This window comes from Spermophilus citellus, assembly GCF_964194105.1.
Source record: "Spermophilus citellus genome assembly, chromosome: 7".
NCBI lineage: Eukaryota > Metazoa > Chordata > Mammalia > Rodentia > Sciuridae > Spermophilus > Spermophilus citellus.
In genome coordinates, this window is record NC_138188.1 from 163,356,073 (window position 1) to 163,426,570 (window position 70,498).

Genomic DNA, 70,498 nt, shown 5'->3' on the forward strand with positions numbered 1-70,498 from the left:
CCCTTAGACCTGGTAACAGGAGGACTGAAAGAGGCAGGCGGCGGACAGGAAGGAGAGGGAGGGGAAGGGGGTGTCTCTGCAGAGGAGGTGGAGCAGGCAGAAGAGGGCGGAGGGGAGGGGGATGAAACGGAAGGCTGAGGATCCCTGGAACCAGGCGGAGGAAGAGGAGGGTATAGCGGGAGAGAAGGAGCAGATGGGGCTGGGGGATAAGGTGGGGGTTCATCTGCTGGGTTGAATGAGTAAGAATCTGCGAAGTCAGGAGTAGAAGTAGGGGAAGGGAGGGGTTTGCAAGCAAGGAGGACTTGAGAAGGAAAGCAGGAGGAGCAGAGAGCAGGGTGCTGTGCGAGAAGGCTAAAACCTTCAACGCAGGGAATCTCCCTCCACTTTTTCAGACGCTGGCAGTAGCTAAAAAGGTCTCGAAGGAGGTTTGGATCTAAGGAGCCTTCTGGAGGCCAGTGATTGCCATTATCCAGTGGATATGTAGGCCAATCTTGGGTACAGAATTTGATTAAAAGTTTGGGCTTGATGTCTGGTGTGAGGGAGAGTGTGGCCAGATTTTTTGTTAAACATTTGAGAGGTGAGGCTTCAGGTACTGACGAAGAGGTGCCCATAGTCACAGGGAGAGATGGAAGAGAGAAAGAGAGAAAGAGAGAATAAGTGTAAGCGAGAGAGACAAAGGGAAAACCTGGGCTGGAACGGCTTCCAGGAAGCCCAGGGCGAACGGGGGTCAGGTGGGCATCCCCAAAATGACCAGCCGTCGCCAGGAACTACAGAGGGCACTACCCGGTCGTCACCAGTGAAGTGCGATCTGTGAGACCCAATGGGGTCGGAGCCACGGGCAACCGCAGTGGAAAAAGTCAGTAATGAAAACAGAACTCCGGCTCCGGAGGAACGCAGTTCCAGGCCGGGAGTTCAGTTTTCCCCGAGTAGAAAGGCAGCTTCAGCCAGACACAGGAGCCCCGCAGGAAACAGCAACTCTAGCCGGCAGCAGCGGCAGCGGCAGCAGCGGAGGAGGAAAAAAACCATAGAACCTCTTGTGTAAACCCAGAAGCCTCACGCCCCAAAGGGAAACGGATCACCAGAGGGTCCACTGCGACCAGTAAAGGTCTTAGTGGTGTGAATTCCCTCCCCCCACCGGGCGTCTGGAGTGTGCCGGACGATCACGGTCACAGCTCCAGCTCTAGCCCGAAGGGAGTTGGCGAGCCGGGGTCAAGGGAAGCTTACCTACGGTCGGATCAATGGTGAGTGCAGAACAGCCGGCGTCTGAAAACAGCGGACCAGGGCGGAGAGTCTTCGGCGGAGCAGGGGACGGGGCTCTTGTTGGAAAGAGCTCACCCGTCTCCTCACACGGGGCACCAGAATGAAAGAATTCCCCACGCAAAGACACTTCGCCGGGAGAATTCCAATTTTATTGCAAAAGCTGTGTGCTTATATAGAACTAAAGGGGAGATGGCAGGCCGCCCGTCTATTGGCAAGTTCTTCCAGATATCAGCTCCCGCGCCCAGGAATTAGCTCTCATTGGGGCTGAGGTCCCCCGCCAGTGAGGTTTGAAATTGGCGCCGGCCGGAGAGTTCACACGGGTGGGAACTTTTCGCGCCACTGCAGAAAAGGAGAAGGTAGGAAGAAGAAGTCCTTAGGCGCCATGTTGGGGTTTTTTCTCTGGGGTACGGCTGCCGTTTATACTTTTCCCAACATGAAGCACAGTCGGCAGCTCCATCTCTAGGAGTTTCCCCTGCAAATATATGCATTAAGTAACATTTGTGCAAAGTTATTGACTGCAGCCTTACCTGCCCAGGGAAAAGCTGAGACAGCTCCCGTGTGCCCAGCGAGCTGGCCGAACACGTCACGGTACATCAAGACGGTATCATGCAGCTGTGTTTCTCAAACCCGAGGCAGCTGTGTGTGCAACAGTCTCCAAGAGCTTCGGCCAATGCAAGCAGCAGATGCAGAGTAGGGCGTGCAGCATGGTTCGAGTGGCTCAGGCACACACACCCTGCAGCAGCCCCTCCAAGGAGGATGGGGGCTGAGCGTGCCAGGGGCTGCCGGGAAACCACCCCAGGTCTTGGGGCTTAAAACACCAGAGATGTGTCACCACGTTGGCAGGGCCCTGCTTTCTCCAAGGGCTCCAGGGGAGACTGTGTCCTCTAGCGGCTGCGGGTGCTCCTGGCTTGTGGCTGGGCCCTCCATCTTCCCAGAGCCTCATCTTCGGTCTTCTCCCCGCTTTTTTTCTTATGGGGACACTTTTGTTGGATTGAGGGCCCACTCCAATCCAGGACGAGCTCACCTCAAGATCCTTAACTCCATTACACTTGCAAACCCCTTTTCCTAACGCAGTCATGTTCTAGGTCCTGAGTGGACACACTTTTGGGGGCAAAGTTGGGGCCACTGCAGTGGGAAATGGAGGTAGGAAAGACACCGTGGTGTGCCCTTTGGGATGCTGGACCATGTCCCTGAATCATCTGTTGTCAAAACAAGCAGCTGGCATTATCCCGTGCCGCTGAGGAGGGCTGGGCTGGGCCGCCTCTGGGAGGACCACCTGCCTGCACCCTGCCAAGGGCAGGCCACCAGCCTCCCAGGAGCTCCTCGCTGCTAGGACCACCCTAGCTGGCAGCTCCATGCTTGCTTCTCTTTTATCAGCATCTAGGAAGGTCTTTGAAAATATACATATGTATTTAAAATTAAATCTCTTGCCTTTAACAGTGCAAATATTCTTTCCTGGTCCAAAGTCTTTTCCATTTTACCTTAACTCACTTTCTGTTTTGGCGGACCTTCCTCAGCTACACAGACGCACACACACACCCTGGAACAGAGGAGCCACACCTCCTCCTGTCTGGCAACAGTGGATCCTTTTCTTGCCCACTCCCTCCACCCTCCTCAGCCTCTTCTCAGTGGGGAGATCCGGACCTCAGGGGCAGGGTGAAGTCTGCAGACTGCGCTTTGGGAGTGTCATTAGCCTCCAGCTGGTGGCTGCTTACCATCTCCAATGCACGGGACAGCCCCCACTCCATACAGGATTTTCCAGCCCCACATGCTAACCATGCTGAATTGAGAAACCCATCTACACCATAGGGGCCTGAGCCCTGGCACTGACTCTAAAGATAACCAGGAGAGACTATACCCTTCCAGAAGAATCCAGCCTGGCTCCTGTGCCCCCTAGTGACCTCCCAGGACACAGATGTGGGCCTGTGGGCCTTGCTGGACTCTCTCAGAGTCAGGAACAAAGTTCTTCTGGAGCCTGGTTGGTGGCACCTCTGCACTCAGAACATGGCCCGGTCCCACCTACTGCCCATGGGAGGTGGCTGTACGGGCCCTGCACCCTTGGTGACCCCATCTGTTTTCCTTACCTGATCTGCACCCAGGGACCCAAGCTCCTTAGAGCTTCCCTCACTTTCTTGGGACTCACTGAACCCATTCAGGTGTGCCCCAAAGTGCTTGGGGAAATGTTTATCACCTGGAGCTGCAGAGCGGTTTTGACCCTGGGTTAGGAAGACTCCAGGGTTCTGTGGCTACGGAGATGGCTGGGCACCACGTCTGTCTCACCAGGCATCCAGGACAGAGCCCGCCCGAGTGAGCAGGGTCTCAGCCTTCCTGCTAAACTTATGCTGGGTCCTGCCCTAAACCCCACGGTGGCGAAGTCACTGGTCCTTGCTGGCCCAAGGAAATCCAGCCTGGTGGCTAGCTGAACTGAGGGTCACCTTCTAGACGCTAACCTGCATACCCACGAGGGTCTACTAACCTGCATACCCACGAGGGTCACCTTCTAGACGCTAACCTGCATACCCAGCCCAAGGCCTAGGACATCCTGGTAATAGACCTCACACTGTTCATGTCCCTCAGAGAGAACAGGGAGACAGAGGGGTCACAAGGCCTGGGTCCCAATTTAGTTCTCACTTGCCCTGGGGTCCAAGACTTCTAGAACATTCTGAAAACAAGAGCAGCACAGCTGTCGAAGCCTGTGGTTGTGGTTGGTATAGACTCTCGGTATGCTATAGGACAGCAAAACTTCCTCTTTGGAATCCTTGTTGGTTCTCTAATATTCTTTTTGTTTCAATTTCTTATTATTGGTAAAAATAAAATTACTTTTTCCCATCCAAAAAAAATTGCAAAATATTTTGCATTTACAATGTAAAGAATCTGGGAATGTTGAATAGCATGAGAAGGAAATTAAGACTACCTGAGAGCTTGTGCCCAGAGGCCACGCCTTTCCATTTTCAATAAAGTTCCCAGAGCCTTGCTGCATGCCTGTGTGTGCACCTGTTCTCCTTTATTTTGGGAACATTAGCCACAGAACTTGCGGACTCTGCAAAACCTATTTCCAAGGAAGGCACCGTGGCCCACTGTGAGGGGGCAGGGAGTGCAGGGCAGGTGGCTGTAGCCCAGGCTGAGTGCCCTCAGGTGACCCAGGAGGTTGGAGAAGCCCACCCCAAGGGCCTTCTGTAGGCTCCTGAGCTGTGACCCAAGGACTGTGGGAGGCACCCGGGTGGCAGTGGGGTGGCCAGGGCAGGAGGCGCCACAGTAGCTTTGCAGGGGCCCTGGTGAGAAGGGCTCTCTGCACAGTTGCAGGTGCTGCAGGCTGTGGAGGAGAAGCCACAGGAGGGGAGGCAGAGGACAGATTGGGCTTGGCAGCCAGGTGGAAACCTGAGAAGAGGATGCAGGCTGGAGGACCAGGCTTCCCTCCTGGGGGCTTAGTCTGTGGCCCTAGGTCTTGGTCTAAAACCTAATTCCTTTCACAGACTCTGAGCTACAGGGGAAGGAGGAAGAATTCAGGTGTGGTGCTTGTGGGTGCGGGCCGGGTGCTCCTGGGCACCCAATCAACATGGCCAGCCCCCTGCGGCCTAGCGAACAGTCATTTGATCCCTCTGCACAGCAACCACACAAGGTAGGCTTCATTATTTCCACTTTGCAGAGGAGGAAACTGCAACTCGGCCAGGTTTCCTCTCTTGCTCAGGGTGCTCCTATGAGGAGGCGGTGGAGCAGGACTGCAGGAGGGACTGGCTGGCCCCTCTGCCACAGCCCCTGGGAAGGGGCCTGGGAGACTCTCTGGACCACCACAGGCTCCTGGAGCTTCCCACAGACCCTCGAAGACCTTAGCCAAGGGCATGCTTGTGCTCACAGGGATCACTCACCGTGAGGCTCCATAAATGGTCCCCCAAACATGGCCATGTCAACCCCCTGGAATCTTTAAATGTGGCTTTATCTGGGAAAAGGGATTTTGCAGACGTAATTAGTTAGGGATCTTGAGATGAGGTCACCCTGGATCATCCCCTTGGGCCTCAACTCTAATGACTGTGGCCTTATAAGAGACACACAGAGAGAAACCCAGCAGGGAGGTCACGTGTTGATGGAGGGAGGCTGGAGTGATGTGGCCACAGCCACAGGGCACCTGGAGCCGCCAGAGACGGGAGAAGCAGATCCTCCTGGCGCTTTCTGAGGGAGTGCAGCCTGAGGATGCCGGGCCTTGGGTGTCTGGCCTCCAGAACCACGAGGGAGGCCACCACAAAAGTGACAATAAGTTAGGACAGCCTCAGGAGACACCCCCAATCTAGGAAAATGAGAACAAGAAAATGTAATTCAGCTGGGGTGGGAATTTTCAGGCAAAATAATCACTGTTTTCTTGTGTTGGAAAAGCAAAGCCTTAGACAGACCAAGGCTCAGGGTTTCCATGCAGGTTCTGACTCAGAACATCGTGCAAACCACGGTCGGTGTCACGCTGCAGGCCCCACCAGAGCACCTGGTCCTCAGAGGGCTCCGGCGTCATGAGCTCCTGATGGATCAGATGGCTTCTGGGGCACTTCAGGCAGCAGGAAAGAGGAAGGGACCAGGGGACTCCGTCTGTCAGGCTGCCGTAACCACGTGCTCAGGGGCTCAGGCAAGCGCTCAGTTCTGGAGGTGGGACCTTCCTGGCGTGCATGTCCCCATGAGGCAGAGCGCTCTGGCCACTTCTCCTCTTTGGTGAGTCGCTAATGCCTTCATGTGGCCCCCCTTCATGACCCCTCTAAGCCTCACCTCCTAGAGGCTTCACCTCTAAACACCAACAGGCGGGAGTGGGGGGAGGTGGGCTTCGTCTGAGTTTCAGGGGAGACTCAGTTTAGTCCCTAGGGGAGACCATGCTCCTCCCCTGAAGGACAATCTCTAGAGGCCGTGAATAAGGTTTCTGCAGACATTTGGGTTTGTAGTCACACCTAGTTGCACGGGAAGAGGGGGAAAGAACCCAGCTAAAATTAGGGGATTCGTGCTACGCCACGCCCAGACGGAAGTCAGGCTCAGCCCTCCCCTACGGCTGCCCTGCTGCCCACCCTGCCCTCCGACGTGCACCGCAGGCTGCCTGAGCAGCTGGCCTCACCTCGGCATCCCAGCCTGCAGAGCACTCCTCACGGAGTCGCGGTGTAGTGAGAGAAACATAGGCTTCCACCCACCTGAAAGCAGGGTATCCTTAAATCGGGGTTCATATTGCTAAGGACGGCAAAGATATCGGGGTGACTAGCAGTCTTCTATACAGCCACCCCAGGGCGGCCTCAGGGATCTTGGGTAGAGACCCCTGTTCAGTGTTCACTGCTGGGCTTCCACCCCTGCCGAGCCTCCTTCACAGGTCCCCAGGGCCCGAGTCACAGCCCTGAGCAACAGCAGGCCTCGTTAGCTCCTGCCCGTTTGCTGGGCAGAAGCCAGTTTCTCCAGGTGGTGCAATCAGGAAGTGGTGGCAGGGTGCTCTGACTTCAGGGTAGCCACCCCCTCTTCCCTGGTCCCCTCCATTTCCAGGTTGCTTAAGCCCGACCCCTTCCCTGAGGGACCCTCCACTCTGCACCCCTTTGAGAGGTTGCAGAAACTCTGTGACAAGGCCCAAGTGGACGGGACTTTTTGTCCAGCAACCCAGTGACATTCCAGAGCCATTTAATAATCAGGGTCACTCCAGGGCGGGGACAAGGCCCTTTTCCATAAAAGACAGACACAGCCTCCGAGCATGACAAGCAGTGGGGGTTGGGAATGTGTCCTCAGCCACATCTCTGTGGCCAGGGGTTTCCAGGTGACTCCGTCTTTACACCCTGGCTTCCTGCTGCCCCTCCAAGGTCACCCGTCTGCCCATATGTGTGTGTGGGGAGGCCTGGTGTGGTGACTCAGCTGTGGATGACCGTGACACACCCCGAGACATGGGAGCAGGACGGGGGCAGGTTTCCTTGTTCTCCTCTGCTGCAGTCGATAGAAATGAGTCAACAATGTGAGCAGCAAGGTCCTCAGAGGACACGTGGTGTCAGAGCGGAGGGCTGGAGGCAGCAAGCCCTTCTTGACAGTCATCCCCGCAGGGGCGCAAAAGCCCTGGGAGGTGAGGGCTGCAGTAACCAGCTCTTCACGACAGCCTTGGGGGTTTAGAAATAAAAATGTTCAGGCGCTTTCCAAACACCAAGTCGTCAGAGCCCAGGCAGATAAAAGGCGCACTGTGAGGTCTGCGGCGTGTTTTCCACAGGAGCTGATTTATGTATTAAGACAATAAAATATTGCGGGGGAGTGCGGCCCGGTACTGTTGCCACCAGTGTTTGCTCAGCACCTCGGAGGAGACCCGGGAGGAAGCCGCAGGCTCTGACCAGCGCACAGGGACCGTGTCTGGCCAGATGCAGGAGGATGTGGAGTTATGCATTCTCCCCAGACAGAGAAAAGCACCTTTGTGACCGCCAGTCCTGGCAAGTGCCCAGCGGATCAGCTCAGCACAAGGCCGGAGGAGAAACCATGGGTCCTTCCGGTCCTGATGCAGAAATGTGAACAGCAGCAGGGATTTGGGGCTGAGTGTCCAGCTGGCAGAACTGGACCCGGCCCTGTGTTTGTGCCTGGCTGTAGGGGAGGCCAGGGCAGACGGAGCACAAGCAGTCAGCCACAGTCCTTCAGGGCTGACCTCCCCATCCACCTGGCCTGGCAGGTGCAACCTTCTCCCCAGTGAGACTCAGACTGTTCCCCAGGGGACGTGGAAGCTCTGACCCCAGCACCTGAGAGTGTGCCCTTGTTGGAAGCACTCCTGACTTCATGGAGCACCTGAGGCTTTCCTGAGCCCAGAACCCCAGGCCAAATGGGCGTTGGGACAGTTAGTTTGTGCTACAACCAAGAAAACCACCAGAGAGGCCCCAGAGAGATCAGAGAAGCCTTGGGTGCCCAGCCCCTTCCCAGAAAGGCGGGGCAGGCTCCTCCTCCGCAGGGGGCACCGTCCAGCTCCACAGACGACCTACCGTCTTAATGGTGGGCATGCGGTCACTCAGAGCCAGCAGGCCATCCTGGAGCAACACAGAAGAGTGTGCCCACGGGAGGCTGGGGCTGAGCAGAGGGAGGCAGGGTGTGTGTCAGGTGTCAAGGGCCCTCGAGGGCTAGCAGGCTGCAGCCCAGGGCTGCACGTCCAGGGCCTCGAGGGGCGTGGCGAGCAGAGAGGCTGAGTCTCAGCAGGCTAAGAGGTCACAATCTGGAGAGAAAATAGGTGACCCACTGTCTCCTGGGTCCCTCCGTGGTAGAGGGCTTTGGGGACCATTCCCACACACAGGCCTCCTCTCTCCCCACAGCCTCCTTACTCCCTCGTCCATCACGAAGCCCTCAGGGGGCATCCACGTGCTCCAGGCACTGTCCGCGGGACAGGGAACTCCACCAAGAGCCAGTCACAGCCCCTGTCCAGAGCAGGGGCTGGAGACCCAGGGGCCACAGAAGTGTACAGATGAAGCCATCAGCAAAGGGACCACATGTGGGAAAGAGGCCACGCGAGGTAGCCCGGGGCCTCGAGGTGGGCCAGACCTGGCCAGGCTGCCACGGCCCTTCTCACTGCCCCAGAGGGGCTGGTCCTGACGCTGCATCCTCTCCCACCCTGGAGGGCCCGGGAGGTGCCTGCTGAGGGACAGAGGCCGCCGCAGGCGGGTCAGGGGGAAGGAGGCAGGTGTCTCTGTCCTGGATATGGAGACACCCCGCCAGGCCGCCTTAGCTGGGAGACACCACTTTGACTCACTTGAAGGAGTAAAGATGAGTCTGCCTCTGAAACGCAGCAGGGTCCCCTCAGCAGGTGTGTTCTGGTGGCCGGCTCCCTGCTGTGGGGGTGCCCGGAGCCCAGAGCCAGCCAGGAGAGGCCCCCAACACAGCTGATTTCCAAAAGGTCTGTGACTAGACAGCAAGACTGTGGGGGTGGCTAAGCCCCCATCACTGTCACCTGGCCAATCACAACATGCTGGGGACAAGGACACGAGTGCAGGCCCCACCCCACTCCACCTCTGCCCTGAAGGCTCTGCTAGCCCCCTGTCTCACGTGAGCTTGTTGCAGGGTGTGGCCACCCAGGCCTGCCCCCTCGGCTCCCAGGGAGCCTGCCCTGTCTGTCCCAGGCAGCTCAGAGGGCCAGACCCCCAGCAACCTCAGGGGGAAGGAGGATGAGCATCCCACACCTCCCACACACACAGCACACCATGCACACACCACACCATGCACACAGCACACCATGCACACACCACACCACACCATGCACACACCACACCACACACACCACACCACACCATGCACACACCACACCACACCATGCACACACCACACCACACAAGCCACACACACACACACACCACACAGCACACTACACCACACCACACCATGCACACAGCACACCACACACCACACTACACACCACACCACACCACACAGCACACCACACCACACCACACCATGCACACACACCGCACCACACCATGCACACACACCACACCACACCACACCATGCACACACACCACACCACACCACACCATGCACACACCACACCACACAGCACACCACACCACACCACACAGCACACCACACCACACCACACCACACAGCACACCACACCACACCATGCACACACACCACACCACACCATGCACACACCACACCACACACCACACCACACCACATCACACCACACAGCACACCATGCACACACCACACCACACCACACCATGCACACACACACACACACACACACCACAGCACATAGCACACCACACAGCACACCACACCATGCACACACACCACACCACACCATGCACACAGCACACTACACAGCACACCATGCACACAGCACACTACACCACACACCACACCACACCACACCATGCACACACACACCACACAGCACACCACACCACACCACACCATGCACACACCACACCATGCACACACCACACACCACACTACACACCACACCACACCATGCACACACCACACAAGCCACACACACACACACCACACCACACAGCACACCACACCACACAGCACCACACCATGCACACACACCACACCACACCACACACCACACCACACCACACCACACCACACCATGCACACAGCACACCACACACCACACTACACAGCACACCATACCATGCACACACCACACCACACACACACACACACACACCACACAGCACACCACACCACACCACACACCACACCACACCACACCACACCACACCATGCACACAGCACACCACACACCACACTACACACCACAGCACACCATACCATGCACACACCACACCACACACACACACACACACACACACCACACTACACACCAAACCACACCATGCACACAGCACACCACACCACACAGCACACCATGCACACAGCACACCACACAAGCCACACACACACACACACACACCACCCAGCACACCACACCACACAGCACACCATGCACACAGCACACCACACACCACACCATGCACACACCACACAAGCCACACACACACACACACACCACACAGCACACCACACCACACAGCACACCATGCACACAGCACACCACACACCACACCATGCACACACCACACAAGCCACACACACACACACACACCACACCACACCACACCACACCATGCACACAGCACACAAGCCACACACACACACACACACACCACACCACACCACACCACACCATGCACACAGCACACAAGCCACACACACACACACACACACCCCACACAGCACACCATGCACACACCACACCACACCATGCACACAGCACACCACACCACACCACACCACACACCACACCATGCACACAGCACACCATGCACACACCACACCACACACCACACACACACCACACCACACAGCACACCATACCATGCCCACACCACACCACACAAGCCACACACACACATACACACACACCACACCACACCACACAAGCCACACAAGCCACACACACACACACACACACCACACTACACACCATACCACACCATGCACACAGCACACCACACCATGCACACAGCACACCACACCATGCACACACCACATCACACAAGCCACACACACACACACACACACATACACACACACCACACCACACACCACACCACACCATGCACACAGCATACCACACCATGCACACACCACACCACACCAGCCACACACACACACATACACACACACCACACCACACACCACACCACACCATGCACACAGCACACCACACCATGCACACACCACATCACACAAGCCACACACACACACACACACACATACACACACACCACACCACACACCACACCACACCATGCACACAGCACACCACACCATGCACACACCACACCACACCAGCCACACACACACACATACACACACACCACACCACACACCACACCACATAAGCCACACAAGCCACACACACACACACACCACACTACACACCACACCACACCATGCACACACACACACACACACACACACATCGCCACTCCAACCCCACAGCACACATTTCTGCCTGCATAGCTGCACACACTTCGCGACCTGCCTGGCCATGGCTTAGGGTGAGGCCTTCCCCTTGACCTTGGCCCGCAGACTCCTGGGGGTCTGGCCATCCTGGGAGGGCTGTTCTGCACACTTCAGTGTGAACAGGTGCAATGCTTCCAAAGCAAGAGGAGGCCCACAGCTCCACAGCCCCTTCTCCCAGGCCAGCTTCCCCACTGGGCCCCTCTTGGTGTGTCCCCTCTGCCACCCTGAGCTCACAGGGCAGGTGCCCAGGAAGCAGCTGGGCTCAGAATCAGCTCACCTGCTCCCGGGACATCAGAGCCCTCCTGCAGGTCTTGTGCAGGAGCTTCTGCCCCCAGGTGCCATGAGGATGGGGCTCCATCCAGGGTACTGCGCAGACACTGGGGACCCAGGACACGGCACACCTGTTCCAGGAGCCACTCACCCTCTGAGACCCCCACAGCTCCACAGCCCTTCCCCCAGCCAGCTGCTCCTGCTGGGCCTGGGGAATGTGACTGCGGGTCCTGCAGAGGCCCACCACCGGCCTCTGCCTTGAGCAGCCTGCGCTTCACCTGGAAAGGAGACGGAAGGCCCCTCTGGATGCCCGGCCAGGTTCCCATGCTGGGCAGGGAGGGAGCTGCCCCGGCCCCTGGTCTTCCACGGGCCCAGCCACCTGTCCCTGCCTAGGCTGCACAGACCTGAGAAGGTGAGCTCCAGAGGAGAACTGGCACGGGCAGGGGTGGGCCCGGGGCCAGAGGGGTGCCCGGGGGGCCTCGGGGCACCCTGCCCCCACCATGTGCAGGGGACATGTTCCCAGTCCCCTGATTCTGAACCCACCACATTTGGAAGAGGGTGGAACAGGGGGTGAACCTTGGCAGCCCGGCGTCTGCCCTGCCTCCCACTAGGAATACTGAGGCCAGGGGCCAGCGAGGCCTGGCATCAGGTGCCGCAGCCCCACATAAGGGGCTACTTTGCTTCTTCCTCTCCATCGACAGTCCTGGGGGCCATGGGACAGCCCTGAAGCTCAGCCCCCACTTGGCAGCAGGCTGGGTCAGTGTGGGCTGTACATGGGAGGGAGTTACCCTCCTGAGATCCAAGTCTGGTTCTGTGTGGGTGCTCAGCCATGATCTTGGTCCCCTTGGAACCTTCTGGATCCTGGCTCTACCGTGTGCAGGCCTGTCTCCTTTTGCTTCCTGGCTCCATAGCATGAATAGACCTTCATTCAGGTCCTACTTGGTCCTTACAGCCCGTACTCAACAGTGTTCTCTAGGGAGAAGGGACCAACAGGGTGTATGATAGATGATAGATGATGGATAGATAAGATATGAGGCTGAGAAGTCCATGGCAGGCTTCCTGCAAGCCAGAGGCCCTGGGATGCTATCAGATAAAATAGACTAAGTCACACTGTGAAAAGAGCCAAGTTCACTCTATAATGATAAAGGGACCAATTCAAGAACTGAAAAGGAGAGTTGTAAGAGATTTGGAGCACTGGCAGGTGATATTGTGATTAAGGAATCTGTGAGCACACTTATCCCTTGGGTTCCAAAATTTCCCATCAAAACTCCCAGATGCCTTCATGTTTTCTCACACACTGACCTGTCCCTCCCAGTAGCCAAGCAGGGTCCCAGCTCAGTCCCAGCAGCAAAGTCGTCATTTGGAGTGGGCAGTGAGCAGGGTGGGGCCCCATCGGTGGAAGTCATTCTCTCCCAATAGTGCAGCAGGTCATCCAGAGACCCCCGTGGGCCACCGGTCCCTGCCTGCCCTGCTGGTCCTGGCTGTGCACCTTGCGGGTGCCACGTGCACACATCTCTGCACTAGCGGGGAAGAGACTGCCCCGGGACAGCAGGCAGTGAAGAACTACTCGGTCACCCTGGGTGCTGGTGCTGCAGCGTCCTCCAGCATATGTCCAGGGCCCCTCCTCACTGCAAACTCTCCCAGTTCCCCTGGGTCCTGTTCCAGGTGCTGAGCAGTGGACAGGGGCAGGAAGGAGGCTCTAAGATGAGGCTGACAGTAGCAGGGAGACTCTGGGGAAGGATGAGGGCTTCCTATGACTCACAAAACAACGCAGGACAGAGCTCCAGGCCTGCAGAGCCTCGTCTACTATGGCAGTATTCAAGCACATAGAAAATAGGAGAATACTATAATAAGCCTAATTTCAACCAGCAAATTAGCAAGGACAGATCTTCTGCTTTCTTATTTTTGTGCATGGAATGTCTTCAAGGGAAGTGCACACACTGTGAGGGTCACCTCCAAGGACTTCACAGGACTCTGAGGGACGAGGACCCTTCCAGCACCGCCTGTGACCTGCACACCCCACAGCCCTGACCTTGATGTGCATAGGGGTGTACATTCAACTGCCTCAAGCCCCAGGCCCCATGTCACAGGAGGTGCTCTGAGGGGTGACACCGACTCCCCACTCTGCATTTGGTCTTTATGTCTCTTAAATTCTTTCAAATCTAGAACAGTTCCCTTTCCTCCCCTTCATGTCCCAGGCTTGTTCAGAAATGGCCAACGCCCCCCTTGGGATGTCTCTGCTTGCTGGAGCTGACATTGAGCAGGTCCCCTGTCCAACTTTCCCCGTGGTTTCCTGCAAACAGGAGTTCCCATCTCAGGGCTGGGCTGCAGGTCAGTTCTGCACTGGGGGAAGGGAAATGTCATGGGCATTGCCTGGCTTGGGAGGCGTCTGCACCCACTTCACCAAGAGCTTGGGCATAGTCTTGGTAGCCTGGTGCTCCGCTGCCCTCTGGACAGGCACGGTGGGCAACCTGGGTGTCCGGCTTTCCTGGGACGTTTACCTGAATAGCGTGGTGCTGGTGTGGGAGTCGCGGCTCGTGAGAGCTCCCTGCGTGGTGACCTGACACTCCCACATTCTCCTGGGCTTGCTGAATCATCCACAGGAAGAGCTCTGCAGCCATCCCTAGGGCCACTGGGTCACCCCCAAAAGAGGCTGCCCAGGAAAGATAAGGTAAGTCCTGTAACTACCAATTTGCAGAGTAAGGTGTTGGTCCCCAAATTACCGTCAAGGGTAACAGGTGAGGTGACTCTTTTTTTTTTTTTTTTTTTTTTTGCAGTCTTTGGATTTTTTCAGTGCTGCGGATGGAACCCAGGGCCTCACACCTGCTAGGCAAGCGCTCTACCACTGAGCCGAGCTGTGTCTGTGCGTGCGTTTCACATCCTAACCGCCTCCCATCAGCTGCAGCCAGGCTCTCAGGGTGCCCCAGCTGACTTGTCCAGCAATGGGCCCTTGGAGGTGACCATGGCGTCCCCGGCCAGGACCTTGATGGTCTCTGATGCCTTCCTTGATTCTGGATGCAAACGCCTCTGGTCTGGACTCGGCCATCCTCCCTGGGCTCTCAGAAAGTGCCCAAGGTGGCTTCCAGGCCCAGGCGAAGGCTCTCGGTGCTCGTGGCCAGCCAGTGGTCACAGCGCCACTCCCAGCTAGAGAACCAGGGAACGTGGGTTTTGTTTTTAAGCAGTAGAAATTTTGCTGCATTCACATAATTACTTGTTTTATTAGAAAAGAAAAAATCATTTCAAATAAAAATGCCAAATTGAACTCAAATACGATTTGTTGAATGACACATGCGATTTCCTCATGATTTTCTTTGTCCTTAGACTATATCCCACTTAAAAAAACCCCTAAATGCTGTGCTTTTATGTCATCTGAAATAAATCTTTTCTTTGTTTGGTTATGATACTAACTCTATATAAATTTTTATTTTGTTGGTTTCCTTTTTTAAAGCTACTTTCTTTTTAAAGTTTAAGTTTACTTTTTGAATATGGAAACCTCTCCATGGTTCTGCGTCAAACGCTACGGCCATGTGTGCACAGAGGTTGGTCTCAGTCCCTCACTTCACCCACCCCCACAGTCCCCATTTTTATTAGTTTCTGATTGAACTTTCCAGAGCCTTTTTTGGTAAATATAAGTAAACATGTACATAGTCACATACTCACCCTTTATTCCACAAAAGACAGCTCCCTGCTCACCATGCTTTGCTCTGCCCTTGCCAAAAGGTGCAGATGCTCCTTATGGGTCCATGCAGAAGTGGAGGGGCCAGAGGGGGAGCCCTGCAGGGCATCAAGGGGTCTGGAGTACTGGAAGCATGGGAGCAGCTTGACTTTCTAGGTATAGATAATTTTGGAATCCTGGGAAGAAAATGAGGTAGGAATGGGAATGCCCAGCCATGGTCCAGACTCGGACCTGACCAGCTGGGCACATCCTAGATTAGATCCTGTCCATCCCACGGCTCGCAGTACCGCTGCACTGAGCCAACTCCGAGTCCTCCCGGAACCTGCGAACCTGACTCTACCTGGAATAATGTCCTTTGTAGATGTGATTAAGTCACGATGAGGGCATACTGCGTCAGTGTGTCCTGTGTGTCTTCTAAGAGACGACACATGGGTAGGGGACATGGTAACCAGGCACTAAGGCAGACACTGAAGTGAGGCTCCTCTAGTCCAGTGCTAAGGGAGTAGCCTCAGTCCAGAGCGAGAGCGGCAGGGAGTGGCTTCTCCAAAGCTGCTATGAGCAGAGTCTTCCTGTCACCTGATTGCTGGCTCCAGGTCCCTTGAGCTGTGATAGAATACATGCCATGAGTTTTCAGCCACCTCATGTGCGCCACTGTGTCCTGGGCCATCTTGGAAGGTGCTCTCTGCTGAACGCCCCTCGGCCCTCAGGGAATGTGCTGGGCAGGCGACTGGAGGTGCAGGCCTCTGACCAAGGCCAGAGCAGGGGTGGTGACAGTGACTGACATGGCCCAGTGCCTGGTCCTGGCCAGCAGAAGTGGGCCATGCAGGGTGGCCTTGTGGCCAACAGGGTGGGCAAGCATGTCCAAAGCGGAAGCGGTGGGGAGAGGACTCCAGGAGAAGACAATAAGAGTGGGTGGCAGGCCACCCAGGGGAGATGCCACAGACTAGGCAGATGCGCCTGGGGTGTGGGAGGCGCCGGGGACGGCAGGAAGCCGCGTCTGGCCGGGGGTGTTGGCCCGCATCCTGGTCTCCAGCCCTTGTGCTGCCAGTGCTCGGTGATGTTTATAGAAGCCCAGCTCTGCAGGAGCCGGCAGTGTCACTGGGGTCCTTTAATGCCACTTCACAGACTCCATTCTTGCTTGAGTGATTAAAGGCATCGCAGGGTTGGCTGCAGCCTGGGTGGTCTCCTTGGACACAGGGCTGTTGTTTCAAGCCCCCTTGATCTGGGGACCGTCTGGGTGGCAAGAGTGCCCGCCCTTCTCTCTCTGACATAATAGGAGCTGCAGCCCAGCAGAGGTCCTCCTGCCAGTTCTGGAGGACAGCAGCTCCCACTGTCTCTGTGGCACCTGAGTGCTTGGCCCAACCCATCCAGGCTGTGCACCCCTCAAGAGGAGACCTGCCAGGTCCTCACAGGTCAGGGACCTGGCAGACCAAATTCTGCTGACTCCCCTCAGACCCGTGCCTTCGTCTGTTTTTCTCCCTCTTCTACTCCTGTCTGTCAAAGGGTAGCCCCGCCCAGCCATGAGCCCTCTCTCCCTGACCCCTCCCTCCCAGTCCCTTCTCCTCTCGCCCCAGCCTCACCCACACCGGCTGCACCCTGAAACCTCGGGGGCTCTTGAAACCAGCGGGAGTCTGGGACCTTGGGCATGGTCCTGGGGTAGAGTGTGGGGTTCCAGCAGGGTTCCAATGCCAGCACAGTGACCGACCTGGCTACTAGCGACTAGGCATGTAGCTCCACCCCTAATCAGTGGTGCCCGGCTCTGTACCTTTCACTGTAAGAATCCTCCCCACATTTAGGTGAGGATGCACACTACAATAAGGCTTGCAGGTGGCAGGCAGTGTGCTGTTGGGGGCACGTCCGGGGGACAACTGGAACTCTGACACAGGAGGCCATGGGCCCTTCCCAATGACCCTGGTTGGAGCTTGTGGACCATCCTCTGCTTTTCCAGGAAGTGAGGTCCCGGGACAGTGGAGAAGCCAGCAGCACATCTTTCCCTGCAATGTCACTGGCCACCTGGGACCCAGGCGCTTGGGAGCCCCACACGCCCTTGGCATCTCCAGAGTGGAGGTTCCTAGGGTCACAGAGCCAGGATTGGCCCAGGTCAGAAGAGTCTGGCCTCTCCCCGCAAGCCTCCTGTTTGAGACTCATCCCTCCTGCCTTTGGGGTGGCCCCTGCTGCTTCTATGAAGCAAAAGAGCCAGGGTCCTGCCTCCCTGCTGATTGAAGGGACTACTGGGGCCGGCTTCCGGGCATGCTTCTGAAGAGCACAGGGGCAAGTTGGGAGCAGCGACGGACACGACCTGAGCACCCACACGGGGGACGGTTCTGGAGAAGCAGGCTGGGCCCGGGTGGGCGTGCTCTGCAGCATCAAGACCACCGGACCGGAGCCTCCTGCCTTGGGGCCTCTCCTCCTGCACAGCGCCAGTGAGGTCACTCACTTCCTGGGGTCCGCTCGGCCCCCAGTACAGACACGTGTGCATGTGTGAGATCTCCGTGCATATGTATAGGCCATTCTCAGCCCTGCCGGGGTCTGTGCCCTCTCCCTGTGTGACCCCCTGGGCAGGTGAATTTTCTAAACCGTCTTCTTTCCTCTCAGCTTCCACTGACTCCAAGTCCAACATCACGTACATTTGACGCTAATGGAAACTCTGCCTTGTGACTCCGGGGTGGCCTGTGGTGAGCATGTGACAGTGAGGGCTGGGCTGGCCACCTGTCCAGGGAGGGCTGGGAGGGGCGGCTCGGGAGGCCCCTAAGCCCCTGCCAGCTGACTCAGGGCTCTGGGCCCTCAGGTGAAGGCCGATGTGTGGGCATTCGGGCCCCTCCTGGAAGCCAGCTTCAGGGGGGACAGCCCTCAGCTGGCCTGGCTTGCTGGGTGGGGACTGCTCCAGAATTCCAGGCATTTGGCAGTGGAGCAGCTGCAGGGGCAGGCTGGGCCTCCACCCAGTCCCCGGCCTCTCCTGACCCAGCCTGGCAGCTCAGCTGGCGAGGAGCGCACTGTGCAGGAGGCCTGGGGGTCTGAGGCAGGGGCAGGGGCATCAGGCCCCTGCAGCCCCCCGAGGTAGGGCTCTCTTCTCCTTTGCAAGCCTGCTCCCTCTGCTGCGTCTCCAGGGCCTGGCGGAGTGGGGAGGGAAGTGCATTCCGTGCATTCATGCGCTTCACGGATGTCGGATGTCACTGACACCTCCTCTGGCCGCCTGGGCCAGCCACACGTCATCTGCTCACCATTCACCAGCAGACCAGAGCCCCCGTGGGGGAGGCAGCAAAGGGACAAAAGGGGCCTGAGGCAGGGAGCTGTATCCTCGCACCCGGCTCGGCCTGGGAGCCACCCTCCCTGAGCACTGGACGAGGGGCACCTGCTGCAGCGGGGCCATCCTGCCAGGCTGCAAGCAGAACCATCTGCAGGTGCCTCTGTATGAAGGACAGTTGTGGTCAGGGAGGACGGGACACCAGCAGGGGCCCCCGGTGAAGCGGGCAGGTCCAGGGGTGTTCTGGTGACAGGGCTGAAGGGAATTCCCAGAGAGAGGGGAGCAGGAGCTCAGTCTGGACAACCAGAGGATGGCTGTGCCATCATCCCCCATGACACGGCATCCAGGGAGGCAGGAGGTGGTCCCTGATGGTGGGCACATCTCCTTGGAGACCACGTTGGGTGCCATGCACGGTGAACAGTGCGCGTGCTAGTCTAGAGCCTGGGGTCTGGGCTGGAGGACAGTGGGGTCAGAGAAACGAGAAATGAGGACATGCGTCCTGGTCTGAGCAAGACCCTGAGTTCCCTAGACTCCTGGGAAAGCCCTGTGCAGGTGTCCAGTCCCCACCCCATTCTCACAGTGGGGGCTAGAGCCCCTGGCCTGTTGGAGCCTCCTGAGGGCATGGAGCAGCCCTGAGGTTGGGTCACAGGTTGTGCCTGGGCCTGCATTACCAGAGGCTGCCCCAGGCTCTGCCACCCAGGGAACTCCTGTAGCCACGAGCGCTCACTGCCTGAGGTCACGTCTGGGGACACGGTCTGCAGGTAGAGCCACTTCTGTGGCCAAGGTCCTGAGGTTGGTAAGAAGCCCTTGCCCACCTGACTCCATCAGGGGACCTCCACTTAACGCCGGGTGGCCAGAGATGCTGTGTGTGTGTGGTGTGTGTATGTGCTGTGCGTGGCATGCGAGTGTGTGGCATGTGTGGTCTGGTGTGTGAGTGTGTTGTGTCTGCATGTGCGTGGCCTGTATTTACGAACTTTGAGTTTGAGAATGTTGTTCATGTGCATGTTTTATTTGGGAAGATGTGTGTTGTGTGTGAGTGTGTTGCACATGTATATTCATCTGTGTATTTATGAACATGTTGGGTATAGCATGTGTATGAGGTTCTGTGCATGTATGGGTGTTTTTGTGTTTGTGCATGAGCGTGTGCTGTGTGTGTGTATGTGCTACATACATGTGGATCTGTGTGCTGTGTTGTGTACTTTTGTGCAAGGAGGTGCTGCATGCACCTGAGTATTTGTGTGTGTGTTGTGTTTGTGTATGAGTGTGCAGGCTGCATGTGCGTGGGTGCGGGTCTGGTTTAAAGAGTGATTGAGGGAGCTCAGGCGGAAACCCTCGGAGCCAAACTACTTTGTTTTGTAAACGAGAAACGAGGACACGCGCCCTTGCTCCAAGGTGAGGGGGCAGAGTGCGTGTTTGCAGGCCGGGCAGGTGTGGGTGCCCAGGCAGCAGCCATCACCCTTCCTGGGATGGCAGGTTGACAAGGGACACCCTCCACCATGGGGAGTGTGAGGAGAGCAGAGAGGAGAGCTGAGAGGACAGAGGCAAGAACTTTGTCCAGGTGGGTGGGCATCTGGGCAGGAGGGCCAGGAGGGACACCATGAGTGGCCTGCTGGGTCCTAGGGAGATGAGTAACCCAAATAAGGAGAGGTCAGCAGTGGGCACTGGAGCCTGCAACAGGATGTGTGGTCAATCCTGCAGGGGAGGACAGCGAGGCCGTGGAGGTCTGTGTAGACAGTGCTGGGTAGTGAGCTATGGCTGGAGGGACTCATCCTGGCCAGCGGTGATTTCCTGTGGCCAGGTGACCCCTTGGTTAGGCAGCAGCCCAGTCTGGACCAGACAGGGAAGCAAGGGGGATGATTTATTTGCCCAATGTTTCCAAAGAAGATAGGGGATCTGAAGCAGATAGCAAATTGCCACGAGGTAGGTTCAGAGTCTAGAAGACAATGAGTTTATTTTCAGTACTGGCAACATTATTGTGGTCACTGTTACCATCACCACCATCACCATAACCAACATCAACACCACTATCGCCACCACCACCACCATCACCATCATGATCACCACCACCTTGCCCACCACCACCATGCCCACCACCACCATGCCCACCACCACCATCACCATCACCACCACCATGCCCACCGTCACCATCACCACCACCACCACCATGCCCACCACCACCATCACCATCACCACCACCATGCCCACCGTCACCATCACCACCACCACCACCATGCCCACCACCACCATCACCATCACCATCACCACCACCATGCCCACCGTCACCATCACCATCACCACCACCATCATGATCACCACCACCATGCCCACCATCACCATCACCATCACCACCACCATGCCCACCACCACCATGCCCACCGTCACCATCACCATCACCACCATCACCATCACCACCACCATGCCCACCACCACCATCACCATCACCACCACCATGCCCACCGTCACCATCACCACCACCACCACCATGCCCACCACCACCATCACCATCACCACCACCATGCCCACCGTCACCATCACCACCACCACCACCATGCCCACCACCACCATCACCATCACCATCACCACCACCATGCCCACCGTCACCATCACCATCACCACCACCATCATGATCACCACCACCATGCCCACCATCACCATCACCATCACCACCACCATGCCCACCACCACCATGCCCACCGTCACCATCACCATCACCACCATCACCATCACCACCACCATGCCCACCACCACCATCACCATCACCACCACCATGCCCACCGTCACCATCACCATCACCACCACCATGCCCACCACCACCATCACCATCACCACCACCATGCCCACCGTCACCATCACCATCACCACCACCATGCCCACCGTCACCATCACCATCACCACCACCATGCCCACCGTCACCATCACCATCACCACCACCATGCCCACCGTCACCATCACCATCACCACCACCATGCCCACCATCACTGGTGATACCACCACCCCATCTGGTTATGATCATTGAGGTCATGACTGAATGTTTCTACTTACCCACATCCTTTCTCCATCCCTCTTTGGGCTGCCTACACACTGTTCCAGAGAGCTGTCTGCCAGGTAGTTGACTTCATACCCAGCCCCTCACCTTGGGACTTTAGACATCTGGAGGTGGTGGAGGAAGGGGCCCTGTTGTTCCTTACTGTATCTGCTCTGTGGCATTGTGGCAGTGGCTACAGTTCACCTGCCAGGTGGCTCTCAGGTGGCCCCTTCCCTGGGTTACCCTCTTTATTTGGACTGCACCCTCCCCCTTTTGCCCTCTGGCCCTGTGTGGCCTTGGCGCCCACTACTACAGGCCCTTGATGCTCAGCAGGTCTGATCTCCTCATCTGCCAACACTTCCAAAAACACTCCTTCCAGGAACAAATCTCTTCAAATGTCTCTGCCATGTGGGCCATCTGTTTCCCACCCAGACTCTGAGAGGTTCCAGTCCCACCATGTGCCAGGTGCAGCACCCGCAGCAGCTCTTGTGCAGGGCTGACACAGGCCAGAGCTCCTGGCAGCACCTGTGCCAGAGTGTCCAGGCTGAGCTCTGCATGCACCCTCCCTGAGGGGTCCCGCACACCTGCAGGGAGCAAGGCCTCAGGTGGGCAGGGCAGGGTCCTGCTCTGGGTGGTGGGAGAGCCCCAAGGAGCCCTCTGCCTCAGGACCACCCCCGTGACAAGAGGCTGATCTGACGAAGACCACAAAACCTGTGCCAGCTGCCCAGGGCTGTAAGGGCTGCAGGAGCTGAAGGCCTTGGGGACAGGGTGAGGAAAGTCAGCCTGCCCTTGGCACCCCCAGCCACAGGGTGGGACACAAAGCCTCTGTGCTCTGGTCCCAAAGCCCTCCATCCACTGCCTCCCTGCCTTCCTGGTCTCCTTCTTCACCCACTGCCCATTTCCTCTACAAAGCAGCCCTCTGGCTTCCTCCGCTTCTCCTCCCGCACCCTGGGCCTGGTCCCCAGTCCCAAGCCTCCATTTCTGGCATGTCCATGGCTGCCCTCAGGGACATGGGCTGTGTCTATGGGCTATCCACTTCCACCCCCTCCACCCCAGCATGAAGTCCAGGAGGGTCTGCAGGAGCAGAGAGCACGAGAAGGACCTCGTCACTTGTGGGTCAGCCTCTCAAGTCTCAGGGGAGCCTGAGCTAATCACAGCAGCAGCCCATGGCTCCCAGGAGGGGCCCGTCCAGACAGGCTGGACATGGCAGAGCTGGGCAGGTGCAGGCGGGGAAGAAACGTTAGTTCCTGAGCGGAGCCCATCCTGGTGGGCAGAGGGCATCCCTGCCGCAGCCAGGCTGACCTTCCTCAGGGCTCCCAGCCCCTTCCAGGTCCCTTGGAGACCTCAACCCTTGGGGTGACCAAGCCTCATTATTCATACTCCCCCAGAGCCCTGCTACAGCTGGGGCAGCCCTTCCTCTCTCCTGGCCCTCCACACCAACAGCCCGCCCGCCACACAGAGCCCCTGCTGGCCACAGGGCAGCGCGCCCTCCTGCACACCCCTCCCCATGGGGCCATGAGGCCTGCGAGGTGCCGAGTGCCGTGCAGGGCCACCATTCTCTGGGTGCTCATATTTCTATGTAAAATAAAGTCCATCCACAGGCCTCGCTGCCTGCTGCTCAGCCATGTTCCCCCCAGACCTGTGCAGCCATGAACCAGGAGGGAGCTGCTGCCTGTGGCTCTGCCCGCCTGCCATCAGCACCCTGCTGTGGATGCTGTGACCGTTCCACACTAATGTCACCCAGCCAGTGGGAGGGCAGCTGGGACCCGGAGCTCAGTCTGACCCGTGCAGAGCAGGGGTGGGGCTGCTGCCCGCACAAAACCCCTCAGCAGGCAGGAGGACGCCCACCCCAGACCCAGGGGCAGCTGTGCATCCAGCTCCCGGTCCTCTGGGCTCTGACCAGATGCCATAGACGGGGTCAGGGAAGGGGACACAAGGGTCAACAGGAGGACTCCACGTCATTGGCAAGAGTGTGCTTGGCAACGTCCCCCAAAGATGACCATGTCCTAATCCTGGACCTGAGACTGGGTTACCTGAGGGGCCAAGGGGATTGAAATTGCCCCTCACCTGGCCTTCAGGTGGAGCACTCAGGCTGCCTGGCCAGACCCCGTGTGCCCAGCCTCTCGGCTGGGCAGAGGGAGGAGGGGATTCCATGTCAGAGAACTAACTCTTCTGCCCACTGCCAGGCAACGCGTGACCTGGGGAAGCGCAGCAGGCCAGGAAACAGGACCCCAGCCTCCGGGAAGAGCTCGGCCCGCGCCAGTTTGACCCGTTGGTGAGATCTGAGAGGAACCTCTGACCTCCAGAACCGTGAGAGCTGAGCCTGGTGCGAAGCCACCCAGTTTGGCCTCTGTCACAGGGTGACCTGAAATCCACATAGAGAGCCACAGACATGGTGTGAGAACCTCAGCTCCGCCCTGCCTGGCTGTGTGGCCTCCCTGAACCTGGAATTCACCACCTGACACCCCCAAATGTGAGTGACCTCTGTGAAGGGCTGGGGCCATGAGTGAGGCCACGTTGTGGGGTGAGCTGTTCCCGAGACATCACCAGGTAGAGACCCCACGCTGCCTGGACTCTGGTTGGGTCCACTCCTGTAGGCCAGTGCTCACCAGAGTCCAGGGAGTTTGGGGGATGGGCTTCCGTAAGGACAGTGTGGGGATCTCTGACAAGGGACCAGTGTCCCTCTAAAGGTGACCAAAGGGGTGAGGACCTGACTATCACCAGGACTTCTCACCCTTGCACCCGCAGAAGGTTGCCGGTGAGTGGAGACACAGGGACTATCAACCCCAGGGCTGCAGGGAGCAACTGGAAAGCCCCTGGTAAGAAGCCTCAGGTACACCCTGCTTTCCTGGGGTGACATACAGGCGACATTTTATGAAGGTGTCAGGGTGTGGAAGACCGGTAGGAGCAGAGTCACGTGGCAGGCAGGGACCCCAGGTGAGGGATGGAGGAGGGGTGCTGGAGGAGGCGTGGGATGGGCCGGCTGTGGGAATGTCCAGTCAGATCAGAGGCAAAGCCCCTCCCTGCCCACCATGTCCACCCAGGGCCAGGAAGGGCACAGCCTCTGCCTTTTGGGCATGTCCATCTCTGTCCCTGTCCTGGTGGAAGGAACCGGTGGCTTATAACAACAGAAATGCCTTCTCTCGCGGTTCTGGAGGTCAGAAGTCCCACACCAAGGTGTCCGCAGGGCCGGCTGGAGGCCCTGAGGGAGTGCTGTCCCAGGGTTGGAAGGCCTCAGCAGTTCTGGGGGCTCCCTGACTTGCAGCCACACCACTCCAGTCTCTGCCTCTGCCGTCACACGCACCCTCCCTGAGCCCCTGTATCTCCACATACGGACACCAGTGCTGGGTCAGGATTCGCCCTCGTCCCGCGTGACCTCATCTCACCTTGGTGACGTCTGTGGAGACCCTGCTTCTAAGCATGGTCATGGTCACTGTTGCCAGTGAACGTGACTCTGGGTCAATTCAACCACAGTGTCCTCCATCAGGACATCCAGACGACTAGCCACTTCTAGTGATGGTGTCATGGGCCCACAGAGTGCCCAGGGGCTGGCATGTGCACTGAAGACCACGTGCAGACCCTCTGGCTGAATCTCCTTACCTGAGGGCACTGGCCTCACCTCTCAAGAGTGGAGTGCAGGGTCCTTCAGACCCTGCCCGGGTAAGTGTTGCTGTCAGGGGGCAGCGGACATGGAGCAGAGGCCTGGGCTCCTGAGGAGGGGTGAGGCCCTTGCCCAGCTTGCCTCTTCTAGTCCCCATTCCAAGGGGCCCTGCAGAGTCCTCCCAGGGCTGGCCTCTAGTGCTGTCTAGGAGGCCTGAGGCACCCATGTCAACCAAGGGCAGGAGCAGGGCCATGAGAACAGGAAGTCCTTAACCAGATGTCCACCAGCCCAGTAAGGTAGCCTGTGGGTCTGAGGGTAGTGTCTCCGTGAGCTGCTGCAGGCTGTGGGAAAGTCTGGTCCACATCCTCCAGGCCATCAGGCCCAGAGCCAAGGGCCTCAGTGGACCCCAGCTGGTACTGCTGAGAGGACCCTGCTGCAGGAAATGTTAAAGAGACTGTGTCCCCAAGGGCTGCGCAGGGTCTCAGGCCCACCACACTGCTAAGCAGGAGTCTGGCCCCCTGCAGCACCCCCCACCAGCACCCCACAATATATGAGACTTCTTTTTATCAGGTTAATGTGATGTGGGGGATCATCTGTTCTCCTAGGATCACCGCTCTGTCCTGAGTCCCTGGAGATAGGTTCCCTGCCCCATGTGGCTGTCCCATACCCCTACAGGCCAGAAGGAGCCAGCCAACCACTGGCCGACAGCCAGCCAGACCACTGTGAGGTGGACCCACCCAGAGGTCTCAGGGCAAGTGAGGGGACCACGGGGCAGTGGTCACAGGAAGACAGGAGACCCCCCGAGTCTGCACTGCTCGGTGGGGCCTGAGCACCTGGGGACAGAGGCCCACACCCTTGTCCTGGCTCTGTCCTGCCTGCTGAGTGTGGCTGGGCCTGGTTCTCATCTTCTGCCCTCAGTTTCCTTGTCTGTCCACCAAGGCACCCAGCTGAGTCACTTAGAAAAGCTCAATCCAGATGGGAGACCTGCTGGCCCCAGTGTGGACTGAATGGTCGCCCCCATGTTCATGTCCACCTAGAACCTGGGAACGTGACCACATTTGGAATAAGGACCTTGCAGTTATGATTAAGGAGAGGCTCTGGAGCAAGAGCCTTGTGGACCAGGGTGGCCTGATCCACCCAGTGACTGGAGTCCTCATAGAGAAAAGGAGAAGCCAGAGGCATGGTCACACATGGGGACACCAGATGACAATGGACAGAGGCTGGAGCACTGCCTACAGGAGCTGAGGACAACCAGGAAGGCTGGCTGCACCAGCCGCAGGAGAGGTGCAGAGCAGGCTGTCCCTCGGGCCCACAGAGGAGCCAGCCTGCCCGGCCTCGGTTTTGGACTTCTGACCTCCAGACTGTGAGACAGTGACTCTCTGTGGTCAAAGCCACCCAGTCTGTGGTACCCTGTTACAGCAGCCACAGGAAAGGAATACGCCCAGATGCCTAAGCTAGGGACACATCCATGACTCAACCCGGGGCCATCAAACATGCAGGATTGAGACTGAGTGCAGGGGTGGTGGTGGGAGATGCTTGGAAACAGGAACTGAACAACTGCACAGCTGGGGCGGGTGCAATTCCCCCCAAACCGCAGCTCCACCACTCCGGGACCGTTATCTCAGCGCGCGCATACATAGACACACAGACACACACACACACACACACACACACACACACACACACACACCCGGCAGATGAACCTGGCAAAGGGTCTGAAAGTCCCCCAGGGTGTGAGGCCCCTTGACCGCGCCCCTGCAGGGCTGGACCGGCAGTACAGGGCTGGGGTGTGTTGGAACCCTGAGAGCACCCACCATCCTGATTCTTGGATTCCTGGAGCGGCCAGGGTCCAGCTCCCCTTAGAAGCAAGGACAAGTGCCCTTGGCTGCCAGACAGCCACAGGGCTGTGACTCCTCCACACCCAGCACCCAGCCCTGAGCCGGGGTCTCCTGCACCAGCCAGCTGCCCTGTGCTGTGCAGACAGGACCTCCGTCAGCACCACTGAGGGCCCTGCATAGGGAAGCCAGTGGGTGCAGCAAGACTGGGCTTGGGGGGGCTCGGTGGGAGGATGGACGCCCCGGGGCATCCTGCTTAGAGGAGGAACTTCTGAGCAGGCAAACGGGCACACCTGCCCTGCATGCAGTGCTTGGAGCGTGAGCAGAGGGAGGTGGTCCGGCTGCCCAGGCAGTCACTGCCGGGAGATGGGCATCCCGTGAACAGGAGCATATGTGAAGGTGCTGGCCAAGTGACCATGGGGACATTGGACGCTTCAGCTGGGGCCGGCTGAGGGACAGGGCTGCCTTGGGAGGCCCTGCAGGGTGGAGTGCCTCCTGTCCCAGGTGACTCACATTTGCTCCTGCTTGAGTGGGAGGGATCGGTGACAGTGGGAGGGTGGGACGGACACGTGGGTCACATGGCTTGACTCAAACCTGGCTCTTGGCACCCAGGAGAAGGCTCAGCGAGGGCTGGGCACCCACGGGGCCAGTGCAAAGGCCACAGGAGCCCCACTCTGTGCCCCCTTCTAGCAGCTGTGTCCCTGCTCCACAGGGTCCTTTGAGGTCCTTTCATCTTTGTGAAATGACAGGTTTCCTGCGTGGTCAGGACTCCTGCCAAGGCCCTCAATTAGCAGGAGTCCTCCGGTGGCCACATGGTGGCAAGCCCATGGTTGTGGGAGCCAACGGGGAGCCTGAGGGGGAGATAATCCCGGTTTCCGCTGCCCTCTCTGGGGGCCTGACCCCGGGCGTGTGCATCATGGAAACTGCTCCACACGGCGTGGTGGGGAGGAGGTACGTGCTCGGCAGCGGACGCTCTGCTGAACACACAGCCGCCTCTCCCCTGGGATGCTCCCTGCACAGCCCCCCAGCCCCGGGAGCTGCAACGTCGCTGTGACTCCATGCAGCTGCCAAGCGCCCAGTGTGCTGGCCCCTCCTGGCCAGCTCAGCACTGACGTAAATCAAAAGCTTCCAGCTCTCAGCGCAGCTGCCACCCGTCACTCAGCTGGCGGTCCCTTGTCCACAGAGGGGAGGGTGGCGGGCTCCGGTGGCTGGCTCCAGACCGGGCCTGGCATTTGAGATATCAGCTGCTCTTTAAAGGGCTGCCAGGGTGGCGAATGGGGCTCCCAGGGGTCAAGGAGAGACGGCCAGCCTCACAGCATGGGGCAAGGACAGCCACCCTGTGGAACACAGATTTGGCCTGCTGGCTGTCTCCTGACCCATCACCTACCCTGGCCACCTGGGTCCTTTGGCTCTGGCCACTGGTCATGAAGTATGGCAGGAATGCAGGCAGACACACAGTCGAGAAGCAGGTGCTGTGTCCCTCCAGGGGTCTGTGAGGGGACACATGGGGGGCCGGGAGGGTAAAGGACAGTCTGTGGCTGAGCAGGGCAGCCCTTTGGAGCGTCAGTGGCTGGGCCCCACCCAGGCTCCACAAGGCTGCTCTCACCCTTCCAAAGGTCCTTGCTGGGTGGCTTGTGGACACAGAGGCACAGCTGGGGGTCTTGGAGGAACACACCTTCTGAGACCACGAAGGGAACAGGCTTGGCCTCACAAGGCCATTGGAGCCAGTCGGCCGGGAACCTCAGCCACCCTGGAACGGGTCACCCACAGCTGCAGACACTCTGCCCCCTGCCAGCTGCCCCTCCTCAAGTGTGCATGGGAAGCTGACTTGTGCACACATGTGCGGGCACACAGCAGTGTGCCCGCACATGTGCAAGTGACCCCTCGAGCACTCACCCACACGCGTGCTCACGGTGTGCCCGCACCCCCACACACTTGCTCACACCTGCACAACGGCACAGGGAGCTGTCTGGGCTCCGACCACATTCTGCACAGTGTGAGGGCCCTTCCCTCCTCTGCCCCTCCTTCGTGCACGCATGCTGTGCAGTCAGGACCATGATCCTTTGCCCAGCACCCTGTGGACATGAAAAGCAGGGCATCTGGGGGCTGAGAAAGGCCCCTGGGAGGGTGAAACGGGCCACTGCCCAGGAGACAGGTCCAGGTAGGTGGGCGAGGCTAAGGATAGTGATGCGAGTTTCCACCTCAACGGGCAGCAGAGGAGAGAATAGAGCCCACTCCAGCCACCTTGGCCCAGCACAGAAAACAGTCGAGGTGCACAGTGGACATGGCAGCTGTGACAGGGACATTGGTGTGCAGAGAAACCCTCTGCCTGTGCAACTTGAGCTCTCCTGAGTGGTCAGGGCTAGGTGAGGGACGGGGGATCCAGCGGCCGGGGACCTCTGGAGCAATGGTGGTGGCCCTCAAAGGGCAGGACCCTTGTGAAGAGGCACCCACTTGGGGTGCAGCCTGCCCATTCCTGCCTCTAGGCCAGGACTTGCGCTGGAGCCTTTCCCCCTGGACAGCGAGCCGGGCAGCAGGGCAGAGCGGCCTCCCACTCCTGGCCTTTGTGGCTTTGCCTTGGCCTCACTAGAGGTGATGGACTGCAGCCACTCCACATCGTGGGGTGCTCGGCTCCTGGCAGCCCAGGCTGCTGTCTGCTCAGGGATAATCCTGCCTCTGAGTCAGGGCCTCGGGACACGGGTTACCCTCGGGTGGAGGGAGCAGCTGGTGCTTTACCAGGGAGGGCCTGAACTGGTGGGATCCCTGGGGGAGATCCAGAATGGTGCAGCAGGATTGCAAGGGGGCTCAGAAGGAAAGCCCCCGCCACAAGGAGCAGACAGACAGGTCTTGGCAGGGCCTCCAGGCTGGTTGGCATTTCTTACTGGGGGCAGAGACCCCCTGAACAGCCTCTCCTGCAGGGTCCTGCTTCCCAGATAGCCCTGTGTCCTTGGACCACCAGAGCGAGGCCTCCCTGCAGGGTCAGGCTGACTGGTGCTCCCACACAGAGTTGGCATTCACCAGCTCTGAAGATGGCAGGAGGGACCAGAGCCTCGGTACAGCTGGGATCTGGGAAGCAGGCGGGTCCCTGGGCAGCCCCATCGGCCCCCGGCTTCCCGCGCCTCCTGCCACTGCCCTCCCAGCTGGAGTGTCTGGGTAGTGTGTGTGTGCTTTGTTGTAATAACCTACATCATCATCACAGCTGCCTCCATCAGTGGACACTCTCTGATGGTCACCATCTCCATGGGGCCATCAGGGTGGCTGTCACATGCAACTGGAGATGGGGTGTGGACGGCAGAGCTGGTGTTCCTGCCCCAGGTGCAGCAGAAGCAGCAGGGTCACAGAGGTGCAAAGACAGGCCCTGTCCCTCAGACACTTTGTTTGCAGACAGGGAAGGTCAGTTGGAGAGGGCTGACCAAGGGTCACCTGGCAACCCTGAGTTGATGCTGGCACAGTGACCCTGGCCCCTCCTTCTCTTTGCAACAAAGACCCAGTGGCCACAGCCTGCACCCCCTTCAGCCCCTGGACAATGGGGAGCATGTCTAGGCTCGTAGCTGGGCAGGGCAGATGCAAACAGCAGAGTCTGTCTTCCTGCCCACTCTGGGCAGCCTTGGAGGCCAGCGCCCCAAGAGTCAATATTCCCACACACTCCAGCCTGCCCTTCAGCTTATAAGACATAAATATTTGCTCTTCCATTAAGAAAATAATCAGAAGTTATCCTTTAAGTGGAGTGTACACATCGCTGCCCTTCAAAAGCTAATGTTGCTGCTCTCTCTAGATGGTGTGAGGAGAAAGCCCATGTGGAGGGCACTGGGAGCATGGGCCCACCCTCCCGCTCCGTGTTCTCCATGCAACCTGGGCAGGAGAAGGGGGCTGCAGGGGCCTGGGCCTGAGCTCAAGGCTGAGAGGGAGAGCTCTCTGCCCTGGGCCTCCCGCAGCTGCCTCCAACACCCAGCTCCAGGCCTCATGGCAAGGGCAACACGCTGCCCGGGCAGGCCACTGGGCCCTCGTGCAGGTGACAGACTGCCTCCGTCCCTCTCTCGGCCTCTGCCTTCCTCCTCCCTCCTGAAGCAGCCCTGGCCCTGGCCTGTCCTGGCTCATCTTCACCTGTCCTTCTCGATCCTCTCCGTCTCTGGCCAGGTCCCTGGGACACCCTCTCAACGGCCACTGACCTCCAGCCACCCACTTAGTCTGGAGAAATGCCCCCACCTGTTCTGAGGAAGGGGCTCCTCCACCCTTGGCCGGGCTCCCAGACCACGGTGAGGGGGGTGGAAGCTCTCAGAGGGTTTGTCCTACACACAACAGTGTCCTTCCTCAGGAGTCCAGACAGTGGCCTGTGGGCTGACTGGGTGATCCAGTGGCTGCTGGGGTGAGACAGCCCTCGTGGCCTCCACGGAGCCCCATGGGCTGGGGTGTGGCTCAGTGGTAGAGCGCTAGCCCAGCCTTCGTGAGGCCCTGTGTTCCATCCCCTGCATCACATGCACGCGTGCACACACACATCCTGGTCCCCTACTTCCAGGGAAGAGCTCTCTCTATGCTCCTGGGTAGGTGACCTTTTGAATTGGTGGGAAGGTGGGCTGGTGAGGGGTGAGCTCCTGCACAGAGCAGCGTGAACAGCACAAACCCAGAGACAGACCCGGTGTGGGTGAGAGGAGGACCGAAGCAGTAATGGGCGATTGGACCATGCAGACCTTGAAGGCCAGCCTGGCTCTTCTCAAATGCTTGCTTGACTTGTGGAATATTCCAGAACCTCTTGGTCAGGCAGGAAGCCATCAGCTTAGTAAATAGCTGAGCCTGAAAATCAATGCAGGCCGCCAGTCAGCCCCAGAGTGCTTCAGAGTCATTTTAATATTTGCTTTTAAAATTCTACGTTAAAGCTCCTGAGTGTCATGGTATTGTTATACACATGTGAACGTGTGTGTAGACACTGTCCTGCACACAAACCAACTTGCTCAGCTAAGGTGTAGGTGGCCACGATTTCTAAATGACGCCCACGCACAGAGCCTGGTTTCAAAGGGAAAAGGTGGAGGGGAGGCTGGAGCTCTCCCGCGGCCAACTGACTGTCGAAGGCCACAGTAACTCCAGGCACGTCCTGGACGCCAGGCACCTGGGCTACCTTGGAGGTCTCCCAAAGGTTCTCTTCCTCCCCCAACCCACCTTTTGGCTCTCCTGTCCCTGCCCCCTCCTCGCTGTCTGTCCCCTCTGTCTGCTGTGCACAGGGGGAGTGCGCACACACACACACACACCTACACCCATCCACACACACACACACACTCATCCACACACACACACCCACTCACACACACCCACACCCGCATACACACCTACACACACACACACATCCATCCACACACACTCACTCACACACGCACACATACACACTTACACTCCCGTACACACACCCACACACACATCCCACACCCGCACACACACACACCCCACACACACCCACACACACACACACACATACACACTCACACACCCACACACCCACACACATCCACCCACCCACACACACCCACCCACACACATACATCCACCCCCCTACACACACACCCACACCCACATACACACACACCCGTACACACACACACCCCACACACACTCACACACATACCCATACACACCCACCCATCCCCACCCCCACACACACCCCCACACCCCCACACACTAATACACACTCACACAACCCAAAACACCCACACACCCACCCACACCCACCCACACACACCCACACACTCACCCACACCCACACTCTCACACATACACACACACACCCATCCACACCTCCACACACACCCACACACACCCACACACCCACCCCCATACACACACTCACATACTCATAAACACCCACACACCCACCCCCCCCACACACCCACACACTCACCCGCACCCACACTCTCTCTCTCTCTCACACACACACACACACACACACACACACATGCCCACCCACACACACTCTTCCAGACACAGCCGAGGTGCCAGGTCCTCTGTCCCCCATCCGGTGGCGTGGCATAGAGAAGGGCCATGAAGTAGCCCCTCGGGGGCTGTGGGCTGGTAGGCAGCTGGGACCCTGAGGTACCCTTCACCCTGACCCCACTTCCCCAGAGCAGTGACCAAGCCCTGGCTAGATCCACCCTGCCCAGGCTCAGCTGGCCTCTGTGAGGGGCACTGAGGATGTCTGTCCCCTGTGATGCTGTCCCCAGGGCTACTCTGCAGGGACAGATAAAGCTAGTCCCCACCTGGCCCAGGCCCCTGCTTCTCAGGGGACACCTCGGCACACACTTCAGGTCTTCTGCGCCCTGCAGGCTCGGGGCCTGAGCAGCAGGGTGCCCACAGGTGGAGGGTGGGGCCCTGGACGAGGGAGGTGGCCCCAGTGCCCAGTGCGGGCCACAGCCCCAGGAACCACATGGACACCTTGCACTCTGTTTCAGACTGTAAAAGTGATACGTACTCATTCACAGACTAAGGAACCCAAAGAGATGGAGGGAGAACCCAGCGTATGGTCACCCCCGCTGCCAGGAGCGTCCCTGAGCCAGGCCGTTGCTGTATGTTACAAAGTGGCTGGACATGGCACACGTTCCCTCTCCACCCGCTTGGCATCAGCCCTCCCAGTGCCCCCTGACCTCTGTGCTCCCTGACCTCTGCATTCTTGCTGCTCTGGCATCTGGGGGTGTCGCAAGCCTGGGACAGACTGGCCCACGTGACGGCAGACCTTAGAGCTAGTGAAGGTCTGCAGTGGCCAGCCCCCCTCCCCTTCATGTCACCCCACAGCAGAACTTCTGACATACCCAGGCTGATGGGGAGAGCCCTGGGTCCCTGAGCCCAACCCTCTCCTCCAACCAGCCCCCTTAGCTGCTTCCCCATCTGCCCTTCCTGGGGACCCTGGGGACGGCTCGGCTGCCCCGCCCACCCCCGCGCCTGCTTTGCCCGGCCAGCATTTCCTGGCGTTGTGGGGCGCGGCTTGGCTCCTCTCTCGGAAATGTGTTGAAAATGTCTTTCGGTGGCCTTGGCCTCTCTCCCCAACACTGCGGTACCTCTACGGACTCAGCCCCGGGGCTGGCGTGCACCTGTGTGTACACACATCTGCGGGGCTCATCTGTCACTTCCTGTAACTTGGGCACGATTACTGGTTTTGTGAGTGTGACTCGGGGTGACCATGTAATGTGTGCTCCGTGGACTGACCACCTGAATACCGAGGTGGGTACTCCTGTGCACTGAATTCCTGTGGTCCTGGACTCTCCCATGTCGAGGACCTCGGTGACCGTGCTGCAGGCTCCGCAGGAAGACCCGGCTGCTGACCTGGTGTCTTCACAGGGACAGGCAGAGCCTGGGGGCAACCAGCTTTCAGTTTTGTAAGAAAACACCTAAGGGACACGGGCTTCAGCCCTGGTCACTTGGCTGCGTGGCCTTGGGCCTGAGGGAGGGCAGCACATCAAGGCAGGACTGTGCCAGAGCAGGACTGCCCACCTCAAGGGGTGACATGGAAGAGGAAGGGAAGGGAAGCTGCAGAGAGTATGTGCCTCACGAGCTTTCAGAACCTCAGGGTGTGCTACGTAAGGAACTGAGCAAAAATACCATCTGTTCAAAGGATGATATTCCAGGAGCACGATTATCCTACAAAAGGCCCTGGATCTTGAGGCAGCCCCAGGGGGCGGCAGCCCCCGGGAGGACACGGACCAGCCCATGCAAGGTGGCACTCAGAAGGACAACCCCAGCTTACAGCAGACCCCTGCCTACCCCAGCACCCCAGGTCCAGGCCCATGGCTGCAGTGCTCTCAAGGATGCAGGTGGGGTGCCCCCCTAGGCCCTGAGGAAGCGTGCAGGGCTGGTGCCTGTGTCTGAGCATCTGGCCATAATGAATGGGTGCTTCCAGGAACGGACGTGCCTGATAACAGGCCAGCTAGGCTGTCCCCAGAGCAGGCTGTCAGGACCCACTTCAAAGCCTTGGGGGACAGCAGAGGACACTGGTGATCAGCAGCCGGCAGGGATACCAGCCTGGTTTGTTTATGCCACCCCATCTGCAGACAGCTGAGGAGTCCAAGGAAGTCCCAAAGATGTGCATGAGGAAGACATCGAAGTCAGCCCCATGAGTCCCCCAGCAGCCAGAAGCCCATAGGTCCACACCACCATGGCCATTGTGAGAGGCTACTGGGAGGAGGGCAGGGGCCACTCTGCCCTCCAGGCTGGCCATGCTGGCGTGGGCTCTCAGGTGAGGTTCACAGTCAGAGATGCACCACCCCGTGCCAGCAGTAAAGGACTTTTATTGGTTTCAAAAGTATTGTACTTTTCTTTTGTACCTGGCATTGAACCCAGGGGTGGTGCTTACATACTGAGCCACATCCCCAGCCCTTTGAATTTTTTTATTTTGAGACAGGGTCTTGTGAAGTTGCTTAGGGCCTTGCTAAGTTGCTGAGGATGGCTTTGAACTTGTGATCCTCTGGCCTCAGCCTCCTGAGTTACTGGGGTACAGGTGTGGGCCACTGCACCCGGATCAAAAATACTGTGCATTTTGATGGTGGATCATCTGCTGGACTCTGGCTCCCAGGTCTCTTGAAAGCCATGGTGAAGACTTTGCGAGAAGAAGGGCTCAAAAGCCCCTCTGGAGCGCATGGTCTGGGGTACAGGCTGGCTACTCCCTGATGGTGATCTTTCTGCCCTTCTGGTCACCTCAGGGCCCACCCCCTCCCTTTCTCCCCTTTGTCCACCCTGACATTTGAGCTCATGGACTCCACCAGGGGCACACAATCCCTTGTGGTGACTCTGGGTGCAGGCACCTAGCTCCTGGAGAGCTCCTTCCTGGCTCCTGGGCCCACACTTCAAAGAGTGGCCATGGTCGATGCCACTTTTCTAAACTTACAGTGGCCCGGAGTCCAGAAGAGACCAAGCTCTTGGCAAGCTCAGAGTCTGAACTCTACCACAGCAACCAAGCATGGCCAAGCTGGAGTGTCCAGACTCGTGTCCTAGGGTTTTCATCAGCTGTGTGTGTGTGTGTGTGTGTGTGTGTGTGTGTTTTCTGGCTCAAGTAATAAAGTGCAGGGTGCCGAGATTTCCTGCACAAATAGGAGCTTATCTCCAAATCAATGAGTTGCAGCACTAACCCATCACTATTAATTAAGCAATACACAATTTACCCATTTAAAAAATAATCCACTTAAAAGGGAATTAGCGAAGCTGGACTCCCACTTAGCCTCCTGCTGCCCTTGAGGAGAATCCTCCCTTAGAGAAGGGGAGTCAAAACTTGCCAGATGTGGGTGAGTTCCCCGTACCATGACCTCCGGGTGGGGTGGGGCTTCGGAGCACCGGGGTCCCTGGTTGTCTGAGAGCTCGGAGGAGATGCTCTTTCCCAGGGAGCCGTGTTTGGGTGGCCCCAGTGTCGGAAGCTGCTCTGGAGACCAGCCCCTTTCAGTCAGGCTCAGCACAGCGCTGAGGTCTGGCGTGGACGCTGTTCAGAACCAGACACATCCACCTTCCCAGCCTCGCGGTGGCAAGCGTTCCAAGCTCTGCTGCACAGATGGGAGAAGCTGAGAGGTTAATTACACCGTTTATTGTCGCACGTGGAGTTGGCTTTGGGCCGGGCGCCACCACCCGCCCCAGCTCCCGACCACATTGGTCCAGCCTGGAAGTGGCGGAGGGTCCAGCCCTGTGGGGGCAGCTCCCCAGCAGCACCGGTGTGAGGAAACGCGTTTGCTTCTGTTTCTGTGGCTCATTCTTCCTTTCTTCCTGAGTCATCAAGAATTCCAAGATATGGCTGTCCAACATGGAGGGGCAGGTGGTTTGCTTTGTTCTGTCATCCCAGTGATTATTTGGAGAAAATCTTACACTTCCGTGAACAAAAGGATACACCAGGGCAGTTTCTGAACAAAGCCACGTTTTTAAATTCTCAAAAGAATGCATAGCACCTGGCTCTGGGTCTCCTGTCCCCTCTTGGATGTCCCTGTGGAAGGCCTGCGACGGCAGTGTACAGACACCCCCGGGGCTGCCTCTGGGCAGCCTCGCTGGCCTGCACTTGGCTCTAAGGAATGTCCCTCCTTTCTTAGAAGCCAGCAGCTGCAGGGGTCCTATCTCAGGGTGGGGTCCCCTGTTGTGAAGGTGAGTTATTGCAGAAACTGACCCAGGCTCTTACAGGGTGAATGGCATCTCTCACAATTTACATGTTGAGGTCCTAACCCCCAGTACCCCAGAATTCAACTGCAATTGGAGACAGGGCCTTAGAGAGGCGATAAAAGTAAATTGGGGTCATTAGGGTGACCCTGATCCAGTCTGCCTGCTGTCCTCACTGGAAGAGGAGATCAGGACACAGGGGATGGGCTCACAGAGGGCAGCCACAAGGATAAGGGCCACGGCATTCTTCAAGCTGAGGGGAAAGGCCACCTGCCCACACCCAACCTGGGGCTTCCATGACGGGAGACGGATGTGCCTGCTGAAGCCCAGGTTGGTGGTACCTGGTGACAGCAGCCCACAGCAGACTAAACCAGAGGAGGGGAAGCAGAGTCAAGGGACAGGGAAGGGGCCCAGCACACACCTGGGCTGGAGGCAAGCAGCAGCCTGGGCTGTGGGCATGGAGCTGCGGCCACTCGGCAGCAGGACCCTCCCACTGATGCACTGTCTTGAGCCCCAGCAGCTCAGAGGGGACAGCACCTTCCATCTCCTGGGTTGGCAGGCCTGATCCACGCTTGGGGGAGCTCATGTCCCTAAGAACGACCCCATCCCCAGTGGGATGGAGCCGGCATCTGCATGTCGGAGCCACAGGACCTCACTCTGCAGAGGAGCAGATGGGCCCACGGCAGATGGAGCCACCCGCACACACGTGACTGCAGCACCTGCCCGCACTCAGCTCTCTCACTGCCCCGTTTCCCGAGCGCGTCTTTGCTCAGCTCCAGCTTGTTTGGTTTCTGGGGCTCCTTCTTCAGGCCTTGTCTCAGTTTCCAGGAGAGAAATAAGTCTCTGTGGCTGCATTTGCAGAAGCCTTGGACTCTATTCTGACAAATAAGAGATTCCAGTGGATGAATATGTCAATTTGGAGCAGGGTGACAGGGAAGGATCAGGGCACCACAAGATTCAGAACCCAAGAGCGGAGCAGCCTGGTGGTGTCCACCTGGGCTCTTGGGGTAAACATGTGTCAATTGTGTGAATGCACACATACGACAGTCCTCAGTGTTGACACCCAGACTGCTGGATCCCAGGACTGGATTCTGCAAGGGGCTTACTTGAGCATTTATGTCAGAGCATCACATTTCAAAGCAGGAAACGGTCTTGGTACTTTTTCACATCCTGGGTCCCTGGAGGGTGGTGCAGGCCAGGGGAGATCCTGGGTGTCAGAAAACCTGCCCAAGCGCCCAGAGCAATGGAGGAAGGTGGCACTTGGGGAGTGGGTGTCTGGGGGATTGGGGGAGCTCATGTCCCTGGGAAAATGAAAACAGGAATTCACAAGTGAGCAGAACACATGTCCTGGGGGACATTCTGGCTCCTAACCTGGAGCCACAGGCTCCAGCACAACAGTCCCCAGCACAACAGTCCCCCACTCCTGGGCTTGTCCCGGCACCAGGATCCTTCAAAAAGGAGTATCATCCCCCACTGCACCTCACCCCCAGGCCTCGCTCTGACTTGCAGCTGTCGGGTCCCCTCACTGTCACCTATTCTGAGTAGAAGCCATGAATAGGTGCCTGTGTAAGACCACTTCCTTGTGGCTTTCTCCCAACGAGAACTGGCAGTGCCTGGTGTGGCAATGCACATTCCTTAGGGGGTGCTCAGAGCTGCAGAAGTTAAGAGAAACCATCCCCCAGGCAGCGGGTGGCCCACACTGAGGCAAGAACTGGGCCCATGGGCGACGGGCATGCTCATGTCCTTGACTCCTCCTGAGACCCTTGACTCCTCCCTGAGAGGCCCCATGCGATCCTCAGGGGAGGCCGGTGCCTGTGTGGGCCCTGGGAGTCGGAGGGCTTGCCCAGTGAGGGGTAGATCCCCCTCATACAGTTTCCCCACCTCTGTGTGCTCAGTCCCTCATCCATAAAACGGGAAGGCACGGCCTGGCTGCCCATGGCCACGGCGATTAGATCAGACCTACGCAGGCCCTGTGGGGAGCGCATGGTGACCGCGGCTCTCCTTGCACTGACCTTGGTGACCGTGGCTGTCCCCTGCACTGATGGTGCTTCATGGCGAGAGGCTCCACTACCCTGCACACCCCTCTGCTTTCACCCAGGCCCCAGATCCAGGCCCCCAGACCTGCCCAGGGGTCCCAGGCCCCTGTCACCCACTGCCCTCAGTCACCAGGATATCAGGGTGTGGCACGCCTGCACAGTGGACCCAGTGGCAGCAGGGATGACAATTTCCAGGTCTCTGCAGCACCCTCCACGCTGTGCTCAACAGGGGTCTTGGCAGTTGGCTGCCCATCTGTCTGGTCTGTTTCTCTGCTTTACAAACAAGCAATGACCACAGTTAGACCCAGGACCCCATGGCCCGGGTCACAGAGCCCTCAGGACCAGTCACACCCCATTCCTCCCAGGCAGGCACCTGTTTCCTGGGCCCTCTCCGTTGCACAGAGATGGGAACAGAACTCGACTAGAGAGATGGCTTTCCTGCGGCTGTGAGGACGGGGTGGGGCCACCTCCCATCAGGTGTCAGTCCCAAATCTCCTTCGTCTCTGAGGGAATTTGGTTTCTCCCCCAAGGAGCTGTCACCCCCAACCTCTGTGCCATGGCTCCTTCTTGTCCTTCCGAACACCCGTAGAGGTGTAGGACAAAAGCACGACTCTCTACAACGTGCATGTGTCACCACAGAGCAGTCTCCACCTGAGGCCAAGTGCCCAGGACAGAGAGACAAAGTCAGACCAGAGCAGAGCAGGGCAGCAGCCACCTTGTTCCTGCTGGAGGTGCCCCAGCATGGCTGCAGATGAAGGTCACAGCACACTGGTCCAGGTCGGTGTGATGCAGAACAGAGAAGCTGACCAGCCTCTGTGTCTGTGGTCAGCTGGGATTGGCCCCATGTGCCTCCCAACGACGGGACCATGGGACCCAGGAACAACTTTTAGCCAAGACGGATGTGGGGCAGGGGCAGGACATCATAAAGTATCACAGGACGGGAAGTCACAGTTGACTTGTTCAGCAACTGCATGAAGGTTTTTAAATACAGCCCCACCCAAGAGCCCCTGCCCTGCGTGGGGAGGACAATACAGACGGGTGGCTGCTGTCCCCATCATCCAAGCCATTCACTGCTTCTACCCCGGAGCCTGTCCATAACCTCGCTGTGCCTTCCCTGCAGGAGATGGCCCCAGGCCCCTGGGACCCAGGCTGACAAGGACACAAGGCTCAGAGCCTGGTGAGCTCTAGGCACCTCCCCAGCGAGCTGCCGCCACTTTAAACAAGCACAATCTGGGATTCTGCGTCACACTCAGAGCTGTTTGTCCCTCAAGGGGAAGTGTCCAGGGGGACCTGTCTCTGTGCGTATTTTCTCACGCTCCTTTTCTTCCCTCTCCTGTCACATGTCACAACACGTCCCCCTCTGCTGTCACATATCACGTAATCCCTGCTCCCCTGGCGTCAGCAGCTCAGTGACCCTCCTCTCCATGTCACATGCCTGACAGCAGCGCCCCACCTCCCTTCCGCCCTGGGCAAGAAATGTTCCAAACAGGAGCAAAACGCTGCCTTTCCCATCTGCCAGTCGCTCTCAAGCCTGGGGGAGCCGCGCGGCCAGCGGGCACCTGCTCCTCACCGCCACTTTAGCTGCCCTGGGCATCAGCGCCTGGCCCGTCTCCGGAGGGCTCCTGGGTCCGTGCACTGAGTGTTTCCAGGATCCTCTTCGTTCCCCAGAAGCAGAACCCCCAGCCATTCTGTCGGTGTCGTCTGGCACGTCACTGGGGAAGTGGCTGTCGGTATTGTCTGGCAAATTAAGGGTTTTCTTTTCTGACAAAAAAAAAAAATCCTATGGAAAATGAACAGTCCTCCTGATTTACCTGATTAGAAAGATGAGTTTTTGCACCGTAGGTTTCTTCAAGGGGACACCCTCGGGGTTAGACTATGACAGGAGTGACCTTAAAAATTCTCATCCAAACTGAGACCCTGGAGAACAAAGCGGATGCCACTCACGGGCCACCATGGACCTGCCCTGGGCTCACTGTGGCCGCCCCGAGCAAAGAGGCTGCCCTTGACCTCCCGCTTGGTGCGCGTCTGTCATTTTACAGACCCTCAGGAAGCTTCCTCCCCGTCCTCAGGCCAGTCACAAGCTTGTGCCCAGGACTTGGTTTCTGATTTCTGAGACCACTCATTGGAATGTGGCCTCCTGAGGCCCAAGGCTCTCCTGCAGAGGAGGCCTCCTCCGCATGTGCCGAACAACGGGGGGGGGTGGGGGGTGGCATGTGACGACCGAAGCCCCACCGGGCCCAGCCCACCCTGACTTTGCTCCAATTTAAATTCCCCATCAAACAGTGCAAAATACGCATTCCCAGGACAGAGCTCAGGTGGAAGGTCCCCAGCCACAGGGTGATCCCAGCCCTGCGGGTGGCAGTTCCTGAGGCCAGCCTCCACAGTCCCACCAACCCCTCCTGCCCACTCCGTGTGCTGCCTGTGTCCTGAGGCCAGTGCTGGGGACAGGTGCTGGTGGTCAGCAGGGACACATCCTGCAGACATGGGCTCCCCTCCTGCTCCAGGTGCAGAGAGGCCCGTGGAGTCGGAGTCACTGCAGAGCGCCTCCCAGCTGGCAGGGTCCTCCCCGGGGCCTGTAGGAAAGAGGAACCCAGAGAGCAAGTGGCCCTGCCCCAAGGGACGCCACACAGAGGGACTGTGGGTCCTCCCCAGGGCCTGTGGGAAAGAGGAACCCAGAGAGCAAGTGGCCCTGCCCCAGAGGGTGCCACACAGAGGGACACAGAGGGAAAATGTGCCCAGTAGATCCGGTCTTCTTGGATGGGGGCCACTCATCCCACAGGCCGTGAACAGGCCCCCAAAGCATGGCTTGGAGAGTCCGCATGGGCCTCGTCCTCCAGCCCAGGTGCAGGCCCCCGGAAGGCCACACCAGCAGCCCCAGCACCATGTCAGAGGGGACAGACTCACCCTAGGATGTGTCCTCCGTGTCCTCCTTTGCTCCAGGGTGTGAACTCCCATCTCTGGCTTCAACAGGGCTGACTGCTCCTACGAGGAAAGGGGACACCCAGTGGCCAGGACCTGGCTCCCCTCCCGTGAGAGGACGGGGCTTCCCGGCCCTCTGACATCCAGGGGCACGGGGAGGCTCAAGGCTGCCTGAGCAGAACCTGGGGTGCTGGCCATGAGGACGCACCCTCTAGCAGGGGCTGCACCCTGATGCCAGTCTCGGAAGGAGACGGTGGCCAGCACGTAGCAAGTTAGACATGGCACTTGGGACATAAAGCTGTGATGGAACCCACGGGAAGCTGACTAAAATACACAAAAAGCAACAAAGCAGCACTCCAGCGCTCCTGGCCTGGTGGCCATGGGACGCCTTCAGAGCATCGCCACATCCAGTGCGGCCTGGGCCTCGCGCCCACCACGCCTGTCCTGCAAGGCAGCTGGCCTGAGCTTCGCCCCCCCCCTCCCTGGGCTGGGGCTGCACCCACGTTCCCTTCGGCAGTGCTCACCCCCCAATTCCCCACCAGGAGGCTGGAGGTGCCCACTGACGTCTGGCCCAGGCTGTGGCCCATCCTGGTGGCTCAGAGTGAGACACAGCCTCCCCTGGGCTCTGACGCTCTGACCTGGTCAGGCCTGAGGGCCTGGGGGCCTGGAGCAGAACACCTGGCTCTCCCGGGGCCTTGGCCCTCTCCTGGAGGAGCCGGAAGGAGAACGGACCCAGGGACGGGCACTGGCCACCAGCCCCAGCGCCTTTTCTGGAAGGAGCTAGATATATATCTATTTCACTTCCTGCTTATCTTTTAAAAAAAAAAAAAAAAAAAGGAAATACTGTGCGAAGGAAAGAATTTTTTAAAAAACATTTTTAGTTATAGATGGATCCAATATCTTTGTCTTTATTTATTTATTTTTATGTAGTGCTGAGGATGGAACCCAGGGTCTCACACTGTGCCCCAGCCCAGCCCCGACGTCCTACTTACTTAGGCTCCGTGGGCCCCAGGCCTGGGGTCTCTGCCCCTCATCCTTTCTGGGTCTTACTTATAATAATTCTTTAAAATAATCCAAACCATAGTCACTGGGGCCAAAGTCAGGCCCTGCTGTGACTTTCCTCAGCTCAAAAAATGCCTTGGTTCAAAGTTGTCACGGGAGGAGGAGCCCAGGGCTGGGGGGGCAGTGGCCACCCAGCCTACGAGCCACAGGACCCACAGCCTTGGGGGCCTGTGGCGGGGCCTGCACTCTGCTGCTGTCCAGGAGAACCCTGCTGGGCTCCGCTGAAGGAGAAGAGGAGTGGCCTGTGCCTTTAATCAGCTTCTGGTGACAGCGTCACACAGAGGCTCCTGCTCAGCTCCAGGGCCATCAGGGCAGGATTGAGCTGGAGCCCGCTGTCTGAGGGGGCCTCCCTGAGGTCACCTGGGTGTGGTGGCAGGGCACCTCCAGAGCCCTCCCCTGGCACTGCAGTCATTCATGGCACCTGGGACTGCCTGGGCTTGGCACCACTCCTCCGGCCAGCTGCCTGAAGTCTAGGGATGGCTGAGAGTGAGGGGCCTGGGGAGCAGGGTCAGCCAGTGAGGTCCAGCGGGCAGGGAGGAGGCTGGTGTGGAGCTCCTCCATCACCCCTCCCGCCAGTATCCCCAGTGCCAGAGCGGTGCCAGTGGGCACAGGACAGGGACATTGCCCAGGCAGCAGGCAACCGCAGCCTCCGCTGGGGAGGTGGGGCCCGCAAGGCCTTGTGAGGGATGCTGAGGAGGGGAGACAGAGGGACCAGGGGCCCCGACTGAGAGCACGTGGGGAGGTGCTGTCCCAGCTGGGCATCTCCTGGTCCAGGGGACCCCAATTCCACAGAAACCTGCGGGAGCGCAGACCTTGCCAGCTCATTACGGGAACAATCGCAGCATGACCTCAAGCAGCCGCTGGAAATCGCAGAAACAGAGACCCCTTGATCCATGCTGCAGATGCCCAGCACACCCAGGTGGACTGAAGAAGAGTACCTGGAATCCCTGGGGTTTTCTTTTTATTTCTTTCTCTTCCCCCCCCCAACCTTCAAAAAAATCTTTAATTACTTCAATAAATAATAATTTAATTAAATAAGTAATAATTCAATAAATAATGAATAATTCCGGTTTGGTGGATGGTGTGGCTGGGTGAGTGAGTGCGCGTGGCCATGGCGGGATCTCAGGAGTGCGGCTAGTCCTTCTCACCAAGTCATTCCTGAGGGAGGACCGGCCATGGCCAGCCACAGAGCACTCAGTGGTGGCACCTCTCAGCCCTGAGACGAGGCTTGCCCCAGCGTGGAGACCAGTAGCTTCTGTTGGGATCACTGGACGTGCCAGGAAGTCCTGGGGAGCTGGTGGCCCTGGGGCTCCCACGTAAGCATGGCAGGGACAAGGTAAGCCGCTGGCACGTGCCCCTCTTCTCTGATCCTGTCACTGTTGACTCAGAGAGGATCATTTGAAAGCAGAGTGGGAGAGAGAGAAGGACGGAGACCTGGGAAGAAAGGATGGGACAGTGCCTGTGACATCCTACAGGGGTGGAGGAGGGCTGAGCCCCATGGGGCAGCAGGCGTGAGGAGGGGAGTCCCTGCTTTGTAAGGGGGAGCACCACTAGCAGCCAAGGCACTGGACATGACAGGTCTCTTCTAAAATACTGTCTGTCACAAACACGTCTGGGAGGAAAACACTGCAGATTCCTGACTGTGGGGCTCGGGTCATGCTCAGTATCCCCAGGGGCTTGGCTCCAGGACTTCCCAAGGTTACAAGCCCCCATCTGCATAAAACCTGTAATCCTCACCTACTCCTAAAATCATGTCTAGATGGCGTGTGCCTGCTAATGATACTGCTGGTTATCGTGACGAGTCCTGCTCCCCACATGTTGATGTTTCAACATTAGAGAAGCACTCCGAGGCAACCACATAAAGCAGGGTTTATTTAAAAAGGGGTCACATAGACTTCTCCCGGGAGGGAGAAGGGGCCATAGCTGGTGTCCTGATGTCCCACAAGCGAGGTGTTCTGCCTTTTTATAAGTCCTAGGCTTCCTGTGTTCTCCTGCCATTTCCCTCTTATCTTTCTCCTTCCTGTGGACGTGACTAGGCCCAAAGGTGGGAGCCAGGTGGGCTGAAGGGGGAAGGGCAGGGTGGAGCAGCCCAGGACACATTATTAACAACCTTATAGCTCCCTGTAGGGAGGGGCAACTCCTGGGACAGGTTACCTTGGCAACAGGTTGGAGCAGGGCAGGTTCTTGATAAGATCCCTCAGGGGACAGTCTCCAACTTCCCAGACTCACTCGAAGTTGGCCTCCTAGATCTGACCTGATTCGATTTACCTACACCGACTGCCTAATTCTGGCTTCATTCCCCCTCTAATTTTAGGCACTCCTTACTGCTATAAGGAGAAGGGGTGACAATCATTCTGGCTGCTTCAAAGCTGAGAGGGAATGAAGTGAGGGGGGCAAGCAGCTTTGGAGTTCCCTTATAGAAGTCAGGTTGGTTTGGAGTCTGGCTGGGGCAGAACAGGTTGTAAGTCATCTGGGGATGGTGCTTCTATGAGAGAAACAAAACCATGAGCACTGAATAAACGTTGCAGCAGCTGGAACTTGTCACTGTATACTAGAAGTTCTCACCAGGAGGTGTGAGGGCTGAGAAGTTGTCCCCAATACAAGGTTGGAGAGGACAAGGCCTTTATTTGGGAATGTAGATCTTTAATATCCCCAGTTATCAGGAATGTAAACACTACATTTAACTTTTAATATTACAGATATCCATCCCCATAAGATGTAGTTAAGTAATTTAATGTCATCTGATCTTGTAAAATCCTTCTACTGTTATGCCCTCTGTGTCTAGTAGAGAACCCTTTAATTCTGTTACTTAGGGCGGGATAATTATATTAGCAAACATCAAGCCTACCTGTGTAGGTTAGGAATAGCAACAGGCCTTAAACTAAAAACTTCTCTGCAGTTGCTCTTGATAGTTAGTTTCTTTTGATAGTTATCAGGCATTCCTGCTTAAGAATCTCTCTTTTGTAGCCTTCAGTCTTACTTATTCTTGGGGGGCTAACACAAGGTGTATACCTTAAGTTACAATTATTATTATTATTATTATTATTATTATTATTATTATTATTATTTAAAATGCCCAGGAATGGCTGTGTTTTGGTTTTAACTGATTTTGCTAAGTGTTTAAGATGGAGCAGTCAAACTGACTTTTGTTTCTATCTACTGTTAACAGTCAGCTGAGTTTCCTTGGGAGTCCTGGGGGAACTTGAGAGCAGCTTCTCAGTTCTACTGGTGCCATTTGACCATGTGGCTTCCCTTGGAAGCATCAGGGATGTCTCCCTTCTCCATTGACCCTCCTCTTCATAGCAAATGCACTGATTGGCTTTCTGTTCTCCAGTGGTCTCATCAATCTCCCTGATCGGGAGGTTATGTGGCCCAGAGTTGCAAAGCTCTTTAGAGAAGTGCCCTGTTCCTTGGATTCAGACTGACTCAGAAGGCAAGAGCTAAATATTGGTTTTCTTGGCCCATTTAATTTAATTTTAATTTTTAAGTATTGATCTTAAACATCTAGCAAATCAGTCTCACCCATCTTAAATTAAAAGTACTGGGCTTTAATGTCTATCTCTCTGTCCTGTAGGTGATGGCTCATTATCTTAAATTAACCCAGGTTGTGTGTTCTTAAAGCAATACTCTGCAAACATTAACAGGCAATTTTTTGACCATTTACAAGGAAAACACAAAATAAAACTAACAAGAGTAGAACATTTTTAGTTCATGTAATAGCTACCTTAAATTTTGGCCGAGTTAGACATTATATCCCCTGAACACAACTTTAAATGAACTGAAATCTGGCCCACTGTGAAGTCATTCTGACATGTAGTGAGATGGGACACAGAACCTTATCTCAGTAAGGCAGGGCTCTTCATAAATCTTTACAAATCTTAAGTGTTCTAGTTCTGAAGCTGGTCTTTGCTTCTTAAATATCATTTTACAAACTTTACATCCCATGAATATTAGCTAACACAATATGATATCACATTTAAAACATGAATTAAAGAAAGGCTGAATGCTTTTAATCTTTTGTGAAAAAGTAGCAAAATGCTTTTGTGTTTTACAATATTAATCTTTACATAGATTAGACTCTCATTAACTTAAAAATACATTTAAATTGTACCCCAGTATAAAAAGTAACATAAAACTTTATATATCTTATTGACAATAGGTCCTGTTATAGAACATTAAATGATATAAACAAATCCCCAATATGTTATTCTTTTAAGCCTAAAATTACCATACAATTTTATTTTGGAGAACACCAGCTTGATATAATGCTCTTTTAAAGCTTCTACCTTAAAGACTTTTATACCTGGAAGATATGAACACATATAATATACAAGGAAGGGTAATATCACCACAATTACATTGATGTTTTTATATTAAAGAAGTGACAGTACAATGCTCTAAAATAACAGCTCTTGCTTAACCAGTTGTTTAATTCCTTTAAGATTACTTGCTCTAGAAGAAAGAAACAAAACTTAATAAACATAATGTTATGGGTAAACTAATGTTTTAAGAAATCTTTGTCCTTTCAACCAATGACTGATTGTAAAAATAAACTTACACAGACCTTCTTTATCACTTACTTAAATTATTTTATTTACTTCATCACATAAAGACTTTCTTTTCCAGAAACCCTTTTTTCCCTTCTATTAAATATGGTTTCCATAACTAGAACCTTCTATTCCTCCTTCTCATCTGTTAACCTCTTTTTCTGTTCACATTTTGAAATAATTCTTGTAAATTTCTGAATTTAGGCAAAATATTTCATTTTAATAAAAATAAATACTTCATTTTATTTACAGTACTCTAAATTGGAACAGTTGAAAGGCCTCTGTATATAGAAATCTTCTATAAACCTTTGTATATAGAATCACATCTGTTTACCATTTTATGAAAACACAATGTTTAAGTATATAGAATTATACCTGTTGGGACTTTAAATTTTTAGTAACCTTTTTCAGTGATGAAAAAGCAACTTTAAATCCTTTTTTCTTCATTTACCAGTTTATGAAAATATCAATACTTGATGGGATATTTAACATTTAGCATTTTCACCTTGTAAATTAATCAGATGTCTAACAAAATTAGTCATAAATATAAGTAATCTCATGTCAAATCTACTTTACTTATTTTACCAAAATATCAGACAAGTGTATTGAAGAGTATTAGCCATTTCTTCCTTGTTGAAGAAAAGTCCTAGAACCAAGGGATATTAGACATTTTATAGACATCAACATTTTATTAGTTCTTTGACCACCTAGAAAGACCTGTAAGTTTAATTTTAAAGACATCTTTATTTTTATCTATTTATCCAATTTAAATTGAACTGTTTTAAATCATGTGAATTAAAGATATTTGGACCCATCTTTTAAATTTTATGAGCACTCCTTATATATCTGCCAATTTTTATATCATGTGCATGATATATGGACATACACACATACAGACACACAACACACAACACAAGTGTGCACACAGGACACAATAGCAAAGGCCTTGTAGCTTTTCACAGGTGAAATCTCCATTGCAATGTTTAAAAACTCCCTAGCTGAGTAAAAATAGAAATGATCAGAAAAACATTAACCTAGGTCTGTAAGATCAAAATCATGAGCTAAAAAAAAAAAAAAAAAAAAAAAAAAAAATCTAAGAAAAAGCAAGAGTCCTAGAAAAAAATGACCAGCTGGTAATTAGTAAAGTATCATACAGTCTACTTTTTGATTTAGTCTAGTTTGAGTTCAGGTAAAAGACATTTTTACTTTTTTTCCTTGGGCCTCAGATCAGTCTCCAACTGAGCTTGCAGGCTTCTTCCACTTGCATTTCAACTTAAGTCCTGGCTGAGGTCAGGAAGGAGCAGGGAAAACTTCAATTCTGAGCAGACACCTCAGGCCTAAGGCATTTTAACCATTTTTTCCTAGTTGGTAGTTGGACAGGTTTGGATGTGGAAAATTCTGATAACTTATTTTCTGTTAATGTCGAAAACAAAACTGCGATGTTAAGCTCCTTTCTGAGCAGGTCCATTCTTTTGTGTGACCATTCCTAGGGCCTCAGCGACAAACAGGTTAAATTTTGCTCCATAGATAAGTTGAGAACAGGGGCTCAAAATAAGGCCCGTTTTAATGTCTTAAAGGCTTCCAAAACCTGTTCATAACTCAGAGGGGGAGTGAACTTTTTTGGTAAATTTATCCTTTAAAAGTAGGTGGCCCTTTATGGATTCAGGATTTAGGGGGGTGTTTTTATTGTCTCCCCGAGTTTCTCATGAAAATAGCAAGGCTTTCCAGGGAGCTCTGAGTGATTTCAGAGACTTTGGAATAGTTAACGGGGTTTTCCTGACCCTCCCGAGGGCTTCAGGGACCAGCATTTGGAACTGGGTCATCTTCCAAGCATCCTGTTCATCACTGGGTCCCAGTCAGGATGTTTCTGGGAATTGCCTGTGCTCTAGATGAATACTTGGGTTTGTTTCTAATTGTGATGCTGGGTCATGGGAAAGATGTAGGTCCATCCCCAAATTCTTTAACTCCTTCTTATTGGAGACTAAAGTTTGGCTAAGTAATAATATAATATCTTTCCAGGTGAGGTCAAGCACCTGGCATAAGTTTTGAAACATCCCAATATATTTATTTAGATCCTCCAAAATTCTCCCTGAATTTGTTCTTATTTGCTTTAAGTTGGGGTGCGGGTCTTCTTGATTTCTCTTCCTCAGTAGTTGATTCCTTGAGGTCCTCTCTCATGGTGGAGATTGAGGTTAGTCCCGACTGTCAGGTCTGTGGTGGTGACTCAGAACAAAGCAGCCCGCGGGGAAAGGAACATCAATCAGACACCTACAGAAACGCCTGTCAATCAGCAGGACCCCCTGGCCCTTCCTGGAGTTCAGCCAGCTCTCCCGACCAACTCCAGTGGGACAAGGGACTCTAAAAACACCTTTTCCTGTCCCAAGCCCTTCCCTTCCTGCCTAAGCCCATAAAAGTCCAGTCCGGTCAAGCTCCCACACGGTTTCTCCTCAGACCCTCCTCCTGTCCTCTCTGTGGGTCTGATCGAGTTCCTCCCGGGAGTGAGTCTCAAATAAAGCCTCGTGGGTGGCCTTTTTATATCGGCCTCCTTTGGTGGCTGCCCGCCTCGCCCATCTGACACTGACAACACATGAGAAGGAGGCACTTTTCCTGACCATTGTAATCTCCCAGGGTGTCGACCAGGGGTCCGTCTACACACTGCCTTGAGAGAGAGGGGCTCCCACCTGAGTTACGGACATTTTAAGTTTTCTCCCGCATCAGAGAAAACTCTTTACCCGATGTATCAGGGACGTCTCCCTAAACTTGAGCTTCATTACAGTCCAGAAAACCCATCTCTCATCACCTGGCTTTGCCAAAGTTATTTCTGCTTCCTTTGACAGAGTGCTAGGGTCCCAGTTTGCCCTGTGCCAGAGACCCTGGGGGGATTCAACTTCAGGGTGTTACTGCTTTCCTCCCTGCCACTACAATTCCTGATTATGAAAAACGAGGATAATTGTATATGTCTTAAGCTTTTGTGCCTAACTGCTGTCCTGTAGACTAAAGGAACCTCCTGAGGGTAAGGGGAACATCTATCCGTTGTTGAGCGCATAACAAACACCATTTTCAGGAGGAATTTATGGGAAGAGTTGGTTAAAATAGAGTGCCTCCCTCTTGCAGCGTTTTTGGGTTGTTGTTTTTTTTAATACATTGAGTATCCGAGCACAGGAACAGTAAAGGGAGACTTTAAACTGCCTTGTGAAGGTAACTATGCAAACAAAGGGAACTGGATGTTATCTTACTAATCATCCCATGTCTTTCCCTCAGTCCTACAATCTTGATTGCTAGTGTTTCTGATTGGCAAAGGAAGGAGCCTCCAGGGGGGAATGGATGTGGGGGTGGGAGTGTTGCACGGTCCACGGGAGGCAAATGCAATTGGGGCTTTCCCTCCGTGTAATTGGTATCACCCTAGATACCCCTTAGGGTGGTTGGGAGAAGGAACCTTAGGATTTTCGCCTGAGTGTAGCCCAGGTCAGAAATTCTGCAGTTGTCCCAAACTCCTTCCTCCACCTCCACGCATCCAAGGCAGATCAGGACTAGGGACACTGTGTACTCATGCCAATTGCTCTCCGGGCCTGAACAGAGAGTAGGAAGCGGCTTCGGCAGAACCCAACAAGCCTGCTCTGTATGGAACAGGTGATTGAGAGCTCCTAGGCCACGAAACCTCTCACCTGAGTCTTGAAGAGTGGCGGCTGCACTAACTGCATTTAAGTAGCCAACAGGTGCCCATCATTCCTCCAAAATGAAAGAGGCAGAAAGATGCACCTCAAACAGATGTGGGGAGTGTGGAGAGGAGCTTACCTCGGTGTAGACCTAGTTGGGACCTCCAAATATGCTGCTGCTGGTTATTGGTGAGGAGTGCTGCTCCCCCACATGTTGAGGTTTGAACATTGGAGAAGCACGTGGAGGCAAGCATGTGAAGCAGGGCTTATTTATAAAGGAGGAGAACATGGACTCCTCCCGGGAGGGAGAAGGGGCCATAGCTGGTGTCCTGGTATCCCAAGAGGCGAGGTGTTCCGCCTTTTTATAAGTCCTAGGCTTCCTGTGTTCTCCTGCCATTTCCCCCTTATCTTTTTCCTTCCTGTGGACGTGACCAGGCCCAGGAATGCTCCGTGGGACGGCCAAAGGTGGGAGCCAGGTGGGCTGAGGGGGAAGGGCAGGTGGAGCAGCCCAGGACACACTATTAACAACCTCCCTGTAGAGAGGGGCAATTCCTGGGTCAGGTCATCTTGGCAACAGGTTGGAGCAGGGGCAGGTTCTTGATAAGATCCCTCAGGGGACAATCTCCAACTTCCCAGACTCACTCAAAGTTGGCCTCCTAGATCTGACCTGAGTCGATTTACCTATCTGTACCGACTGCCTGTCTAATTGTGGCTTCAACATCAGCACATGGTAAGCAAACAGTCATTGTGCTGTATTGCCAAGGGGACATGATGGATGACATCTGCACATACGTAATACAGATTCCATGTCCCCAAATGTTCCCATCTGCGGGGGGTTAAATGCCCACGTGGAGCCGTGGATAGAGGCCAACGGTCTGCAGGTTCCACACCAGCTCCAGCGCCTCTTGGTGGGTAAACGGACCTCCAGCTCCATCTCTCTGGTGCTCCCGCCCTACGCCCCCTGGGCTGCTCGGTGACAGCTGCTGAAAGCCACGGACATGAAGCCACAACTCCGTGCTGCTCAAACCTGGGGATTCCCGAGCTCAGGGAGGGCATGTGCTGTCCCCAGAGCCTCACCCCGCCACTTCTCACCCCGTTGGCTCAGAGGCACAGGCACCGGCTCAGTGGCTCAGTGGCTGGGGGCTGGTTTTGATCCCAGGCTTCCACAACCTTCTGAGCCTCTGGGAGGCTGCTGAAGAGCCACGGCAGGATAGAGGCTCTTTCTTGCAGGAAGTTAAGCCTTAATGAGCTTTTTTCTCCCTTGCCACACTGGGGACCTGAGGGCTCTGCCCTACTGAGGAAATGACAGCCCAGTTCAGTGTATAGCTGGACCAGGAACCCAGAGCCTGGAAACGGGGAGAGAAGCAGGGAGGGAGCCTCCTCCTTCCACACAGCGAACTCCAGACCCCACCTCAGGCTGGGCTGAGAGCCATCTGCTTCTGCCCAGAAGCAAGGCGTGGCTTCCCAGGAGGGCCTTTCATTGCTGCAGAAGGCTGGTGCTGCGTTTGCATTTTAATTAAGATTGATGAATCCTGCTGGACCCCTGGCCCTTCTGTTGGTGGGGGAGGGAGGCGTGAGCCGCTGCACAGATGAGGGTCTGTCTGCAGTGATGTGGTCAGGTCCCACAGCCCTGCCTGGCTGGACACCAGTGAGGGTGAGGACCCTAGGCTGTGCCCCTCCCATGGGGCTTCAGCAGCGTGTCCCCAAGGTCACTGTACCCCTTTCTCAGCCGCGTGATCTGGGGTGGGATTCTGCCTCTCCACAGGAGGGAGCACGGGACGCAGTTACACAAAAGCTTATTCTGTGATGTCAATAAACGTGGCATTCGCCAAGCAAAGTTCACGGTCAAGTTTGAGAAACGCCAGGTTAGACAAAGGCCAACAGTGTGGGTGTTGGTAACCGCAGGACTCCAACTCTTGGCTCTGCTCTGAGCTTGTGAAGCCCCAGGTCTCGTGAGCACAGGAGGCTCATCCTTCCACACAACTCTGGATTTAAGGTGTGGAACCCACAATCCAGGAAAGCACCCTGTGAGGAGCTCTACACTGTGTGGAGCCATGAGCAGGTGACAGCTCCAGCTGTCCCCAGGATGTGCAGGCACAGGTCGGGTGGGGTGGTGGGGAAGGGCCTCCTGCAGAACACGTCACAACCACAGTGCTCTGCTTGCGCCAGCTGACATTGGTATCCCTATCTGGCCTGTGGGTGCCTGGGGGTCTTGTTCCCTAGGGAGCTCGCATTCAACGCCTCCTTATGGGGAGACCAGGAGGACAGAGGAGGGCAGGCCTATAACCTCACAGAACAATTAGTGTCAACGGACACCACAGAGCTCCTTAAGAGGGGCCCTTGGTGAGCTGATAGATGCAGCACCGAGGTCCACGGCAACCCACCCCAGGACGCGGGGACCCGGAGCCGCCCCTGCCCCTGAGGAGGGAGGAGCGCGTCCGGCTCGAGGGCCGCAAGAGCACGGCTGTTGCATCTGTTTTTCAGGGAGTTCCCCCATTTCCCTGTGGCTGTGGATGTTGCCCACATCAAGAGTCGGGCATCAGGGGAGGGGAGGAGAGGGTCTCGGAGTTTGGGACATGGCCTTTCCACCTCTGCTCGCCCACCACCAGGCAGTGAGGTCAGCATGGCCCACCACAGAGCCACACCCAGGCCCTGGCTCTAGTCTAGACCTCCACAGAAGAGGGAGACCAGGCCCAGCCAGGGAGGGAGTTGGGGAGACTCTGGGGGGCCACACAGGGCATTAGGGGCCAGGAGAGTGTTCTGGGAGGGGCGTGCAGGGCCCTGGGTGAGGCCTGCAGAGGCCCTGGAGGGACCCGGAGCTTCCCTGAGGTGCAGACAGCCTTACAGCTGAGCCTGTATTGCTGGGCTGGACGCCTGCTTCCCAGGCTCTCTGTCCACCTGGGGTCTGCTCTAGCAGGGGACAACATCTCTGCTGAATGTGATTCAAGCCAGCAGCCAAAGTCTCAGCACCAAGAGGGCCAAAGGGATGGGCGACCTGCACACCCAGTACAGAGTGGGCCTATGCTTGGGGCAGTGAGATAATGGCTCTTCTGATGCCCACCATCCAAGGCCCATGTCACCAGGAAGTCTCAAGGCCACCTGTCCAGGGGTGGCATCCCCAGGAGGCCTCAGAGCTGCCAGGACCCTGGCCTTCAGCCAGGACACAGAACCAGGCTGCAGTTTGGCTGCAGGTTTGCTGAGACACCTAGGCTCTTGGATACCCGCTGGGTGGACATCTCCAGGGACAGGATGTTAGGGCTCTCTGTCCAGAAGTCAGCAAAATGAGTCTCCTGCTCCTCACTAAGACACCAGAGAGCCCAGAGCCCCTGCCCCATCTGGGAGGGCCAGAGCTGCAGCCTGCCCAGCGGCCAGACTTGGGGTCAGGAATGAGCTGGTGCAGCAGCTCCCTCCTGCTGGGGCTGGAAGGAGGAAGAGGAGAGGACAGAAGGAACTGGTGTCCCAGGGCAGAAGGAATGGGTGTCCCCAGGGCAGAAGGAACTGGTGTCCCCAGGGCAGAAGGAACTGGTGTCCCCAGGGCAGAAGGAACTGGTGTCCCAGGGCAGAAGGAACTGGTGGTCCCAGGGCAGAAGGAACTGGTGTCCCAGGGCAGAAGGAACTGGTGTCCCAGGGCAGAAGGAACTGGTGGTCCCAGGGCAGAAGGAACTGGTGTCCCAGGGCAGAAGGAACTGGTGGTCCCAGGGCAGAAGGAACTGGTGTCCCAGGGCAGAAGGAACTGGTGGTCCCAGGGCAGAAGGAACGGGTGTCCCCAGGGCAGAAGGAACTGGTGTCCCCGGGGCAGAAGGAACTGGTGGTCCCAGGGCAGAAGGAACGGGTGTCCCCAGGGCAGAAGGAACTGGTGTCCCCAGGGCAGAAGGAACTGGTGTCCCAGGGCAGAAGGAACTGGTGTCCCCAGGGCAGAAGGAACTGGTGTCCCCAGGGCAGAAGGAACTGGTGTCCCCAGGGCAGAAGGAACTGGTGTCCCCAGCTGCATGAGAGAAGGAGCAGGCAGAGGTGCAGGGCCAGCCAGGAGGCTGTGTGGGGAGTGGTCTTCCCTGAGGGAGCAGCGGTCCCCAGGCCACCCAGGAACTGGGACAAGCAGGGTGCCAGGGCCTGGGTCTTCATGTGTCTGCACATGCATGTGGACGGCCTGCAGCTCCCCACCAGGCCAGTTGATGGGTAGCCCTGGCCACTCTGCCTCGGGTTCCCGTCTTGAGTGGAGCCATCCTGGAGGTGGGCATGTCCAGGGCTGGGCCACCTCCCAGCTCCCGGGGCCGGCACTTCCTGGGGGCCTGAGGCTGAGGCTGGCTGTGCAGACAGAGGTGTCTCTGCCGGGGAGAGGCCACAGGAGGAGCTTCTCTGCAGAGCGGGCGTCCTGCAGGCCGAGGCGGGTCGCACAGAGGCACCGAGACGGTGCTGCCTGGGAAACTGAGGCTCTGTGGGCTCTGCCTCCCCCCACGGCCTCGGTCCCTCGGGAGGGCAGCGCCTGTCTGGGCCCATGGTGGCCGAAGGAGAGGCCCTGACGTCACCTTCTCCCACGGTGAATGTTGTCTGTGACAATTTGTGGAGCACTGATTTTCAGGGAGAGCAGGAGCGTGTCTGGAGTCCTCTTCCCCGAGGCTCCCGCGGGAACGGTCGGGGGCTGTCTGGAAGGGAGCCCTTTCCAACCAGGCACCCCGCATCCTGCCCGCCCGACCGCTGTCTCCTGGCTGGCAACCCGCCTCGGCCTGCGTGACAGTGAGATCCTGACCTCGGGGCACTGCTGCCCGCTGGTGTAGGATCCCAGCAAAGATGCTGGCCAGGAGCCCTCGGCTCCAGGGGTGCTGGGGTGAGCCGGAGGGACTGGGGGTGCCTGCTGAGCATGGCTGGGGGCCCGGGCATAGCCTGGTCACACCCTACCGTCTCCCCACTTCTTCCTGGCCAGCGGCTTCCCGGCTCTGTCCAGCTGTTGGGAGGGCTGTCAGCAGAGGACCTGCCACTGAATACAATTAAGGTGAGCCATGGCCATTCCCCATCCCTGTCAGAGCCTGGAGGAGGCTGGGTCTCAGCTCCGACCAAGAGGGAGGGGCGAGTCAGGGGGCAGTGGGGAGCCGTCTCCTTCCCTGATGGGAAGAGCTGCTCAGGGAGAATCTCCTCTCCCAGTCCCCGCCTGAGGATGTGGGACTCAGAGCTATGGCAGCCACTTTGTGGTGAGTAGGGAAAACCAGGAGAATTGCTGAGTCCTCAGAGAGGGCCCCAGAGCCCTGTCACCGAGCAGCTGGGCTTACCACTCCGGAGCCAGTTGGAGTGAGATTTTGCTACTTTGAGCCACAAATGTCCCAATGCATAGAGAGAAGACACTGGGGACACTGAGAGGGAGCTCAGAGAGGGCACTCCAAGGGGACAGGATGGGGCAGCAGAAGAAGCTCATTGACCAGACACTCTTCACCTCACTCCTCAGTGGGCACCAGAGAGAAGCCCTGCTGACTTCTCCAGCCCTCTCCATCGCTCGGTGGTGTTGTGGGAGGACTTGGCACTGTTTGCCCACATCCCAGTCTGGTGCAGATCACTCCAGCTGAGGGCTTGGCGTCCACGCGGTGTCCATTGATGACTGACCACAGGGCAGAACCCCGAAGGGTGTCACTCGTGCTAACCCAGCTGTCCCCTCGGCCTCCATCTGGGGACAGAGACAGATCCATGTGGAGGGAGGGCCACCAGCCACAGAAGCCATCATGTGCCTGCCAGGTGACCCCCCTCCAGGGAGGCTGCAGAGGGAGGGATGGGGCGACCGGGGGGAGGCACAGGGAAGAGCCAGGCGTGGGGAGGAGGTGGCCGGGTGCACACCTGGAATCCCAGCAGCTCAGGAGGCTGAGGCAGGAGGACGGCAAGTTCAAAGCCAGCCTCAGCAACCCAGTGAGACCCCAAGTGACTTAGCAAAACTCTGTCTCAAAACACAAAAGGGCTGGGATGCAGCTCAGTGGTTCAGTGCCCCTGGGTTCAATCCCTGGTACCAAAAGGAAAAAGAAAAGAGGGAAACGAGAAACCACTCATCTGCCCTCGGGAAAGGAAGGGGCACAGAGGGCGGGATGGCAGGGGCCGGAGCCAAGTGGCCTCCGTCTCACCAGAGAGCGTGGAGCCAAGTGGTGGTCCTCGGTGCCCCTCCTCGTGGGCCTGACAGATAGGAGGCGACCCGCAGCAGCATCTGCAGCCCTGACAACCACACCGCACACTGGGCCTGCATCCTGGGCTGTGCTGCTGTGTGTCTATCCCGTGTGTCTTTGAGGCACTTGTCCATGGGTGTGTCTCTGTATGCATGTATGTCTAAGGAGTGTGCGTGTGCTTGGTGTGTGTGCCCTGTGTACCCAGGTATCTTTGCAGTGTGTGCCACTCAAGTGTGCAGTGGGGTGTGCGTCCATGGTGTGTCTGTGAATGTGGAGTATGTGTGTGTGTGTGGAGGGTGTGCCTGTGGTGTGTGTGATTCTGTGGAGTGTGTGTTTGCGAGGTGGTTGTCTGTGCAGTGTGTTTGAATGTGGAGTGTGTGCCCATGGTGTGTGTGTGTGTGGAGGGGTGTGTCTATAAAGTGTGTTCATGGTGTGTGTGTCTGTGGATTGTGTATTCATGGTGTGTGTGTTGTACAGTGTGTGTGCAGTGTGTGCCGTGCAGTATGTGCCGTGCAGTGTGTGTCTGTGCAGTGTGTCTGTGCAGTGTGTGCCGTGCAGTATGTGCCGTGCAGTGTGTGTCTGTGCAGTGTGTCTGTGCAGTGTGTGTCTGCACAGTGTGTGGTGCAGTGTGTGTCTGCGCAGTGTGTGGTGCAGTGTATGTCTGTGCAGTGTGTGTCTGTGCAGTGTGTCTCTGTGCAGTGTGTGTCTGTGCAGTGTGTGCCTGCGCAGTGTGTCTGCACAGTGTGCCATGCAGTGTGTGTCTATGCAGTGTGTGTCTGTGCAGTGTGTGTCTGCACAGTGTGTGTCTGTGCAGTGTGTGTCTGCACAGTGTGTGTCTGCGCAGTGTGTGTCTTTGCAGTGTGACTGCACAGTGTGTGTCTGTGCAGTGTGTGTCTGTGCAGTGTGTCTGCACAGTGTGCCATGCAGTGTGTCTGTGCAGTGTGTGTCTGTGCAGTGTGTGTCTGTGTAGTGTGTGTCTGCGCAGTGTGTCTGCACAGTGTGCCATGCAGTGTGTCTACGCAGTGTGTGTCTGCACAGTGTGTGGTGCAGTGTGTGTCTGTGCAGTGTGTGTCTGTGCAGTGTGTGTCTGTGTAGTGTGTGTCTGCGCAGTGTGTGTCTTCACAGTGTGTGTCTGTGCAGTGTGTGTCTGTGCAGTGTGTCTGCACAGTGTGTCTGTGCAGTGTGTCTGTGTAGTGTGTGTCTGTGTAGTGTGTGTCTGTGTAGTGTGTGTCTGCGCAGTGTGTGTCTTCACAGTGTGTGGTGCAGTGTGTGTCTGTGCAGTGTGTGTCTGTGCAGTGTGTGTCTGTGTAGTGTGTGTCTACGCAGTGTGTGTCTGCACAGTGTGTGGTGCAGTGTGTGTCTGTGCAGTGTGTGTCTGTGCAGTGTGTGTCTGTGTAGTGTGTGTCTGCGCAGTGTGTGTCTTCACAGTGTGTGTCTGTGCAGTGTGTGTCTGTGCAGTGTGTCTGCACAGTGTGTCTGTGCAGTGTGTCTGTGTAGTGTGTGTCTTCACAGTGTGTGTCTGTGCAGTGTGTGTCTGTGCAGTGTGTCTGCACAGTGTGTCTGTGCAGTGTGTGTCTGTGTAGTGTGTGTCTGTGCAGTGTGTGTCTGTGTAGTGTGTGTCTGCGCAGTGTGTCTTCACAGTGTGTGTCTGTGCAGTGTGTGTCTGTGCAGTGTGTCTGCACAGTGTGTGTCTGTGCAGTGTGTGTCTGTGCAGTGTATGTCTGTGTAGTGTGTGTCTATGTAGTGTGTCTGTGCAGTGTGTCTGCACAGTGTGTGTCTGTGCAGTGTGTCTGCACAGTGTGTGTCTGTGCAGTGTGTCTGTGCAGTGTGTGTCTGCACAGTGTGTGGTGCAGTGTATGTCTGTGCAGTGTGTGTCTGCGCAGTGTGTCTCTGTGCAGTGTGTGTCTGTGCAGTGTGTGTCTGTGCAGTGTGTCTGCACAGTGTGCCATGCAGTGTGTGTCAGCACAGTGTGCCGTGCAGTGTATGTGTGTGTCTGCACAGTGTGTGAATGCACAGTGTGTGTCTGTGCAGTGTGTGTCTGCGCAGTGTGTGTCTGCATAGTGTGTGTCTCTGCAGTGTGTGTCTCTGCAGTGTGTGTCTGCACAGTGTGTGTCTGTGCAGTGTGTGTCTGCAAAGTGTGTGGTGTAGTGTGTGTCTGTGCAGTGTGTGGTGCAGTGTGTGTTTGCGCAGTATGTGTCTGTGCAGTGTGTGTCTGTGCAGTGTGTGGTGCAGTGTGTCTCTGTGCAGTGTGTGTCTGTGCAGTGTGTGTCTGTGCAGTGTGTCTGCACAGTGTGCCATGCAGTGTGTGTCAGCACAGTGTGCCGTGCAGTGTATGTGTGTGTCTGCACAGTGTGTGAATGCACAGTGTGTGTCTGTGCAGTGTGTGTCTGCGCAGTGTGTGTCTGCATAGTGTGTGTCTCTGCAGTGTGTGTCTCTGCAGTGTGTGTCTGCACAGTGTGTGTCTGTGCAGTGTGTCTGCAAAGTGTGTGGTGTAGTGTGTGTCTGTGCAGTGTGTGGTGCAGTGTGTGTTTGCGCAGTATGTGTCTGTGCAGTGTGTGTCTGCGCAGTGTGTCTGCGCAGTGTGCCATGTAGTGTGTGTCTGCGCAGTGTGTGTCTGTGCAGTGTGGGTCTGCGCAGTGTGTCTGCGCAGTGTGCCATGCAGTGTGTGTCTGTGCAGTGTGTGTCTGCGCAGTGTGTGTCTGCACAGTGTGTGTATGCACAGTGTGCCATGCAGCGTGTGACTGTACAGTGTGTGTCTGTGTAGTGTGTGTCTGTGCAGTGTGTGTCTGTGCAGTGTGTGGTGCTGTGTGTGTCTGTGCAGTGTGTGGTGCAGTGTATGTCTTCACAGTGTGTGTCTGCACAGTGTGTGTCTACGCAGTGTGTGTCTGTGTAGTGTGTGTCTGCACAGTGTGTGTCTGCACAGTGTGTGTCTGGGCAGTGTGTGGTGCTGTGTGTGTCTGTGCAGTGTGTGGTGCAGTGTGTGTCTGTGCAGTGTGTGGTGCAGTGTGTGTCTGCGCAGTGTGTGTCTGCGCAGTGTGTGTCTGCGCAGTGTGTGTCTTCACAGTGTGTGTCTGCACAGTGTGTGTTTACGCAGTGTGTGTCTGTGCAGTGTATGTCTGTGCAGTGTGTCTGCACAGTGTGCCGTGCAGTGTGTATCTGTGCAGTGTGTGTCTGCACAGTGTGTGTCTGTGCAGTGTGTGGTGCTGTGTGTCTGTGCAGTGTGTGTCTGTGCAGTGTGTGGTGCTGTGTGTGTCTGTGCAGTGTATGTCTGTGTAGTGTGTGGTGCTGTGTGTGTCTGTGCAGTGTGTGTCTGTGCAGTGTGTGTCTGTGCAGTGTGTGGTGCTGTGTGTGTCTGTGCAGTGTATGTCTGTGCAGTGTGTGTCTGTGTAGTGTGTGGTGCTGTGTGTATCTGTGCAGTGTGTGTCTGTGCAGTGTGTGTCTGTGCAGTGTGTGGTGCTGTGTGTGTCTGTGCAGTGTATGTCTGTGTAGTGTGTGGTGCTGTGTGTGTCTGTGCAGTGTATGTCTGTGCAGTGTGTGTCTGTGCAGTGTGTGTCTGTGCAGTGTGTGGTGCTGTGTGTGTCTGTGCAGTGTATGTCTGTGCAGTGTGTGGTGCTGTGTGTGTCTGTGCAGTGTATGTCTGTGTAGTGTGTGGTGCTGTGTGTGTCTGTGCAGTGTATGTCTGTGCAGTGTATGTCTGTGCAGTGTGTATCTGTGCAGTGTGTGTCTGCACAGTGTGTGTCTGTGCAGTGTGTGGTGCTGTGTGTGTCTGTGCAGTGTATGTCTGTGTAGTGTGTGGTGCTGTGTGTGTCTGTGCAGTGTGTGTCTGTGCAGTGTGTGTCTGTGCAGTGTATGCCTGTGCAATGTGTGGTGCAGTGTGTGTCTGCGTGATGTGTGTCCTCTGTGCGGCTGCCCCTGCACCGCTTCTTGGCCAGGTGCCTGGTTCTAGTAGGGCCTGCCAGGGGCTTTCCCGGCCAGGTGGCTGCTGGAGGTGGGAGTGGGGCTGTCCTCCAGCGGGGATTCTTGCAGAGGCCAGCTGGGCCCTGTGGAGGTCACACCACAGGACAGAGGGTGTACTTAGGGCACTCTGAGCCCAGGCCACCACATGAGGACAGAGAGGGATGGGCTTTCCTGAGCCTAGAGGGTCTGGGCCTAAGGCGTGCTGCCAGAGGCCCAGGGGACTGGGCTGGACTGCTGCCCCTTGGGCCCAGGCCTCAAGCTCCTCTTGTCTCCGAAGGCCCCAGATGTCCCCAGCTCTGCCCAGGCTGTGCTCTGGACAGTGGCTGGCATGGGTGGGACGAAGAGACCCGGGTGCCCAGGGCTGCTGCACATGGAGCTGCTCTCTCCTGGCCCCATGGTCAGGCCCTCTGGTGCTAGTGTTTGTCTTGCTTCCGTCCAGGCTGGCCAGGGCCTGGTGGACCCGGAAACCCCCCTCCAGCCTCCAGAGTCTGTTCCAATGGCACCCACGCCCCCGTGAGCTCTGCTGACCCCTCGTCCCCCGATGCACCGCCTCCTTGCCCCAGGCCCAAGCGAGGGCCGGGAAGCCCCAAGGAGTGATGGGCACCCCAGGGACTCTCAACAGGTCAGATCCAGGCCTGCTGGCCCCAACCCCCTCCTGTCCTCCGGGCTGCCCCCACTCTGTCCCAGAGAGCAGGAAGGACCAGATGCTTGAGCTGGTGCAGAACTTACGGGGCTGCTAAAATGTCTCGGTCGAGTCGGGTATTTTAGTGCAAGACCTTTAACAATCAAAGTCAACACAAAGCTCAGGGTGAAGAGAATCCAAACTTGTCACCCAGTCAGCGTGCGCCATTGGCCCACCCTGCTCTCCCCAAGCCCAGGGGCCCAGGTGAGCCAAGGGGCTGCAGCCCAGGTTTCCAGTGGATGCAGCCCCTCCCCCCAAGGCGGTTTCCCTGGCAACCAGTCCTGGCCGGTGGGAGGCTGGTGAGGTCAGGCTGCAGAGTCCCTGGAAGGGGAACCCTGCAGGAAGAGGCTGGGGACTTCCTGAGAGGACACACTGCCAGGAGGGACGAGGAAATCCCCGCGGGGCTCCCCCAGGGCCTGGCTTTGCCTCCTTAGAGTGGATCCGGGACAGAGGGAGGTGCTGCTCCCCCCCCCCCCCCCCCCCCCCCCGTCCCCGTCCTGCCACCAGGAGCCTGGCGCTCTCGCCTGGGTTCCTAACAAGGAGGCTGACCGTGGAGTAGGAGCCACACCCCGTGCACAGGGCCTTAGACACTGTGGGGTGAATCTGAGGAGGGTGGAAGTCGCTGCCAGCTTTCCCCGTGGCCAAGGCTCAGGGAGTCCCCTGGCATGGCAGTTGGCTGTCAGAGGAGGGGACAGTGCCAGGCAGGGGTCTAGCAGGAAGCAGGCGCTACGGTCAAACTGGGTCACAGCGAAGGGTCACAACAGCTCAGGAAGGGGCTGGCCAGCATGGGAGGCAGGTACCAGGACTAACCCCGGAGCTTCCCAGCCCCATGACAGGGAAACTGGGGACAGGCGCATCAGCCTCCCGTGAAAGGACGCAGCCTGGGAGCCCAAGGTAAACACCCCGGAGCAGCCAGGGTCTCAGGGACACAGCTGGCCCTCCTCTCCACAGGTCCCACAGCCAGCACCTCAGTCACTTATACAAAATGACATGTTTGCACAGACCTACCCACGCCGGTGTCCACCTTACAGTGACCTAGGTGACACGCAATGCCCAACGCGATGTCAGTGCCATGTGAATCACTGTTCAACTGTGTTGTTCAGGGCACAAAACAAGGACGACATCTACCTCTGTGTTCACTTCAACCACCCAGGCCTGGCTGCGCTCAGCCGTGGACCGACGGGTCTGGGGTGCAGAGCCGCAGGCAGAGAGCCGATCGTGCTCATGGGACCGGCCCACGCCACCACGGAGGCTGACGCCCCGAGCTGCAGGGCAGGTGGCGGGCGGGACTCAGGGCTAGGGCGGAATCCCTCTTCCTGGGAAGCCTCTGAGGGCTTTGGGCCACTGAGTGAGGCCCCCCAGACAACAGGACGCGGCTTTCCTTCACGCCGACTGACCGCAGGTGTCAGCAGCATCTACAAAATGCCTTCCCAGCTTCACCCTGACTAGTGTTATTGACCTGGGTGCCACAGTCTGACCGCAGTGACCTGTGAAACTGACCGTCATACCTGCCAGTTTCCCTGTCCTGTTGGCCAAGCCCAAGGACGGCCAGAGGCGGAGGGGTTCCAGCCCCTCTGTCCCAGCCGCAGGATGGGAGGAGGTACCCAGGGCCAGAAGACATCGGCCCAGACGGGGGTCCAGGGTGCTCGGTGGCCCTCTGCAGGCAGACCCCAGAGGGCTTCTCAGAGCCTGGCCACTGGCCCCCCGCTGGAGAGACCCCACCTGGCAGGGCCTTCTCCTCCCCCACTGCTGCCTAGCGTGGTGACCGGGACATGTGTGCCAGCTCCTCCAGGCCCTGGTCTCCTCCAGCAAGAGGCAAGGGAGAGGGAGATGTGGGAGGGACCTCCCGAGGGCCAGCACCACCCATGGGTGTGGGTGACACCCCTTGGCCCCCAGGCACCAAGCGTTGGGGTGCCTGGCTCCTGGTGACACCACACACCCCACGGTCTGCAGTGCAGGGATGGGGGCTTGAGGCTGGGGCCAGCTCCCCCACCAGGCTGTGAGAGGGCTGCCCAGGGTCTGTCTCAGCCCACGATCTGGAACTGCCACCACGGGCTGCATGGGCCCTGTGCCTTGACTGCTCTTGTCATCTGCTCTCCTGGCTTGGAACTGGAGTGTCCCCAACGTCTCACGTGCTCAGAGGCAGGCTTTTAGGACATGATTGGACCAAAAGGACTCTGGCCTCATCAGTGGACCCACCCACTGGGTGGAACACTCATTGAATGGACGGGGAGATGGCAGAAGGTGTAGGAGGTGGGACTACAGAAAGGGGTCTGGGGGTGTGCCTTAGGGACTAGATCTTGCCCAGCTCCCACCACGAGCAGAGCCACTGTCCTCCCCATGTCCTGCAGTGGTGCTTCTGCCTTGGTGCCAGCCAACCGTGGACGAAAACCTCTAAAACTGTGTGTCAAAATCAATCTTTCTCCCTTTAAGTTGTTTGTGTCAGACATTTGGCCACAGCAATGAAAGGCTGACTAACACATCTGCCATGGGTGAGTCAGGACAGGTTGAGCCATCATGCAACAACAAACACGCCCCCCAACCTCATGGCTCAACACCATTACAACAAGCGTCTCCATTGCCAAACACTCTGCTGACAGGCCTGGTCCTCTCCACCAGGTCAACTGTCCCTTCCACCTTTGAGATGCCACCACCAGATGTGGCCCACAGCAGGGAGGAGTGTGGAGCACAAAGCCGGGGAGTCTTTGGGAAGGAAGACTCCCAGGTTACTTCTGCCCAGAGCTCGCGGGGCCATGGCTGGCCACAGGATCACATATGAGGGAGGCTGGGAGGCGAGGCGGCATGTCTAGCAAACATTATCGTCCCTCCTCCTTGGGAGGGGTAGGGGCAGGGCCCTCCTGATCTAACCAGTCTTGAAGGATGTTCAGGTACGTATGGGGAGCATACGTGTGTCACCTGTCACCATGTAGCAAGTTACCCCAAGATTGGGCAGTTTTGATGGGTAGGGGTTGAAAGCAGCCTGGCGGGGTGGTCCTGGCTCGGGGTCTGTCACGAGGTACAGCCAAGGTGTCACAGGGCTGTGCCACCTCAGGCGTGGCCAGCCAGAGAAGCCATGGCTGAGACAGCCGAGTCACCTGCTGCTGGCAGAGGCCTTGCATTCCTCAGGCCTTAGCAGGCCTCCGTCCCAACCCGTGGGCGTCTGCATGGGGTGACGGGAGTCCTCACAAGGCACCAGGTCCCCACAGGCAAGTGACCCAGGAGAGAGCCGGGGCGACTCCAATGTCATTTGCAACCTTGGCTTAGATGTCACCACCACATCCCAGAGGCACGCAGACTCCGTGACCCCAGGGGCTGCTTCGATGTGTCAACTTGCCTAGGCCAGAAGGTGGCCAGACACTGGCTCCCACGTTGTTCCGGGTGGTTCTCTGAGGGTATTGCTGGATGCGCCGAATGTTTGACTCACAATGAGTGAAGCTTAGCGCCCTCCCCAGAGGGTGGGGCTCAGCCCCCCGCTGGGGATTGAGACCAGAGGGCTGAGGTGGGAGGGGCTCGCCTCTCTGCTGAGGGTCCCAGGGCTGGGACTGCTGTGGGCTGGACTTGGACAGGGCTGGGCCACCCTGTAGGCTTTCCTGGGGCTCTTGCCTCTGTGGTCACATGATCCAATTCCGTAAAATAAAATATTGGCCCATCGGTTCTGCTTCCCTGCAGGACCTTAGGCAGGTCTGAAGACCACCTGGAGTCCAGCTACCGCAGGACTGGGCTTTACCAGAAGCCGGGTACAGTGGCAGACACCTGTAATCCCAGTGACTCAGGAGGGATTTGATTTTATATGATTAAAATAAAGCAAAATTAAATTCAAAGGATGGCCAGATGCAGTGGTGCACACCTATAATCCCAGTGACTTGGGAGGCTGAGGCAGGAGGATTGTAAGTTTGAGGCCAGCCTCAGCAGCTTAGTGAGACCCTGTCTCAAAAAATAAAAAGTGCTAGGGATGCAGCTCAGGGGTAGAGCACTTGGATAGCATGAATGAGGTCCTGGGTTCAATCCCCAGGACCAGAAAAAAAAAAGGAGAAGAGGAAGAAGAGGAAGAGGAAGAAAGAGGAGGAGGAGGAGGAGAGGAGGAAGAGGAAGAGGAGAGGAGGAGGAGAAGTTGTTTTATAAGAGCCCTGGTATCAGAGGCTAAGGGCCACAGATGGACATGGCAGAGGCCCCTTGTCCCCCAACGCCCCACGCCCCACACTCTGAGAAACCTACCAGGTCACACTTCCCTACAGACCACCCCACGAGGCCCTCGGAGCCCCAGCTCGGCCTACTGGGGGTGCTGGTGTGAGAGTCCTCAGGGTCGGGCACTCGGGGAGCCAGCCCAGAGACTGGGGGGACACGGGGACAGTAGTCCCCAGCTGGAGAGGCACCAGCCGAGCCCTGGAAGGGCACCCATGGGACAGGAAGTGCCAAGCTGTTGGGCAAACTTGGACCACTTCCAGTGACCAGTGTCGGGGCACCTGCCCCCGGGGTCTCGAGGCCAGGGAGGAGAGCCTCCAGGGCCACCATCAGGCAGTGTCCTGGGGAGCGCCCGTCGGTCACTGGTGTGAGTGAGGAAGTGCTGTGGTCACTCTGCGTGTCTGTTTTAAGGAGGTGGGGGCAGAGGGAGAGGGCAGCCAGGCTCGGCCAGTGAGCCTGGACCACCCGTGTGCACAGCGGGCCTTCGTCCCTCGCCGCAGATCCTGGGATCTGCCTGTGATCCCTGTCCACAGGGTCTCGGGTCAGCGTAGGGGAGGCTCAGCAGCCTGGGTTAGAGCAGGCAGGCCTGACCTGGCCGGCCAGAGGGCCTTGGCTCCAGCCAGGGGGAGAGGCTGACGAGACCCACCCCTCCACAGGAAGCGGATTCATTGTCCTCCCTGCCCGACCCCGGAGTGGCAAGGTCAGTTGACAATGGAGCAGAGAGCAAGACGTTTTTATTTAAAGTCCGCAGAGCTCTCACCCCTGGCTTTGGCTTCTGTGACGTGGAGACCTGGAACAGCAGTTCAAATGAGCTGGAGCCAAGGGGATTGTTGGCTAATGGCATCACCAAGAATCCAGTGATGGCCAAGGTGCTGCCCGCGCCAACGGGCCCTGGACAACCTTCTTCAGATGACCCCGGTGACCTGCCCCAAACTTGCTATGCCACTATTCCCACGGTGAACTTGCAGGCCCTGAGCTTGGATTGGAGTTGAGTGATGGGACACAATGGGACAAGCCGGGAGGCAGGCTAGCCACCCTCCCTCAAGCCATTCTGCTGCAGCCTCAGTCCTTCCTCTGGAAGACACCACAGGAGCAGCCACGACTGACCAACGACCGGGAGGTGGCCCTGAGGCTCCTCATCTCACCTTGTCCCCAGGGCCCTGCTCCAGTCTCTGGTCAGTCTCTGGGGCAGCCCATAAAGATGGTGCTGGGCATTGGGAAGGAGCCGCTTCCAGGGCTGTGTACTCAGGGTGGGACGGCCCAGCTGGGAGCCCCAGGGGCTGCAGGGCCTTCCCCAGAGCACTGGGCCAACCAGGAGCTTGTCACACTCCAGAAAGCTGCACTGGCCCTCGGTTGAGGCTGGACACGACACCGAGTGGAGCTTTGCCTCGAGGGCTCCTTGGTGGCCACAACCCAAGGTCAGAAGTGCTGATTTTGCAGTCTCTGAGCAGAGCTGGGGGCAGGGAAGGGCAGCCTCCGGAGACCTCACCCCGGAGAGTCCCGGCCCCCGAGTCACTGCCCTGCACCGCCAGGGCACCAGGTGCCTCCCCTCCACCCACACCTCCCCCGCTCAGGGCCTCAGGAGGGAAGTTGGGAGATGTGACTTCCATGTTCTTTAACGGGTGGACACGGTGTCCCAGCTGTGCTGGGACAAGCCTGGAGGCCAGAAGTCACGCAGAGGACAGCAAATGCCTGCGTTCCCGGGCTGAGGAGGGTGCAGCCTCTGCGGTGACATCTCTGCTGTCACACGGAGCCTGGACAGGGGAGGGGCTCCTCCAGGGCCTCTCAGAGCAGGGCTGAGGTGGCGATGGCAGAGCCAGGGCCACAGGAGCGCCAGCCCCTCTGCCCGGTGCGCAGGGGCTGCTCGGCCGCAGAGAGGTCTGCCCTGTGGTTTCTGCACAGCGATGCCCGCCTCCGTCTGCGCAGGCCCTGGCCCTTGTCCTCCTGGACAGGCCCCACCACGTGGCCTTGCTGTGTCCCACCCAGGCCTAGACTCAAGCGGCGTGGGCACAGGCTGCTCCGCTCCCCTGCCCAGGGGCTGAGCTATAGGCTTCCACGCCTCCTGCCCAAGCACAGCTCGGCACAGCCCTGCCTGGCCAGCAGCTGGCCTGCGTCACAGCAGCCTCAGGGCCCAGACCTCAGGGGGGCTGATGCCTAGGCCTGGTGGTGGCTGGGTGGCAGAGGGACAAGGCACTGTGGATTCCAGGCCCCCGGAGTCAGTGAGCCTGGGCTGCAGGCCTGGGGAGGCAAGGCCCACTGCCCATGGGGGCAGCATCTGTCCCAGGAGCACAGCACACAGGGCCTCCCTACAGGCCAGGACACAGGTGGTCACCCCCACTGAGCAAGGAGGGCATCATCCCTGTGGTCACCTCCCCCATGACCATCTCCCCCGTAGTCACCTTCTTTACCCCAAGGTCATCTGCCCCATGTTGTCTCCTCTTCCTCTAGTGACCTCTTAAGTTCACCTCCCCTTGTGATCACCCTTCTCTCTGTGGTCACCCCCTCCTATGGTCATCTCTCCCCTGTGGTCACCTCTCCTCTGTGGTCATTTTCCTCCTTGTAGTCACTTCTTCCTATGGGCACCTCTCTGCTGTGGTCACCTCTCCCCTGTGTTCACCTTCACCCTGGTGGACACCCCCTCCTGTGGTCACCTCTCCCTAAGTTCGTGCCAACCATCTTGAGAAGCCCTCTGCCTTCTGCCAGAAGCTGGCCCGTGTCCACTTGGTCAGCCAGGCCATGTCGGTCTTGGGCACTTGACCTGGGGCCACGCCCCAGCTCGTCTGACAGGCTGGCTGGCACGCTGGGTCTCCAGTGCCTGAGCCTCAGTTTCCTCCCCGACTCGGGCACAGAACAAGGTGCCCTTCGAGCCTGGCACTGCCCGAGTCAGAACTAGCAGAGGGCAGCTCTCAGTCCATCTGCACACTCAGGTTCATACACGTGTGTGTGTAGCATGCACGTCTGGTGGCCCAACTCGGGCTGCTCCTGGTGGAGCCCTTCCAGCCCAGTGGCTGTCCAGGCTCGAGGGCTGCACCTCCCCGGGGTCAGGGGTAGAGTCCTGGTGGGAGCCCTGCAAGCTGGCGGCACACGGCTCCCCTCTTCTGCTCTCCGCAGGCCAAGTTGGGTCCACTCCCTCGCCTGCGCCCTGGGGCCGACTGTGGACCTCACCTGAGGTTCGTCACCTGAGAGCCAGGGGCCAGCCCACTTGGCTGAGCCAGGCCCATCTGGCCGTGGGGCGGCTCTGCACCTGCAGGCCGGCTCTCAGGCTGTGCTGCTCTGCAGGGGTGCTCTGGGGGCGCGGGCGTGGGGCGTCCGAGCACAGCCAGTCCCTGGTTACAACAGTCGTTGCCTCAGGGCCAAGGCCCCTCCCACCCCCTGGCCGCTCCTCCTGAGAACTGCTGGTGAGCGGCCTCCCTGGGACCAGGACAGAGGCAGCCTCTCTGCAGAGTGGGAACCCACCCCCTTTGCTGGAATCAGGACAGTGCAGTGAAGACCACCCCCGGCCACCCCCGGGAGGCTCAGCAGGGCCCACATGTGCCCAGGGTTCTGAGGGGGGTGGGGACCCTGCTGGCCCCGTCTGCCACCTCCTCGTCCTGGTCCTGGGCTCTGCCCTGGACGAGCCCCACCAGTTCAGGGAAAGTCATTTTCCTCGCAGAGTGGTCCCATGTCCCTTCTTCCAGTGGGCAGGCCACCGGCCCTCTGCCCAGGACAGGCCCTTCTCTGGGCCCAGCAGCAGTGACAGGATGGCACATGAGGCTTGGGCCAGCCTGGTGACAGGGACACAGGAGGTCTGTGAAACTGACCTTT

The 70,498-nt window shown here is 57.1% G+C and overlaps 3 long non-coding RNA genes across 7 annotated transcripts; 2 read left to right on the forward strand and 1 right to left on the reverse strand.

The window, feature by feature from the left end:
* The first annotated feature begins 8,161 nt into the window (after nt 1-8,161).
* Nucleotides 8,162-18,175, forward strand: LOC308652876. Of its 3 annotated transcripts, none has more exons than XR_014022914.1 (3): nt 8,162-8,273; nt 12,059-14,702; nt 14,809-18,175. It is a non-coding gene; the product is annotated as an uncharacterized lncRNA (long non-coding RNA). The 3 variants fall into 3 exon arrangements; XR_014022915.1 differs by lacking the exon at nt 8,162-8,273 and having other exon boundaries at nt 11,585-12,443; nt 13,959-14,702; XR_014022916.1 differs by lacking the exon at nt 8,162-8,273 and having other exon boundaries at nt 11,597-14,362; nt 14,489-14,702.
* Nucleotides 18,176-19,054: 879 nt separating this feature from the next.
* Nucleotides 19,055-26,090, forward strand: LOC308652878. Its single transcript, XR_014022920.1, has 3 exons — nt 19,055-19,108; nt 24,163-24,449; nt 24,725-26,090. It is a non-coding gene; the product is annotated as an uncharacterized lncRNA (long non-coding RNA).
* Nucleotides 26,091-33,450: 7,360 nt separating this feature from the next.
* LOC308652877 lies at nt 33,451-43,215 on the reverse strand. 3 transcript variants are annotated; one of them, XR_014022917.1, is made up of 3 exons: nt 42,457-43,215; nt 41,123-42,125; nt 33,451-39,825 (listed from the first exon to the last, which is right to left on the reverse strand). It is a non-coding gene; the product is annotated as an uncharacterized lncRNA (long non-coding RNA). The 3 variants fall into 3 exon arrangements; XR_014022918.1 differs by having other exon boundaries at nt 33,451-38,817; nt 39,049-39,825; nt 41,123-43,215; XR_014022919.1 differs by having other exon boundaries at nt 33,451-38,394; nt 38,623-39,825; nt 41,123-43,215.
* Nucleotides 43,216-70,498: the final 27,283 nt, after the last annotated feature.